Raw genomic sequence first — 72,089 nt, 5'->3', positions numbered from 1 at the left:
TCCTCTTCTTTGTTTTCAGGGCTTGCAAACTGATCTCACCTCCATCCGTAGCCTCGATCGGCGATCGAAGATTCCGCTTCTCCACCGCCGTCGACCTCGCCGTCGTCTGAGGTAAGCCTCCTCCTCCTCCTTCTCTTCCTCCTCCTCCTCCTCCTCTTGTTTGTTTTCTTCTTGTCTTTAACGCTCGCCCGGCCCCCTCTCCTCATACTCTCTCGGTCGATGCCCTAGCTGCGCGCCGACATCAAACCTCCATCCCGAGCCCTAGCTACTCGGCGGTCGTCTGAGGTAAGTGATCCTCATACTCTCTTTTAACATTTATTAATTGCATATTGATTGTTTAGTCCGAGCCTGGTACACCGAATGCATTTTGTTTTTCAGGCAGTATCAGGAATTTTCCCTATAATTCCTGTAGGGAAAATTCTTCACCAGTTGAGGGAGATGCAGATACAAATCCCCTCTTCTTTTACATTTTTAATAGTAAAAAAAGAGGTAAAAAAGTAGGCAGTTGGGAACTGGGAGCTTTCCAGGGTTTTGAGGGTAATAGCCTTAAAGTAAACAGGGCTATGTGAGACAGACGGGGCATGAGATGTGGCATATTTCTGTCAAGTAGGTGGACATGCCAATTTCCGGCATTTTCCTGATATTTCATCCAGGCCATGGACAATTCTAGCATTGATCAGAAAGTTGCATAATATTTGTTTGTTGTGCTTTGTTTATGAGTCTTTTGTCAAATATTTGTTTGTTGTGCTTTGTTTATGAATCTTTTGCTTCTCTCATTAGACTGAGAAATTGTCACAGTAGTTTGTCTTGCTGAATTTGCATTTGAGAATGATATAGTTTTAGCCTTGTTTCTCTTAGCTTTGAACCAAGGTAACAGCTCAGAGAATTCTGCTGATCATACTATAGGATTATTTTCTGAATGGACTAACAAGCAGAGAAATGATGCAGATTTGATTTCTTCGAACCTCAGTGTCTTCTCTTCCATCTAGTACAGGAAGTCATTTCAGGATCCGTGGTATGACCCTCACGCTGAAGTAAAATTTACTTTTATCAATAAATTAAAGCCATACTTTCCTGCTGATGTTTTGTTCTGTAGACATTTATTTGACAAAGTTTAAGGTAAAATTGTGAAAGCATTGTAACATAGCAAATGAATTCTTTAGATTGTTTAGGATATATTCTTTGTAGAGATTAAATTGGCTTTATAATTTGAAACAATTTTGATGAATTTTAGTTTCGCCTTGCTAGAGTTTATTATCCTATCAATTGGCCCAAAGGCTGAGAGATATTTTATTTATTCTGTTTTGTTTCATTCAACTATAAAAATGGCATCTCTGTTAGGATTATTGTTGCAGAAGCATGCATGCAGGTGGAAAAGAGCACCCATTTTAAGTCATGGTATAAATAGAGGGAACAAAGCTTTGCCGGCAATTGTTGAATGCTCCACAGATGGAAAGGAGGACCCTCCTAACAGGAGAAAAATGGGAGTGTTCTGGCGAGAATATGTGCACCGCTAAGGTTTCAAAATTGCTGTATATGACCCTCCAGGTGGCGGCTAATAACTGATTTAATAGTAAAAAAAGAGGTAAAAAAGTAGGCAGTTGGGAACTGGGAGCTTTCCAGGGTTTTGAGGGTAATAGCCTTAAAGTAAACAGGGCTATGTGAGACAGACGGGGCATGAGATGTGGCATATTTCAGTCAAGTAGGTGGACATGCCAATTTCCGGCATTTTCCTGATATTTCATCCAGGCCATGGACAATTCTAGCATTGATCAGAAAGTTGCATAATATTTGTTTGTTGTGCTTTGTTTATGAGTCTTTTGTCAAATATTTGTTTGTTGTGCTTTGTTTATGAATCTTTTGCCACTAATTCATATAAGGTCTACCTTGTCATATCACATTATTATAAACCAGAGCTTGGCACTTGAGGTGCATGTGAGGGTAAGAATAAAAAAAAAATAATAGTTCTAATCCATGCCTAAATGCCTAATAAATACATTCTCACTCTTAGCCAGTAAAATCCTCTTGTTTCTCTCCCTTAAGCAAGAGCTACTAGGGGTATATTTAATTTGAAGAGGATAAAAATAGAGCGCTGCATTGACTAATAGATGGTAATGAAAAAGATTCACGAATGGTGGACAAAATCTTAGTAACTTATATTTTAATAGTGGAGATTTTTCGAACGTGATACTACTAAGATACTTCTACATCACATTAACATCATAACATTCCCAAGCGAAAAAAAATTATTTTCTTCAATCCTGAAATTCAAACACAGTGCTTGTGATTTTTAAGATCTCATGACAATTGGCAAATCTTTGCAATTTCAAACACTAACTATATTCTTCTAATGAGTCTTTTCCCCTAAAGAGCTTTAGAAGATATTTTAAGTTGTCTGACTAGTTCCTACACAATATCTGAAAAAGGAACAACTTGAAGTTGAAGATATTTTATTTGCTTCCACATGTCCCTTGAAGTTGGAACAACTTGAAGCGTAATCACTATTAAAATATTATTATATAATTTTGTATTTTTTTATTGTTTGAATTTCCTTTTTCATCCAATAAAGTATGATCATGATTAGCTTATGGTTTGTTTTACTTTCTCTCTTGGCTGTGCTTTATTATTGTTTACTTGGAAGCCTTCTATTGCTATTAATAAGCCATGCGGCCTGCAGCTTTATAGAAATGCTTATATACTCTCCTGATCTTGATTGTGGACTTATAAGACACTCTGCCACCTAATTCACATAATAGTCGTGTATGAGAAGAGAACAAAAGCTTTTTTATGTTAATCTCAGCCTCATATGCGGGGTTGCCTCTTCATATGCGACCACAACTTTTTAAAATTGTGGTATTCTGAGTCAAAAAGTGGCAAAAAAAGTTATTACTGTGACTTAGTGACAATTTTCCATAAGAAAATTGGTGACTTTAAACTACTTTGACAGTGAATAGACAATATTGCTTACCTCAATTGTTGCATTTGGTGGACTATATATGCTACTGACTGAAAATCTATATATGCTACTGACTGGAAATCTAAATGTTCTTTCCATGTTTATTTTAGTTTTATGGTTGTTCGCAATACCATGCTGAAACCCAAGTTAAAGGGATAGTGAGAACTGAAATGAAGTAGCAATTTTACAAGGTAAAAAAGTAGGCAGTGGATTAAAAAAAAATTTAAAGATGAGATGAGAGTGTATTTGAGTGGATTATTACGGGAACTTTAAGGTAGTATTATTTCGATGTGATTGGGTGGATATAAACTCATCTAGAGGTTTGATTGGGTGAATATTTCTTCCATGTTACAACGGTTTCTCCCTTCTCAGGTAAATAACTATATATATTTTAATATTTTACATATTATCAATTATGATATATGAGTTAATGTATCACATTATTCTTAACTTCTAAAGTTTTTTTTTATTTTTTTTGTAGATTCCTGATACTTCAAACGCTAGAAGAGATGATGATGGAGCTGAATCCCGTCCCTGATGCATTCTAGATTATCTTTTATGAGTTTGATATGTATATGTTTCTGCTTTTTCAGCTCACATTGACAAATGTTGGGATCCCGTCAAGTTGTGGCCCACATTGACAAATGGCGTCAATATGGTCCAAGTGGGAGAATATTGGATCCTATTTAATTAAACCCTGATCCCGTTTAATTAAAACCCACATCTTGACAAGTGTCCCTTGAATTTCAAAAGCCCCTTTTTTAGAATAACATATATTCAGGGGTTTAACTGTAAAAGGCCCAATTTAAGCCAAAAGGATTCGGGTTTCGGGTTGCGGGCGAAGCCCAATAACCCGAAACCTGTTAATCCCTTCACCCTTTTTTTTTTTTTTTTAATTAACCGGATTCGGGTTTCGGGTTTAACCCGAAACCCAACACTATTCATCTTCCCCAAATGAAAAGAGGAGAAGGGGGCCAAAACCAGTGGGCCCCTTCTCTCCTAAACGACGGCGGCGCAACCGCCACCGCCGGCCGTAGGCACGGCTGCAGGCCGCGGGGCGGCCACAAGGCGGGGCCGGAGGCCGGGGTCGGCCGCGGAGGCCGCGGGGTTCGGCCGCAGGGTGCGGCCGCAGCCCGCGGTCGCGGGCCGCAGGGGCGTCGGCCGGAGGCCGTGCTGCGGGCGCCGTGGGTGGCGCGGCTGGCGCCGCTGGCAGTGGCCGAGGCCGCTTAGTGGCGGGCCGCAGGCCATGGCGGCCAATTTTTTTTTTTTTCTTCTTCTTCGCCCGCGGTGGCCATGGCGGCCACGGCGGGTTGCAGCCGCTGCCGGCTCGCCGGGGGGCGGGTCGCAGCGGCAGCCGGGGAGTCGGGCCGCTGGACAGTGGCCCTGTTGGCCACCAGTTGGACGGGGAGGGCCGCGACCGAGACCCGCCGCAGCGGCGGCCATGGCAGCGGCTCTCCCTTCCTTATTTTCTTGAGTAAAAATGGAAGAAGGGGAAAGATGGGAAGAGTTTAGTCCCACATCGCCCAGAGAAAACTTTTTCATATGTTTAAATAACATCGGGGTCTCCATTCTTCTCACCCAACAGATCAAATGGATATGATTTATTTTGGAATCCAATCCATCTGCTCTGATACCATTGATGGAATGATTAACTTAATGAATTATAAATCATACCTTGATTCGCTAAATCCATCTTGGATTGAACTCTGAGATGCGTGCGCAGCAATTGAGATTGCTCTGATCTGGACAAAGATTAGCGTGATCTGGATAGAAATTAGCGAAAGATCTTCTGGAGAGAGAGCTCTTAATTCGTGTATAAGAGAAGGGGTCTCACAGGCTATTTATAGCCCTCTCCAGGGACCAAACGCCGTGATTAGTTATACACGTGAAGAGTCACCCCCCATCAAGGCAACCTTTCACTACCGTGCAATTACCTTAATGCCCTTGTGATGATCAGGATTTACGAAATTCAAGGGACACTTGTCAAGATATGGGTTTTAATTAAACGGGATCAGGGTTTAATTAAATAGGATCCAACAGAGTGTATTTGAGTGGATTATTACGGGAACTTTAAGGTAGTATTATTTCGATGTGATTGGGTGGATATAAACTCATCTAGAGGTTTGATTGGGTGAATATTTCTTCCATGTTACAACGGTTTCTTCCTTCTCAGGTAAATAACTATATATATTTTAATATTTTACATATTATCAATTATGATATATGAGTTAATGTATCACATTATTCTTAACTTCTAAAGTTTTTTTTTATTTTTTTTGTAGATTCCTGATACTTCAAATGCTAGTAGAGATGATGATGGAGCTGAATCCCGTCCCTGATGCATTCTAGATTATCTTTTATGAGTTTGATATGTATATGTTTCTGCTTTTTCAGAGTACATTGTAATTTGCTTTTTCAGAGTACTTGTAATTTGCTTTTTCAGAGTACATTGTAATTTGTATGGCAGCTTTTCTGATATGAGTCAAAAACATGGAGTTTTAATCAGATATATCAATATTCATATTTTGAATGATCTGAGTATTTGTGTCAATGTATCAATGTAATACAGGTTCATATTGTTATAATATATGTTTTGTAATTTGTATTTTATAATACTGATTATCGTTTTATTTTTTTTATAAAAAAGACAATTCCCGACGCTTTTAAGCGTCGATAAAAAAGGTCGTGGCACCACCGGCCATTGAGCAATTTCCGACGCTTAAAAGCGTCGGTAAATCATGAATTGCCGACGCAAAAAAGCGTCGGAGAAACCGAGACAATTACCGACGCGTAAAAGCGTCGGTAAAAAAGATCGTGGCACAAGCGTCGGTAAATCATGAATTGCCGACGCAAAAAAGCGTCGGGGAAACCTCTCTGTCGCTTTATCGCCGACGCTATATAAGCGTCGGTAAAGCCATGTTTTTGCCGACGCTTTACTCAAGCGTCGGCAAAAACTTTTGCCACTCTGGTATATCCGACGCTTTGCCAACGCTTGGCTTTGCGTCGGGGGTATTTTAGCCGACGCTAATTCTCCAAAAAAGCGTCGGGTAAGGTCCTTTTTACTGTAGTGTCCATATTTTTCAATTTTTTAAATCTTCTTAAATTTTTGAGCAAAACTATAAAACATGAAGCAAGATGTTATGAAACTGTTGAAATTTTCAAAAACAAAACTTCACAAACCCAATTGAAATTGAAACAGAAATCAAGTTTTCGAACATTGATGCTTTGTCCCAGTTAACGCATAGTATATGATGAGCAGTAGAGGAAGAGAAAGGAGAGCCATAACAAAGGATATGCCTCTTGGATGGTTGTTCTCGCCTCACAGGCCACAGTTTTGGTCAATAAAACTGGAGATCTGGGAAACCTCTCTAATGTTTACATTGACCAGTGTCTTAGGAGGGTAGGATAGAGATGGAAAGGAGCTGGTCTTAAGAAATTAGATAAAAAAATACCTAATAAACTGAATAAAACAATCTTTGAAGATATATTATATATTCTTGTACGGTCCAATATGTTTCAACATAGCAATTTATATTAGCCAAGTTAATAAAGGATAATATTTTGTATTCATGTATAAATGAGTGACCATTATCAAAACAAATCAACATCTTGATTGAGATAAAATCTTCATGCAAAAGGTATATAAAAGCTAGATGAGTTTACGCTATGCAAGGAGGAAATTTTCAAGCCGACACGTTCACCTCGACTTGTCGTTGACCTTCTCTTTCCTTTTCTTTCCCTCCACACTTCCTCCTGTCAACCCTCTTTGCTGTGTACAAGGTTAAGGCTCTTTTTCCACTAAATCTCAACCGACCAACTCAATTCTAGTGAGTGATGTCATCTTCTTAATGCATAGAGAACACATCTCCAATGAAGATAAAGCTAAGGCTGCCCCTCCAGAGCAAACATCTCTAGGTCTGGATGGTGTAGGGTAATGGCACTAAGGATCTTTATTGGACACTCTCAGGTGGGCTCTGGGAATGCCTCTGTGCAAATAGGGATGGCATTATAGTAATCCAATTCCTCATCTATGGTCGGTATCGATCGATGCTTATGGTTCTTCGGTATCCTTTTGAACTTAAGGCTACCTTTGTAGGCATTTTTGACTATGTTTAATGAGAGAAGGTTCGAGATGGACACACATTCATGTATCTCCAAATTCACCCTGGTGTAGTTGTTAGAATATAAGTCTTTCTCAAAATTCAAATGGGGGTAATAATTATTTGCAGGCAAAAATATGAACTTAATGTGGTGGAATATCATGCCCGATGCCATTCTAAAATCCTTGTTTAATTCTATAAATAACATCAATATGTGGAAGGTGGTTCATTATTTAGCTTGCATTTGAGATTTGTTAACAAGGTATTTGTTAATAACAACTTATCAAATTGTTTATAAGCCTTAAATTATATAGCATTTATTCCTATAGAACTTTCAAATAGAAATCATAATAAGTTGGTAGAATTCCTTCAATAATAGGATGTCCCTTCAAACCAAACTATGTGAAAATTATGTATAAATTCTAGAATTGTTTAATGCATGTGGGAAGGAAAGTCTATATGCAATATGCTAGATCATACATTATGGATATGATAAATAATTGACATTGTATACTACTGGTTTGTCTAAACATTATTGCCATAACTATACTTTAATTCATGTGGTAGAATATTGTACTCATATTTTTCATTGATAATGCTTGCACAATTAAGGTCAACCAATCTTCGATTTATTTGATGTTAATCATATTCACTATATGACACAAATTCCCTACTCTACCAACTTTTGCAATTGCCCATTGCCATCATATGAGTAGAATCCCACAATTTACAAATTCATTCCCCTTTTCACATGCTTATATTTTTATCTTCGAGTTGCATGAGTTGCATTGGGAACAATAGCAAAAATATAAGGAATACTTTTTTACAGTTTGCTATCCAATGTTTCGAACTCTAATATTGCAGGTTCTAGACCACCAGAACAATTTGTGTCAAATCATATCTTTCTACATGTAATAGGATTGACATTTACCTTGATTTTGTTCTCTTGTTATTAGTTGATAAGGTACAAGCTATCTCACATAATTACTCTTGTTGGCAATGTTTCGTTAATGAGACAGGAAATGTTATAACTATTTAATTTCAACATTTCCAAGCAATGGTTCAATCTGGGTACCAAGGTCCAGCCTAATATAGACTCGGGCTAGATTGTTATAAGGACTAGAATATACCGAAATAGTCATTAACGTCAAGAATAAAAAGAAAAATTAAAAACAAATTGTGTCTCAAGATGCTAGGTCTTCCCAATATCATGATATGTTGCTGCGAGTAGGGAGAATAAGAAAACAAAAAAGAAAAAAGAGAAAAAAAATAAGAGTAAATAATATTTATGTTATTCGGTCTATTAACTGCCAGCAACAGATAGAGACGATGCAAAAGTTTCACTATAAAAAACTGGAGATTATAGAGCACAAGATTTTGTGACAAACCCTAGCCCCTAAAATATCCGATCTCTAGAATACTCAATTACCCTATTCTTTTTAGGTTACAAGAGATATATATAATAAAGTAAGTCGATTTAGACTTGAACTAGAATTCTACAATAATCAGGGCTTGTAAAGATTTACTCAATAAATCTTCATCTTAGCTTGAAACTTTTCTCACTGTCTCTTCTACACCTGCCCCTAAGGGCACTAGCTTCTACAAATACTAAGTAAGTCTAAGCAATGCTTAAACTTGTCAATTGAAAGTCGCTTAGTCAACATATCACCTGGATTTTCTGTAGTGGCAATCTTGAACTGCAACAAGGTTGTTATCGATGTTCTCCCAAATAAACTGATACCTTATATTGATGTGCTTGGTCCACTGATGATACATTGGATTTTTGGCTAAGTGAATAGTACTCTAGCTATCACAATGCACAACTATCAACTGTTGTTATATGTTAAGACTATCAACAAGACCTTGCAACCATATAACTTTTTTTACTCTCTCCATTACAGCCATATATTATGCTTTAGTTGTAGATAAAGCAATTATAGACTAAAGTGTAGCCTTCTAACTGACAACACAATCAAAGAGATTAAAGACATATCCTAACAGTGATCATTGGTTATCCAAATCACCTGCATAATAAGAATCAATATAGCTTGCAACACTATTAGATGATCTACCCCTATGACAGACTAAGCCAACATCTAAGGAGCCTCTCAAATATCTCATAATCTATTTCATGGCCTGCCAATGTGTTTTCCCAAAATTTCCCATGTACCTACTAGCTGCACTAACAACATATGAAATATCAAGCATGATGCACACCATAGCATACATTAGGCCACCAACTACACTAGCATATGGAACACATAACATGTGCTCCACCTCCTTAGTTTGTGGTGAGAATGAAGCTGATAATCTAAAGTGCGCAGCCAAATAAGTACTCACTCCACAAAAGAAAGGATATATGCCGGTGCTTTATTTGGTCTTTACCGATCCTTAGATTTCCTCCCAACGCCCCCCAAAGCGTGGGTAAGACGTTGGGCAGGTGAGGATGGGCTCAGTTTACGCCGACACTTCAAGAAAGCGTCGGCCATATATGCCGACGCTTTTAAGTGTCGTTCATCTGAGAGTTAACCGACGCTTAAACACGTCGGCTAATATGGACCGACGCTTGAAACCGTTGGTTTGTGTCGGACTAGGCCGACGCTTAAAAGCGTCGGCTTATCCGTCTTACCTGATTCTATAAAGCATCGTTAAAGGTGTGCCAGATTTCGTGCCACTTGCTATTGCCGGCGCTTAAAAGCGTCGGCAAAAGAAATTTTTTTAAATTTTTTTTCGTAAAAGCAATTGTTAATACTGTATACATTAAATTCCAACAAAACAAATACACTAAATCACATAGATAACAAAATACACGCCACAAACAAGAACTTTTCATTCAAAATATTCATATTATCATATTTGATTATATTGTACTTCAAAAACACACTAGAAACATACATCTCAAATTTCTAGGTAAACAATCTACGATGTATCAAGGGTCGACGGCATCATCATCTCTACGAATAGATGAAATATCAGCAACCAACAAGAAAAAAAATACTTTAGAAACTAAGAATACGAAAGTCATCACGCTCATACAAGAATACATTATAATTACATAAAATATTTATATACATTTAGTTATATACCGAAGGAGCAAATCTCTGTAAAAAAAAGATGAAATATGGTCAAGCTGATCCAGCAAAGATTGTATCTTTAACTCTTGGCTCTGCTTCAACTCCTCCATATCGATCTTATGACTCTGCCTCATCTCCTCTATCCTTGTCTCATATGACTGTTTTATCTGTGTCATCTCTGTCTTCAGACTACAAACCTCTGTAGTGCTACTACCTTGTCTGGCATCTTGGGTATATCGGCTCACTGCAGATAACTGAGTAGGGGTAACTCCGACATCATAACCCCTCACGCGACCATAACATTTTGGGCCTATCAATTCGGCATAGACTTGAGCCTCGACACGACTGGCCACGTCGGATGATGATGACTTCCCGACGCGCTCTAAAATAAGAGTTGTAGCTCTTTTCTATATCTCTCTCTAAAAAAAAAATAGTCACACTAATATTTTAAAAGAAGTAAAATTAATAAAAAAAATTGAACAAATAAAAAATGAATCCATATAACTATATCTCTCGACTCGTCCCGGACAAGCCGCCATCTCGGTGGGTGTGAGTCATCTTATAAAACTCTATCTCACCAGGCTCCCTTCCATGCTCTACTATCTACACATACGGAAAGTATATCGGCAAACTATATATCATGATATGTGCTATATGTTAGTAGAGTTTCAAATAGTTTCAAAAGAACTTACGAATTTATTTCTACGTCTCGTATAACTCTTCGAGCCTGAAGTGTGAGGAACTGCTTGAGATGCTCGTGCAGCTCTACCAATATTAGAATATATCTGCCAAAATAAAAGCACACAGTATAATATGATTCAATATATATATTTGCAATCTATATTAATAATAAAGATAATATAAGATATTGAAATAATATACGTGACCTGTCCTCTTTCAGAAAACCAGTAGTGAACAAGCTCCCTCCACTGTTGAGGGTATACATTAGGAGGAGTCACACGAGCAACCTCCTCCTCTATCATACCCTCGCATTTGAAGTCCGTCTTCAATTTTGCTTTATATTCTTTCCATTTGCGGTTGAGGGACTTTAGCACCCAATCATGGCTCTCTTCTAACCTTTTTCCCATATCATACAAGTCCCTAGGTTTCGTCTTAATAGCAAGAGACCAATTTTTATCTTGTGAGTCTTGCACAAAAAACACTTGTCAAGCTTGAGATGAAAAAACAAATGGATCATCTCTCAATAACATACCAGTATGTATCAACCTTGAAAAATTTATAAGTGTGAATCCATTTATGTCTTACCTCAAACCTCTAGGTGAGTTTATATCCACCCAATCACATCGAAATTTACAAGTTATCATAATGAGCTGTGTCATCAGAATGTATAGATTCCTCAACATGCATGGACTGATCAATAACTGTACGCTCATCTTCTCCTGCAATTCTAATACTATGTCCAAGAGCATCTCTAAGTAAGCTCTCTTATATCATCTTCTTCTACAGAATTTTGTTCCGTGTCGCTGGTTCCAAAATTGAAAGTGTGTTCTAGATAGGAAGGTTCGTTACATGAAGGTGTGAACTCTCCATGAAGTACCTATTCAGTATAACCCTTTAAAAAACCATTCCATACCAAATGTTCTTCAACAATTTTTGGATCAAGAGTAGAACCATTTACACATTTTTGACATGGACATAAAATCTTCCCGTTCATATTAGATTTCTCAAAAGCAAACTTAATGAAATTATGAACTCTATCCAAATATTCGGCACTAAATCTCAACTTATTTATCCAACTTTTGTCCATTCTATTAGAATACCGATTGAACTACAGTTCATATAAAAAAGATAAACAAAATTAGGGTATGTAGAAGGATGGCCTACATATGTAGAGTATTTGACAAAATTAGGGAATGACAAAGGATGGCCTACATAATTCTCTGATTCCATATAAGGGAGATGAAACCAAATGAACAAAGGTATATCGAAATAATCTAGTATTTGACAACCAGTGTTTTCATCAACGCTGGATTCATAATAGAAAGTGTTTTGCTCTTTGAAGAAGATTCAATACTAGGATTCAACTAAAGGTGGTGTATTTCTGTAAATGACAGTTATATTTCTAGGTTCAATAATAAAATGACATGACAAGATTTGATATAAAATGGATAAGTGACAAAAGTGATAGATATTCTGCTAACTTTTCTCTTGGAGTTACTAAGTGAATTGAAGGACTGCCCACATAGTTAGGTTTCGCTTAATCCCCACCCAACTGGGGCTTTCCAAAAAGGTAGAATCTTTGCCCATTCAATCCAGCAAATGCATTAAATTTATTAAATTTTTTAAATAAATATTCTAAAAGTTATTCATATTCTAGAACCTAAAAAGGAAATGGCACAAATGGCTTTCTTGATTCCGACCCTCAGTCCACAACCACCTCCCTCCCTCCCTCATCCCATCCCTGATGCCACCCTCTTCCTGCCCAACACTCTTCCCATAATCTTCAATTCCTCTCACTCCTTACCTTCATTCAAACCTAGCACACCCTCTTCCTCTCACAGCCTCTCAACTTCCTCACTCAGTCCATTCAAACACAATACAACCACCTCCATTCATTCCCAGTAATCTTAACATGTTGGCTTTTGAAGGAATTTAGAAAGTCAGGAAGTAATGTTCCCCCCCTCAGACATACACTTACAAAATTCCATTCTGAAAGTGTGTCTGCATTTGATTTATTCTTACCTTTTTGCATTTGATTTATTCTTACCTTTTTTTCATGGAGAGAAATAATAGTCATATATCAGCTGAAACCAGCATATACTTATCGAATTATAACCAACAACAAATAAATCAGATATGGAATCACAGCAATTCATACTTTGTTACATGCGCAATCACAAGCCTATATAATAATTTGGGCTCCATAAACTTTTTTTTTTTGTAAACATTCCATAAACTGGTTCACTCAAGCATGTTGCTTCACATGTAGGTCATCACTTGGTTTGGACGTTGGAACGAGAAGTGGGCCATCCTCACGGGACCGACAGAGGTCCAAACGAAGCAGGAAGCAGAGTCACGGGAGGATTTTACGCCAACAAAAGATTAAAATTTAAAAGATTTTACGTCAACAAATCACGCAGATTTGAACAAATCATTCTATATTCCATATTGAACCAAAAGCAATTGATGATGCATAGTACAATACCTCGGGCGGAGGCGGGCCTGGATCGATCGGGACTTGAGGCTGATTGGTCGACGCCGGAGAGGAGGGAGGAGGAGAAGATCCTCGGACGGAGGCGAAGCTCGATCAAGGCTTGAGGGAAAGAGAACAAATTAAAGAAGGAAAAAAAACCCATGAACACTCGAAGAAGAGGAGGAGGAGAAGGAGGAGAACAAGCAAGACGGAGGGAGAGGAGGGAGGAGGAGAAAACTACCTTGGGCGAAGCAGGTTGGGGTCGGTTGGTCGACGCCGGAGAGGAGGGAGGAGGAGAGGAGGTAGGAGTCAGACGGTCTGTGCCGGAGAGGAGGAAGATGGGGGCTAAAGCAGCGCTGGAGAGGAGGAAGATGAAGGCTAGGGCATTGCCGGAGAGGAGAATGAGGGGGCTCAGGAGTAGCTAGGGCAAGTATGCGGGCTCGGGGTCAGCCGCTGGGTTTTAAGGGGGCTTCGGCGACGCTTATAAGCGTTGTTTTAGCATTTCGATGAACCACGCTTATACGCGTCGTCTTAGGTTAAAAACAACGACGCTTTAAATCGTCGTTTGGCTTTACGTCTACGACGATACTTTTAAATGTCGTCCACTGCTCCAAACTGCCAACGCTCATTTAAAACATCGGCAAAATTTAGTGCGGGAGCAGAATTTACCGACATTTTTTTCCTAACGCCGGCATTTAAGCATCGGCTTTTCTTTCTTTTACTGTAGTGTCACTAGATTAGATCTATCCATACCAAAGTATTCAAGTTCTTTCTTTATGTGCTTTTTTTGGGATAAGTACAATTAACTTGCTCGCGGATCTCTATTGATCTCATCTCTAAAATCTTCTTTGCCACACCCCAGTCCATTTCAAATTCACCACTCAACCAAATTTTCAACTTATTGATATCAAATTTATCCTCAGCTGCAATCAGTATATCATCAATATACAACAGCAAATACATATAGGAATCGTCTAAAAATTTTCTATAATAAACACAACTATTATAGTGATTTTTAGCATAACCATTATCAACTATAAAAGTATCAAATCTCCTGCATCAGTGCCAAGGTGACTGCTTCAAACAATATAGAGATTTCTTCAGTAGGCAAATAAGATTTTCTTTACCCAGAACATGAGACCTCTCTAGCTATCACATGTAGATTTGTTCTTCTAACTCACAATGTAAAAAGGCAATTTTGACATCAAAGTACTCCATCTCTAAATCAAATGCGCAAACGGTGGCAAGTAGTTTACATATGGATAAAATCTGAGACTGTGCCAGCTGTTGAGCTCTGAGTAACCATCTGTCTTTTCAACAATTCAACCAAAGTTATAGATCTTTTCCCAAAACCCCCCTCAAGAAAGGGTCAATGGAAGAACATGCTAGCTAGCGGGCAATGATGAGGGGAGAGAGGTAGGAGAACAGGAACTTATTAAAATAATAATAATAATAATTTAAAAAAAAACTCAAGAATCATGTGGAGAGGAGTGATAGGTGAGAAGTGCATCACATAATTCCTTCTTCTTTTGAACATGAATTTTTCTTCTCAAAAAAATTGCTTCTTTTTTGACTAGTATGAGGTAACCTTTCTAGGTGTTGTACAATCACTTACTGCTTCATCTTTCTCTAATGAGTCTCTGATGTAGCATCGATCCTAATGGACTTTTTTAATCCATATTCTGTATGTCTCCCCACAAGTATGCACTATACAGTATGTTGGCTGCTTCATGAGAATCCAATACCCTTTACAGTTAAATGTACACAGAGGCTCATTCTTTTAATTTGCTCTAAGGACTAGAAGTAAAGAACCAACTGAATCAATAGTCTTTTGCTGAAATATTCCTCCCCATTGTCCCTTTTTCCCCTGAAGGCCCAACAGAAGTGCTCTAGCTTCTGCTTCAAGGACAGTTGGGGATTTACAATTTGACAACAAATATAAAGCACTCTGCTTTGGTAATTTCTAAAAGCACTCCATTGCCTGCACTATTTTAGCTATAAATGAACGTATCATTTCATATCGTGTAGTTTTGAGTCCACTAGTTTGCAAGTCATACAATCAGTTGATGATTTTTCTCTTAAAAAAAAATCTACGTGTTTTCCCCGATTATTGGTCAAGCTGAAACTCTTCAAGTATAAAGTCATTTATGATGTCCCTTACTATTAAAACATTTTCTTAAGAAAAATGATAGGTGGCTGGTCCATCATTATTTCATTAAGACTACGAAATGAAAATGATGCAAAGCCAGTAAGACTTGAAACAAACTAGGAAAACAAAGTTCTCTTGCCAATTCAGTATTCTTGACCTATAATATCTTTTTATTATCAAAAAAAGACCCACAATATCTTTTTTTTTATTTTCTTTGTTCTGATATGCGGATGATTTCCTATTCTTTTTAGTCAAACAATCAAGTACTATTTTTATGATTCTAAACCCATGAGTCACAGTCTTATTCAAGAAAACTTGATAATTAAACTTGCAACAACCCAACATTAAATACAAGCAAATCTTGTCGCCACATATAAGTTATGATAGAGCATTTAAAGGGACATGATAAGCTGCTAGCTTATCATGACCATATACCTTCACCCGGATTTGGAGGATAGCTCATTATGCATAGGCTTTTCTATTAAAAAAGATAAAAAAATATATATTAAATCAATGTGTTGGACTTGAGCTGTGCCTGGGTGCCTGGGCTAACTTGATCCGACCTAGTTTGATTTTGAAAGGTGGAAGAGAGCGAGTCATCCAATGTTGATAAATTCCCTCTCCCCTCTTTTTTATAAAAATTGCAGACTTCTTCCTCTTCTAGCAAGTTTGATTTCAAGATTTTAATTTGAGAAAAGAGAGAGATAGAGGATGTGGACGCGGCAGGAATAGAACCAGGGGGAGGACGCGAATAAAAAAGGAGTTCGGCTATGAGGATCAGAAGAATCGAAGTGGATGGAGATAGTCTAACTAAGGATCGAGTAGAGGAAGACGTCAGTCTTTCAGTTGTAGATGATCTTTTCAAGATTTTAATTTGAGAAAAGAGAGAGGTAACAGCAAAAAAACCGCCCCTCTTCTCCGCCATCTATTCTTACAATGATATTTGTGCTGCGAGACTATGGTTTTTCTTGAAATGTGAAATGTGAAATGTCAAGAGTCAATTTTGATTTTACTAGAAATTTTTTTGATTTTACTTAGAATAAGACTTCTAAATTTGGCCCATATTTGATCTTTATTTATATAATGAAGACCTTCCTATGCTTATTTTTAAAGCTTATTTTCATCTAGGTTTATTTTGGTTGGAGTATGATTTTTGCTTGCAAAAATATGAAATTCTGAGTCGGATTTGGAGTTTGGACTGAATCCGGATCCGCCGCCCTTGTGGTGCCATTCTGGGCAAGAGGGGCATTTTCGTCATCCAAAACGTTAAACCCTAAAGCAAAACCATCAGAATAGGGATATTTTCGTAATTTGACCTTTGAGAGGGGAAAAATTTCGCTGCAGCTGGAGTCTTCCTATAAAGGAGGCGGAAGCTTCCTCGATAACATTTCCAGCCTTTCCACCCAGCGAGCGAGCGAGCGAGCGAGCGAGAACAATGGCGGCGGTGAGGGCTGGCTTCCGGCGGCTGTTCTCTGTCTCCGCCTTCTCTCCTCCTCCTGCCGCCGCGCCCCGTCCTGCGGCCGAGCCCTCCACCAATCTCTTCGTCTCCGGTGAGTCCTAAATCCGAAGTTCTGTCTTTCCATGTGGTTCGTGTTTCGGTTCTAGGGTTTTTATACACCCAGCTTCCACTGTTATTAGATTTAGAAATATTTAGGTTTGTGATCAATGTTAGAAAAATTGAACTTTTATTGAACTCTTCTTGGAGTTTAGTTTTTCTTCTTCTTTTTGTATTGCTCTTGATAGATGTTAGTTTCTTCTCTCTTTTTTCCCCTTTGCTTGAAGAAACCAGAATAATATTGCTTTTTTGGTGGAGGGCGGGGGGAATCGTCTGCTTTTGTTGGGAATTTTTGTAAAAGAAAAATAGAATCTGGGAAAGAGTAATTCTTTCACTAGACTGTATCCTTTGAAATGATTAAGTAATATTGATGCATAGATTTTTCTCGTTTGGGGAAAGATCAGTGGTGCCATTGCCAGACCATAGTGTGGATTTAAGGGGTGCCGAGTTGAAGTTAGGTTGACAGTTGGAAGAAGTAAATGTATCTAATTGAAAAAAGGATTAGTTGTTTAATAATTCAGTACTCAACAGATGTACACGTAAAATGAGTATTTCCGTCGATACAATAAAGTTGATTGTTGAATGTTCTGATCTGCCTAATAGTTAAAAATGATAGTATCATACTCGCTGTCCTGGCTTGGCTGCACATAGCAGGAGATCTATGATGGTCTGAGTCTGTGGTAATTCATTGTCTCTCCCAAGAAGAAGATGAGCAGGATGCAAAATTATTTGATTATGATTGTCATGTTAGTTCCTCCAAAAAGATGGTCATGTTAGATGCTTGTATAAGGTCGCATAGCTATTTGTACAATCATGGTAATAAGTGTTGTAACTAACAAATATTGGGGTTATAAGTTGTCAAATCAAGGCCGCCATTGTGGGATAGTTGCAAAAAGCAGAAGTAATTAAATGTTTGGCAAGAAAAGGATAGCTAGTGCAGAAGCAAACTTGCATACAGATGGTGTTCCCTAGAGAAGTAACAGGAAATTCAGGTTGCCATTTTCAAATGCCCATATTACTATCCTTCAAGTTCTTTTGTCAAGCTTTTGGCTTTGGCATGCTTCATCTGTTCAATCAGGGGACCTTTCTAACCTTTGATTTGGGAGCTAGCCCAAAATCGGTGAACCATGTAAATATTTATTTGTTTTCACTCTATTTATATTTTATTTTTCTATAATTTTCTTGATGTGCATGAGTTCATGGAACTAGAGCGCAGCCTCATGCTTGGTTTTATTTGAGGTTATTTCAGTGCTTTTGCATAACGAAGTAGTATCTACCCTGGGTTTGCTATAGTTGATCATCTAAAATATCTATATAGATGTACAGTGCCAAGTTTGAGGTGCAGAAATATGATGTGAAGAACAATTTGTCCTCAAGCAATTGGGGTTTATGATTTAGTTTAATACAACTTACATGAAGAGGCTCATTTCTGTTTATTGCAAGGAATAGATTGACTGCGATTTTAGAACTATAATATATTCATCTATGTTTTGTTTTTGAACTCCTACAGATCTTTATAGAGAATTAGTGTTGAAGCTTCTATCTTTACATGAATTTCGCAACAATTAGTCAAAAATTATGTAAGATATGAGGTTGGAAGTTTCTCATGTTCAACCATTTGCGGCACCATATACAAAGGCTCCTTTGCATTTATCATATATGGACACGGATCCCAACATGCATTGTTCAAAACAATCCTCTTGCTTTATTTTCGTGGAGGCTTCTCAAAGCTATTAGGTGCATGGCAAACCATGTCATGCTTGGCTTTAGTAGCTCCCCATGTAGATGTTGCCTTATCAATGTATATATACTTTAAAATAAGTTGCCCCTTCTCAGCATCTAATTTCTCCTGATAGGTCCCCAGTATATTTCATCATCAAAACAATGCAATGGGCTGCATATGATGTCCAATAAATATGTGGCATGTCCTCCATGAGATTCTCATCTACTTTCTTGTATTGAGGACCACTACCTGTCACCATCTAGATGACGTATTGCTGCCCAACATCCACAGTCACCTTTATTAGACCCAAGATTTGGTTAGAATCCTGATCTGGTTGGATCCATCAATTGACGTTTGAAAGGATGCCCATCGTAATACACTAGGAATCTGATGATCCTCTTAGTCAGCCCGGACCATCCATCACACAAGTGTCACACATATAACTGAGATTGCTGCTTATATTTGTAAATCCACTTCCTTAGACCCTCAACCTCTTACCTTCAAATATGGCCCATATATCTCATACAGAGTGGGAGGCTCAATACTCAGACCTTGCTTCTACACTTTGGTGATCATGTTCAAAAAAAAACTAATAGCCATGGTTCAAGCTAATATCTGATTGTAGTGGAACCACCTGGTTGTGGCGGACCTTATTTCATGTTTCTTAGCCTTCTTGAAATACACAAAATAGGGATTTGATTCCTCTGCCTCTACCTCTGTGGCCTCCACTGGATGCACCGGACCCTCCATCTCCCCTATAATGCAAAGGCCCAAACAATCCATGATGCTTCATGGCCTCCTCGTATCCCGCATCTCAATAGCTTCCATATCATCTGGATTATATTACTCACTCCACTGCCTTCATCATCCTTGCCACACTGATCATTGATATGGGCTGCGCTGCAACCTTGTTGAGAGCTTGTTCATATTTGTCCACTTGCTTTGCTTCCTTTGGACTTTACAAGTGGTTCCTCTTTGCCCGTCTGACCTCCCCAAGTACCTTGGTATACTTCTACACATCATTATAGCCACCCGCAAATGCTGCTTCAACCTAGTCACCCACCTCCTTTATTGTCCAAGTCATAAGAAACCATCTACCAACCTACAAACTTATGTGCCTTTTATATCATCTATTCAATTCAAGTTCGCATGATGCATTTTTCACTTTGCTAGAATTGTCATAGTATTCATGATTCATAAGTAAATTTTTATTTAAAAATAATTTTAAAACTATTCTATTTTTGTCGATGAATAAAATGCAAAAGTAGTAGTTTAGAATTGTTCTCATTAATCCATGTTTTTAACAATTAAATCATCTTTTTTAATGTAATTTTCTTAAATAGCTTGAAAATCAAAAAATTATATGTTGACCAATAAAGTACAATATGGCAATTTAAGAACACATCTTGTTAATTATCAATGCATGTTCTATGTGTATTACATTTAACTAACCATTTTTCAAATTTTTAAATGTTTTCACCTTAAAAATAGCCTAAAAGTCATAAAAAGATCCATTAATTACTAAAATGATAATCTTTTAGATTTTTAAGAAGCTTGGGATTTTTTAATTATTTTCATGATAAAAAAATTAATTAAATGATTATAAATATTTTGAAAAAGATATTCCAGTCATAAAAGTTTTAGCATGTGCATACTATGAATGCAAACATGCTACAATCTTTATATATTTTATTTTTAATATTTTAATGCAGAAATATATAATTCATAAAAGTAAAATATTGATCTAAAAAACAAAAATCACCATCTTATAAGGTGCTGCCCACCCTACAACATATTTTAAAATTCAAATAAAACAAAAAAATCAACATGGATTTCTCCCACTTTTTTTTATTTTTACCAACTTTGGGCCAAAAAAATAGAGATTTCAGGGCTTTACCCGAATGGAGTGACCTTCCCTTACTGATCTGCTCGCAGCCCCTCCTCGATGAGAACAAAAAAAAAAAACCCTCCCCTTCTCTTCTTCCTCTCCTCTTCTCCTCTTGCATGTCTACTCTCCCTTCTCCCACTCTCTTTCTTACATTTTGCGGTCAAAAGGGCATCATGAGATGGTTAATGGCATTAGAGAACCCATTTGGCCCCCTTGTTGCCCCCATCCTATTTAAAAAAATTTGAATAGAGCATCCTGGTTGGGATGCTTAGGAATTGGCCTTCAGTATTGATCAGTATATATCTATTTTGGTCGAGAAGATCAATACAAGCATTGTACAAATTTTATTTTTCAGTCGACTTCATCGTCCTTAATATGGAGCCTGTGCCTAACCTCAGGAAACAGATTCCTATGATTCTTGGTCGTCCTTTTTTAGCTACAGCCAATGCGTGTATCAATTGTAGAACTGGGGTGATGGATATATCTTTTGGAAACATGAAGGTCAAGTTAAATGTGTTCTATGCCTCTGATCAACCCGCAAAAAAAGATGAGTGCTTCCTAATAGACAAAATGGATGATCTTGTAGAAGAAGCCCTTTCCTATATTCTGGCAGATGATCCTCTGGAGACTTACTTAGCCCATTTTGACATTGATAACTTTGATGTAGACACGACCATAGAAGTCAACTCTCTGCTTGACAATCAGTCTCCCAAAAATTTTCTTCCTTGGAGAACCCGACATGAACCTCTTCCTACCCTTTCTAGTGCGCCACTTTGTCCCTCTATCGAATCCCCTCCCAAACTTGTGTTAAAGCCATTTTCGGCAATGCTTAGGTACGCTTTTCTAGGACCAGAAGATATCCTGCCTGTAATCATCGCGGCTGACCTGTTTGACAAATAAAAAAGTCAACTTTTGTGCATGCTCGGAGAGCACAAACATGCAATTGGATGATCCGTAGCCGATCTGAAGGAGATTGATCCCTCTATTTGCATGCATCGAATTCACCTCGAAGAAGATGCAAAACCTATCCGTAAAATGCAAAGGAGACTCAATCCTCACATGGAGGTAGTCAAGAAAGTAGTGAAGTTGCTAGATGCCAGAATCATTTATCCTATCTCTGATAGTAACTGGGTGAGTCCTACTCAAGTGGTACCAAAGAAGTCGGGCATTACTGTAGTTGAAAATGCGGAAGGAGAGTTGATGCCAACACGCACAACCACTGGATGACGTGTTTGCATTGACTATAGGAAGCTAAATTCCATGACTAGGAAGAACATTTTCTTTGCCCTTTATTGATCAAATATTGAAAAGGTTAGTCGATTAGGATTTCTACTGTTTCTTAAATGGTTATTCTGGATATAACCAAGTGCCTGTTTATCCCGATGATCAAGAGAAAACCACCTTCACATGTCCATTTGGGACGTTTGCGTATAGGAGAATGCCATTTGGACTATGCAATGCACCCGCGAAATTTTAACGATGTACGATGGCTATTTTTTTTGACATGGTAGAGAAATTTTTGGAGGTATTCATGGACGATTTCTCAGTTTTTGGTCCCTCATTTGATGATTATCTCAGTAATTTGGCCATGATTTTGAAAAGATGTAAGAAGACCAATCTAGTGCTAAGATGGGAAAAGAGCCATTTTATGGTTCAAGAGGAAATAGTCTTAGGACACATTGTGTCCAAAAGAGGTATTGAGGTAGATAAAGCCAAAGTTGATCTTATTGCTAATCTTCCTCCATCCAAATTTGTGAAAGAAATCCATTCTTTCCTAGGCCATGCTGGTTTTTACTGTCGCTTCATTAAAGACTTCAGCAAGATTTCTAGGCCCTTGTGCAATCTCTTTGCTAAGGATACATCCTTTGTCTTTGATGAAGCATGTGAGGAGGCCTTTGAAAAGCTTCGATCTAAGTTGTCCACAGCACCTGTCATACAACTTCTCAATTGGGCTCTTCCATTTGAACTTATGTGTAATGCTTCTGATTATACCATTGGGGCGGTCTTAGGACAACGGCAAATAGGTTACCTTATGTCATCTACTACGCTAGTAAGGTACTCTCAGATGCATAATTGAACTACACCACTACTGAAAAAAAATTACTAGCTGTAGTATTTGCTCTGGACAAGTTTCGGTCCTATCTTTTAGGGTCCAAGGTTATTATATTCACTGATCATGCTACTCTTCGGTACCTTCTTTCAAAGAAGGACACCAAGCCTTGCCTAATTCGATGGATCCTATTGTTACAGAAATTTGATCTAGAAATTCGTGATAAGAAAGGTGCAACAAATGTTGTAGCGGATCATTTGTCTAGAATTCTTCTTGAGCCTTCTTATAACACTTCACCCCTTTATAACTTCTTTTCAGATGAACAATTGTTTGAGGTACAATAAGTGAAGACACCTTGGTTTGCTAACATAGTGAACTACCTTGCTGTATGACAAATTTTCGATCATTGGTCCAAGCAGGACAAGGACCGATTCTTTTCGCAAGTCAAGTTCTACTTTTGGGACGACCCAAATTTGTTTAAGTACTATCCCGATCAAGTAATCCTTCAATGTGTGCCTGAATGTGAATTTCAGAGTATTCTTACTTTTTGCCATTTCCAAGCCTGTGGGGGGCATTTTAGGGGTAGAAAAATCGTAGCTAAAGTCTTACAAAGTTGGTTTTATTGGCCCTCATTGTTCAAAGATGCTCACAACTTTTGCCAGACTTGTGAGCGGTGCCAGCGGATTGGTACAATGTCCCGTAGAGATATAATGCCACTTAACCCCATTTTAATTATAGAAATTTTTGATGTTTGGGGTATTGACTTCATGGGTCCTTTTTCGTGTTCTTTTGGTTTTGAGTACATTCTTGTCGGGGTTGACTATGTCTCGAAGTGGGTAGAAGCAGTGGCCACTAAGATTAATAACCACAAGGTTGTGGTCAAGTTCTTAAAAGAAAATATATTTAGTCACTTTGGCACACCCCGAGCTATCATTAGTGACGGGGGATCTCATTTCTGCAATCAATCTTTTGAGGCTTTGGTTTGCAAATATTCAATCACTCACACAGTTGCCATCTCTTACCATTCCCAAATAAGCGGGCAAGTTGAAGTTTTAAATAGGAAGATAAAACACATCTTAGAGAAAACAATACGTCTCGATAGGAAAGATTAGTCTCAGATTAAATGATTCTCTCTAAACTTACCATACTGCCTATAAGACTTCTATTGGCATGTCTCCTTACCGACTGGTTTTTGGTAAAGCTTGCCACTTACCTGTAGAACTTGAGCATAGAGAACTTCGATATGGCAGCAGCTGGTTCTAACTGGAAACTCCAACTCAGCAAGCTTGAAGAGTTACGCAATGAGGTATATGAAAATGCCAAAATTTACAAGACAAGGACTAAGGCTTTTCATGACAAATTCATTAACCGTAAGTCTTTCGAGCCTAATCAAAAGGTTTAGCTATTCAATTCCAAGTTGTCTCTTTCTTGGTAAACTTCACTCTAGGTGGGATGGTCCCTTTTTAGTTAGAAAGATTTTTCCTCATGGTGTGGTAGAAATTCAAAACCTCAGTGATGGCCGTGTCTTCAACATCAATGGCCAAAGGTTGAAACCTTATATGGAATGTGTTGCAGAAGGGCAGTTGATCGAATCCTTTGATTTGATGGATCCTATTTATCGGAATAATTAAGGATGCGCTGCGTCTGGCTGAAGACGTTAAACTTAGCGCTTGTTGGGAGGCAACCCAATTCTCATAGGTCATTTTTGCACATTTTTCTGTTGCATTTTTTAATTTCTTAACAAGGACTTTCATATTGCCGATACACCTAAGGTATAATGCTCTTCCATATGCATCGCATAGTTTTTTTTTTTAAAAAAAAAATGAGGACAATGGATATAGGTTGGGAGGTATGGGGTTGGAATTTTTGATTTTTGATTTTTCATTCTAAAAGAAGTTTTTCTTTAATAAAAAAATGAATGAAAGTCTAATTTCTGTGCATTAGTGCTAAAATGATAACACAAAGTATATAAAATCTAAAAAGCCCAATGACTATCGGATGTAAGACAATTTGAGTTCTTTTTATTAAAAGTTCTTTTAGTGAGTTAAAATAATTTTTACTCTGAAATTTCACAACACACATGGCCTGCACTTCTAAGGGTTAGGTTCAACCATGGTCTGCCGTACCGGTCGGTACGGATCGGTACCGGCCAGTACATACCGGTACCGGACCCTACCGGTATGTACAGCTATATATTTTGGTACCGAACCGTACCGACCCGTCTAATTCATTTTTATCCTAAAAAAAAGAAGAGTGGATTTAGTCAGGTACATCGAAAAGGGCTACCTATTGTCAAAGGTTAGTGGGCTTGTGATGAGGAACCCTAGCATAGGTCCGTAGGGGAGTCTTGATGCCCAACACCTTACGCCAACTGGTGTGGGAGTTGTTGACTGAATGCTCGCTACACGGAGGAATCATCACAAGAGTAAAAGTGCACAATATATAAAAAAAAGAGAAAAAAAAGAAGAACGAGAAAAAAGAATATGTATATTGACCTTAAAAAGACGATAGTGTGAAAGCTGCCATTGTAAAAATTCGAGTAAACTGGAATATTACAGATAAAGCCCATGAGGTATTAAAGTAAATATCCACAACTCTCAAAATCCTGTAAGATAGGATGATTTTGAATCAGTGATTAGGTTCTATCCGCAAATTCTTGGAAACTACTAGCTTTAGCAGTATTTTGGAGATCCGAAGCCTTAGTTTGTGTATGGTCCAAATTTCACGGAGCCCTCAAGTATAAATAAGTCTGACAACTTCCTAAGGGAAACTTAATGACTTCAACTTGAATTGCATTCTGATCTAGGATTTGGGCGGACTTAGTAATTAAAACTTTGTGTACTTTTGAAATTTGTCATTCATGCATTTGAAATTAGATTTTATGAAAAGATAAAATAAATTCTTTGGGTAGAGATAGAAGTTTGCGGGTATCTTCGCTGGAAACCCTCACGAGACAAAACTCGTCCACTAGAGCCACCTAAGGGTTTAAAGCCTTATTGCATACGGTAAATGCAATCGCGATTCCTGTGAAAGTGAGCAAATTTTTTTTTTTTAAGTTTCTATTTTTAGTTTGCTCGAGGAGCAGCAAAATGTAGGTTGGGGGTGCGATAAGTGCTAAATAATGCGTAAATTAATCCCTTTCTCATAGCACTTATCATTATTTTCATGCACATATTTTATAAATTTAACTATGAAAAGATGTGTTCTCTTTCACCATTGCATTTTAATAAATTATTAGAAGTGATTCGAATTTGATTTTTTTTTGTCATATTGGTCGAATCTAATGTGTGTAGGTCAAGTCGAACCCATTCCATCTTAGGCTAAGACCAAGTCCAAAGTGAAAGGAGAACCAAGTCTAAGACTCCATTCTCATCATGGACTCTTGGAGGCGTGCATGATCAAATTAAGAAAAGGTGGAGGCGAGATCCCATCTCTAAAAACGTAATAGCCAGATTTGGAAATTATCAGCCTGTGCAAGTATTGGTATGCTGCCCGTAACTTTTGACATACATCTCTAATTAAGCTGAAATTGGATTCGTTGGAAAGTTAATTTAAAAAGGAACAACAGTGTATCTCATGAGTATTTCAAAATTCGGACGTTTACTGGGTCAAAAGTGGACCGCAATTAGAGACGCGAAATCAGAGGCGGATTCTGGGGTGATTCTATTTCAAATCACTCTGTTTCGTGGATACATTATTCTCCTTTTATGAAGGACAAGGGAGCCACACCCCACATCCTTCCTCAGAGCCCTAGCAGCCAAATTAGGTGTGGACTCTTCTGATTTTTGTCCAAATCAAGCCGTGATCTCCAAAAGATGCTATGCTGATTTTTCTCTCGAGAAATCAGTTGATTTCTTTCGACATCGGGCCAACCCCCTCCTTATAAATTGAGGGGCGCAGAAGCAAGAAGGAGACGTCAGAGGCATGAAACACATTTAACTTGACCTTCATGTTTTCAAAAGATATATTCATCATCCCAGCTCTACAATTGATACATGCATTGGCTGTAGCTAAATAGGGACGACCAAGGATCATAGGGATCTGTTTCCTAAGGTTACGCACAGGCTCCATATCAAGAACGATGAAATCGACTGAAAAATAAAATTTATCCATCTTGAATAGAATGTCTTCAATTATCCCTCGTGCTATCTTCACAGATCTATCAGCTAATTACAGAGACACCGAAGTGGGCTTCAATTCATCTAATCCAAATTTCTCATAAACCGAGCAAGAAAGAAGATTCACACTTGCTCCTAAATCTAAGAATGCTCGATCAATAGAATTATCTCCTACCACACAAGAGATGGTGGGAGCACCAAGATCCTTGAACTTAGGACGGCTTGTGTTGGAGAATGGAACTCACTTGTTCAATTAGGAGGACCTTTTTAGGCACGCGTTCTAGATTTTTGCTTTTGGGTACAAAGGTCCTTGAGAAATTTAGCATAGGATGGGACTTGTTTGATGGCATTAAGGAGCGGGAGGTTGATTTTGACTTGTTTGAAAACCTCCATTATTTCTAGTGAAGTTTCTTTCATGCCAAAGGGAGAACGTTCATTTAGACATTGAGGGAAAGAGGCCTTCGGTGTATAAGGTGTGGCCGAAAATGGACTAGATGAAGAAGTATTTGGATTCTCTTTCGACACATTCATACCCTTGTCTTCACTTTTCTTATGCTTTCTTTCCCCAACCTTATTATTCACTACACTTCTGCTTCTTAGGGTAGTCATGGCGTTAGCTTGCTCATGATGAATATCATTTGGGTGAGTCTCTTGAGCCATGTACTGTACCCTAGGATTACTCACTAGTTGGCTTGGAAGTTTTCCTTCCTCTCTCCTATTCAGTGCATTAGCTAGTTACACCATTTGGATTTCTAGTTTGGCAATAAATTGAGTATGAGAGTGCAACAATTGTGTATTGGCTTCTAGTCCTTGAAGGGCGGTCAACACTTTCTCCTCAAAAGCCGTATCTCTTTGGGGTGGTGGAGGGGCATGTTGAAATTGTGGATAGTGAGTAGGACGGTAGGGATTGATATTCGGGAAGGACTGAAAATTTTGGGAATGAGGTTGGAAAGTACTGGAAGTATGCTGCTTCCAAGAGAAATTTGGATGGTTGCGCCATCCCGAGTTATAAGTGTTGGAATATGGTTCATTACCCAGTCTGGATTATGCTTAGGCGGCATTAACATGTTTTTGCACAAATTTAGAAAATTGGGATGCTGAAGGGTACTCATAAACGGGATGGGCTAGGCTAGAACAGAGGGCACACACTTGTGCTTGGAAAAAATTTGTAAACTGTCCTCCAGACATTAATTGGTCCATTAAGGAAGGTTGTTCCCTTATTCCCTCAAAGATAGAGCTAAGCAGTGGCTCAATTCATTGGAAGCCAATTCTATTCTTTCATGGGCCTAAATGCAACACAAATTTCTGAAGAAATACTTTTCCATAGGAAGAATGAACCAATTTAGGCGTGCTATCATGAGCTTCTCCCAATCTGATGATGGGGAAGAATTTCATGAAACTTGGAAGAAATTTAGAGATCTACTTCGAAAATGCCCGCATTATCAAATACCCAAATAGTAATTAGTGCAATGCTTTTATGACGGGTTGTCTGAACGATACCGTCAAATGGTTGATGCTTCTTGTAGAGAAACTTTCATGCTTAAGAGTGAGCATGAGGCATGGCAATTGTTTGAAAATCTTAATGAAAATTTTCTCCACCATTCTTCCTCCTCTTGTCAAGCACCCCCGAGTTTCCAAGAAAAAGGGACTATGTATGAAGTTAGCCACTCCATAGGTCTGTTTGACAAAGTGGATGCACTATCCCGCAAGATGGACCAATTAATGTCTGGAGGACAGTTTACAAATTTTTCCCAAGCACAAGTGTGTGCTCTTTGGTCTAGCCTGGCCCACACCGTTTATGAGTCCCCTTTGGCATCCCAATTTTTTGAATTTGTGCAAGAACATGTTAATGCTGCCCAAGCACAGTCCGGACCGGGTAATGACCCATATTCCAACACTTCTAATCCGGGATGGCGCAACCAACAAAATTCTTTTAGAAGCAGCATATTTTCAGTACTTCCCAACCTCATTTCCAAAATTTTCAGTCCTTCCAGAATGTTCATCCCTACCGTCCTTCTACTCACTATCCACAATTTCAACATACCCTCCACCACCCCAAAGAGATACGGCTTTTGAGGAGAAAGTGTTGACCGCCCTTCAAGGACTAGATGCCAATATACAATTGTTGTACTCTCATACTCAATATATTGCCAAACAAGAAACCCAAATGAGGCAACTAGCTAATGCACTAAATAGGAGAGAGAAAGGAAAGCTTCCAAGCCAACCAATGAGTAATCCTAGGGGGCAATATATGGCTCAAGAGACTCACCCAAATGATATTCATCATGAGCAAGCTAACGCCATGACTACCCTAAGAAGCGGACGTGTAGTGAATAATGAGGTTGGAAAAAGAAAGCATAAGGAAAGTGAAGACAAGGGTATGAATGTGTCTAAAGAGAATCCAAACCCTTCTTCTTCATCTAGTCTATTTTCGGCCACACCTGATACACTGAAGGCCCCTTTCCCTCAATGTCTAAATGAACCTTCTCCCTTTGGCACGAAAGGAACTTCACTAGAAGAAATAATGGAGGTTTTTAAACAAGTCAAAATCAACCTCCCGTTCCTTGATGCATAAAACAAGTCCCGTCCTATGCTAAAATTTCTTAAGGACCTTTGTACCCAAAAGAGAAAATCTAGGACACATGTGCCTAAAATGGTCCTCCTAACTAAACAAGTGAGCTCCATTCTCCAACACAAAATTCTTTCTAAGTTCAAGAATCCTGGTTCTCCCACCATCTCTTGTGTGGTAGGAGATAATTCTATTGATCGAGCACTCTTAGATTTAGAGGCAAGTGTGAATCTTCTTCCTTGGTTTATGAGAAATTTGGATTTGGTGAATTGAAGCTTACTTCAGTGTCTCTGCAATTGGCTGATAGATCTATGAAGAAACCACGAGGGACAATTGAAGACATTCTAGTCAAGGTGGACAAATTTTATTTTTCAGTCGATTTCATCGTCCTTGATATGGAGGAACTTCACTAGAAGAAATAATGGAGGTTTTTAAACAATTCAAAATCAACCTCTCGTTCCTTAATGCATAAAACAAGTCCCGTCCTATGCTAAATTTCTCAAGGACCTTTGTACCCAAAAGAGAAAATCTAGGACACATGTGCCTAAAATGGTCCTCCTAACTGAACAAGTGAGCTCCATTATCCAACACAAAATTCCTTCTAAGTTCAAGGATCCTGGTTCTCCCACCATCTCTTGTGTGGTAGGAGACAATTCTATTGATCGAGCACTCTTAGATTTAGAGGCAAATGTGAATCTTCTTCATTGGTTTATGAGAAATTTGGATTTGGTGAATTGAAGCTTACTTCAGTGTCTCTGCAATTGGCTGATAGATCTGTGAAGAAACCACAAGGGACAATTGAAGACATTCTAGTCAAGGTGGACAAATTTTATTTTCCAGTCGATTTCATCGTCCTTGATATGGAGGAACTTCACTAGAAGAAATAGTGGAGGTTTTTAAACAAGTCAAAATCAACCTCTCGTTCCTTGATGCATAAAACAAGTCCCGTCCTATGCTAAATTTCTCAAGGATCTTTGTACCCAAAAGAGAAAATCTAGGACACATGTGCCTAAAATGGTCCTCCTAACTGAACAAGTGAGCTCCATTATCCAACACAAAATTCCTTCTAAGTTCAAGGATTCTGGTTCTCCCACCATCTCTTATGTGGTAGGAGACAATTCTATTGATCGAGCACTCTTAGATTTAGAGGCAAGTGTGAATCTTCTTCCTTGGTTTATGAGAAATTTGGATTTGGTGAATTGAAGCTTACTTCAGTGTCTCTGCAATTAGCTGATAGATCTGTGAAGAAACCACGAGGGACAATTGAAGACATTCTAGTCAAGGTGGACAAATTTTATTTTCCAGTCGATTTCATCGTCCTTGATATGGAGCATGTGCCTAACCTTAGGAAACAGATCCTTATAATCCTTGGTCGTCCCTTTTTAGCTACAGCCAATGCGTGTATCAATTGTAGAACTAGGGTGATAGATATATCTTTTGGAAACATGAAGGTCAAGTTAAATGTGTTTCATGCCTCTGACGTCCCCTTCTTGCTTCTGCGCCCCTCAATTTATAGGGAGGGTGTTGGCCCGGTGTGGAAAGAAATCAACTAATTTCTCGAGAGAAAAATCAGCACAGCATCTTTTGGAGATCACTGCTTGATTTGGATAAAAATCAGAAGAGTCCATGCCTAATTTGGCTGCTAGGGCTCTGAGGAAGGATGTGGGGGGTGGCTCCCTCGTCTCTCACAAAAAGAGAATAATGTATCCACGAAGCAGAGTTTGATTTGGAATAGAATCACCCCAGAATCCGCCCCTGATTTCATCTCTGATTGCGGTCCACTTTTGACCCATTAAATGTCCGAATTTTGAAATCCTCGTGGGATACACTTTTGTTTCTTTTTAAGTTAACTTTCCAACGGATTCAATTTCAGCTTAATCAGAGATGTATGTCAAAAGTTACGGGGAGCATACCAACACTTGCACAGGCTGATAATTTCCAAATCTGGATATTACATTTTTAGAGATGGGATCTCGCCTCCACCTTTTCTTAATTTGATCATGCACGCCTCCAAGAGTCCATGATGAGAAGGGAGTCTTAGAGTTGGTCCTCCTTTCACCTTGGACTTAGTCTTAGCCTAAGATGGAATGGGTTCGACTCGACCTGCACACATTAGATTCAACCAATATGACAAAAAAAATCAATCAAACTCGAATCACTTCTGATAATTTATTAAAATGCAATAGTGAAGGGGAACACATCTTTTCATAGTTAAATTTACAAAATATGTGCATGAAAATAATGATAAGTGCTATGAGAAAGGGGTTAATTTACGCATTATTTAGCACTTATCAACTGGGCCCTTCCCAATTCCAGAATCCTATTGGGGTGGTATGTTATTGGTGGTGTCGGCTCATTCTGCTGGTTTTTAACCATGGTTTGATACATTGCATGCTTTGAATGTGTGGTAGGCAGCCATGAGTACCAAAAACATCTGTCTAGATTTCTAGACATCCAAGGTTGATGACAATGATACTTTAGCTATGAGAATTATCTGTCTTTGAGTTGCTCTATGGGTGTGCATGGCTTTTTATTTTTTTTTATTATTAAGTCCATTATTATCTATATATGTCACTGCAGTAAGATTCTATTGGCTAACCTCATGACTTTTCTATTCTGACACAGGGCTTAGCAAGCGTACTACATCAGAGGGACTTAGGGAAGCTTTTTCAAAGTTTGGTCAAGTGATCCATGGTATTTTTTTCTTCTCAAAGCCTTCTATGAGAGGCCACATCCACAAGATACTAACTCTAACTTACGTGCATTTTACAGCGAGGGTTGTGACTGATCGTGTATCAGGATATTCTAAAGGTTTTGGTTTTGTAAGATACACAACAGTAGAAGAAGCAGCGGAAGGTATAAAAGGCATGGATGGCAAGGTAAGTTGGTCATTCTTTATAGCCTTCTGAATTGTGTATGCATTAGAATGGTGCATTTTACTTCATGACGGGACCTTAAATGGTTCAGATTCAGGTTGGATCCATATTCTATTCGTATCCTAACTCGATAAGAAAAATCAAATTCGGATTTGGGTTCGGAACGTCAAAATGAGTAGGCTTTGAACATGCATCTGAACTCAATTAACAAACGGATTTGAGTTCGTCGGAGATTCAATTCAGTACATGATATTAGCGGGTCAACTAGTCAATGGTTCACATATCCAAAATGGAAAGGACTGTTATCCCAATAGTCCATATATAGTGAATCTTCGGTAGATTGGAAGAGGAAAGGAGCACAACGTGGGAGGTGAATGATTGGTTTTGGGGGGAAAAATTCAAACCACTATGAAGCAGATTTAAATTTCTATTTATATTTAGTTTGGTTGAGAGTTAATGAAAATTTAAGTGTCAGTTGGGATTTTGGAACTTAATCAAAATTTAAGTGTCAATTGGGATTTTGGAACTAAAATAGCAGGGACGAGAGTTAAGGAGAGCATGCATGATAAAAAGGTGTAAATCCAAACATGAAAAAAAGGAATTAATGCCAGTCATCTAGTCAATTCTCTTTATATTCTTCTGTTTATATGTACCGCACCTACGTCGTTTGTGTATATTTATTTGGTATTTCAAGTTTTTGGATTCAAACATGGCTATGTTGATCCAATAAGAAATTCGATCCTGTAGACAGGATCAGACTTTTATTCGATAAGGTTAGTGAAAACTTAATTTGGATCCATACCCAATTATTATAAAATAACTGAGTGGGATTGTTAAATTTTTCGGGTATCATTTACACCTGTGTGGAAATCAATCTGCTGGATTTTCTAGAGGGGAGCCTCAACCTCATGTAAATATCAAGCTGTTTCGAGGCATTTGTGTACTACACAATAAAGATAACAATTTCTGTTTTTTAAAACCACATTGTTAGTGATCTTCACTGCATAAATGATTCACATAAGGGACATCTGGACCAGGTTTTGGGAAATTCAATTTATGGATCCTGATAACCTTGTTTTATGCTTTCCTGTATGTTCTGAACGCCTCAACGTTTGTGACTTTAAATGCTGGGATTCAGTTTCATCAAGATTTCTCTGTTGTTTTTTTCTATAGATTATGATTCAGATAGACCAAGACGACTTAACCCATGTACTTCCTCCGTATTTTATTGTTTTAACACAACTATTTTTCATGCAGTTTCTGGATGGTTGGGTTATTTTTGCCGAGTATGCTAGACCAAGACCGCCCCCACAAGGACAACCACAGCCTCAAACACCACCACCACAACCACCTCAGATGGCGGAGTCTCCGTATGGCTATCAGTAGAAATTTGAAGACATTCAAAGATGTTGATACTTATGGGATTTTTCAAATGTTTTAATGACTGTTGAACATTTTATTTGTCTCTTGAATGTACTGATCATCATTTAATAGGAACCATGATCAATTAATGATGTAACAGGGGTATGATGAACGTATAAAAGACTAATCTTATATACCTATAATTTTGTCATAGACTTGCTTCTCTATGTGCCAAAAATGGAACATGAAGAATCAGCATAAAACTTTTTATGGGTCCGCCATAAGGTATTCTATATTGTCGTTTGCTTCAGGCTTTACTCTTTTGTATTCTTGTAGCATGTCTCATGATTCAATGATCTCTTTGGGCGTTCTGCCAATATAGGAAAAATAATGATGAGAAAAAAGCTGATTGGTTAGTAACGTAGAAGGCATGGCAATTTTTTGAAGCGACCCCCTTTCTCTCCTAAAATTCACATCATGCGGGCAAGCGGTGATATATTTTTGCACAGTTTTTTTTTCCTTTTTTCTTGTTAAAGACACCCATTTAATATGAACCGTCACTCCGCTCTTTCTCCATCGGACGATGAACCTTCTGCGGTGGTGGCTAGTTTGTAGCGCTGATAAATATCCACTGCCATTAATCCTCGTCTTGTACAAGATTTCTCCTGATATGTTTTTCTTTGGTTTACACTGAGATTTTGAACAAGGAATTACCATCTTTCAACCAAAGCATGATCAAAGTAGAATTTACAAGCGGAATTATTTGGTTACCTGCTTAGAAGATTGATATTTTAAGAGCTTGCAGTCACCAATTATTCACACAGAAGGAAAATGTAAATATACGATGTACAATAATACATATACAATGCTTCTCCATTCAAATTTTATACTTCCACCTTGCTAATAGTAAATTTCAAAGATAAATCACTAAGAATTAAGACTAAAGCCAAATATTTTTTAAAAAATCATGTAATTAAAATTTTCTACAGATTAATTATTTCATCATTTTTTTTATTAAGTGGTGCAATGAAAAGAATGCAAGGAGAACCCTGGCGTCAATCTTCAACAAATTTCTTACGTAAACTGGCTTTAAGCTCCGAGGGTATCTCTGGAATGAGGGACCTGCTAGGAGCTCTAAGAACCAATTGATGGAAAGGGAAACCATACAATGAGGTCAGAGGCTAAACCAAATCACATCATAAGGCCTGCTTCCACCATGCTAAGGGGCTGGCAGCATGCAACTTAAATCCATACATCATACAAGCCATCATGTCGAACATAGACAGTGGTTGAGATTAGAATTAGAACTCAGGATGGATATGCAACATCTGGCTTCAACGAAGCCCATCCATGTACAGGACAATGGAAGAGTTGACTTCACCTTTTCAAGAGAATCATGAAATACAGGACAAAGGAAGAGTTGACTTCAACCTTGCAAGAGAATCATGAACCAGTAACCAGTTACAGACAGCACCACTATGGATGCTACATAGCATAACCAAGCCTCTGTCTAATTCCATGCAGTATTACTTGAAAACAAGTGATCATTACAGATATGCAGCTTCAACGTAAAATGATTTTTATTGTAACTACTCTTCAAGGCACCAATAGAAGAACACAACGAATGTGATTGTTTGAATATAAGCTGTTCTCTTTTGTTTGGTGCAGTTGTTTCTTGATAAGGCATTAGAAATTCATCTTCACTGAACAAAAATGCATTGGGAAGAGCACCAACCAGATGTAGTTCAGTTCAACCAAGGAGCAAATTAAAGATCAAAACTAGCTTAAGGAAAACAATTAACTGAACCACAAATTCCTCGATCACTTCAGTCTGCCCAAGAGCTTTGGTGCAACCTGTGTTTCAAAATCCAAATTCAAATGACAAATATAAAACTCCGATCTGTAACAAAAAATGAACAGCAGTATGGGAAGAATACTTACACAATTGTCAATGCACGACCAATAATCAAAGTATTGCCCTGTGCAATGCTTATGCCCCATCTCGTCTCCTTTTATTCTCTCAATGCATGCCTTCAGAAATTTGAAACAATCTCATTCTGTCAGAAGTTCTATGAAGTAGAAAGAATTCCCCTATATGGCAAACATTTAAAGGCAAAAAGAAATAACTGATTGAAAGAACTCAGCAATGGTTGCAGATTGTGTTATAACACTAACACATTATGAAAAACTCTTTTTTTCTAATTGATAGTATGAAAATGGCCATTTATTTTTATGTTTCATTGGAAACAATTCATATTTTATTCACAAAATAAATCAGAGATAAATCAGCACTCTTAAGAGCGCCAGAAAAGTGCAAGGCAGATAACCAAGCAAATGCAAAAACTGTTACAGTTTGTATTTTGGTTAAGCCCTTCATGTTTTGCTTTCAGTGCTCGAGTTTTGAAATGTCAGCTTAGAACAAATAGGAGCGATTAGGAAGAAATCAAGGGGGAAAAAACAAAAAACAAAAAAAAATATTCACATAATTAATGGATGGTTTTTGGTGTTTTCTGGCTGAAGGCTTGAAACTGTTAAAATTTAAAAAATCTTTTAGAAACCAATAGAACTATTTTCTTTTTGGTTAAACCAATATAGTGATGTACATTTTTAAAAAAATACCACAAATCACTTCAAATTAAAATGTAAGATTTGATTATTTTGATAACAACCTACTTATCTAATACCTACCATCATATATGTGCACAGAAGTAAGATGTACAAACATAAAATGGCCTATAGATATGAATTTGATATGATAATGCATTTTTATCGAGTACCAACTACTAAAATGTTCGCCGGTATCCTCTCAAAATATTGTATATTAGTGAAACAAGAGTGTTTCATTTATGACTCATGCAAGATGTCGAGCACCAAGCTTCAGAATATTGATGTATGAGAGAATACTGACCAAGGATGGATATGACACATGCTCTATTGAGTATCATGCCAACAAAAGGGTATTGAATTTATGCAATTTTTGATGTATGTTTTATGGTTCATCCCAAAACCACAAAAAAAAAAAAAAAAAAATCTGATTGTAGATTGATGCCCTAATGCATGAATCTGATGGTCAAAAAATGTTTAATTTTCATTTGACAAAATCTCTACAATTATTTTTTCAATTCACAAACTTCCCTCTAACTTAAGGGCAGGAACATTTACCTAGTTAGAGTAATTATCTAGCCCTAAGAAAAAAGGCAGAAAAAGATTTATCTAGTTAGAAAAATTTTCTAGCTCCAAAAAAACAAACCAAGCTTCAATCCCATAGGGCAATCTTCCCCTCTTCCCTCAATTCATTCCCACCTTGAAATGGAGAATAATTGCAAAAGAGGCTGTTCCATTCAACATTCTGAGTGGTATCAAATGGTATGGCACTGTTTGAGGCCTACTAAAGCTCGATTCAGGGTGAACCAACCTCAGTCCACCCAAACCACTTGATCCAGGGTCAGTTCAAGCAAATTGGGTAGCATCTGCCCAAACTAGTTCCCCTTGTACTGCCAAGGAGTAGATACAAGTACATTGACAACAATGCAAAAAGGTTATATACTATGAAATTAGACTACAATGTTAGATGATGCCTAGAGTTAAAATGTTGAAGTGCCAAACAGCTGCAATAGTTAAGGACACGAATATGACTACTGTGAACAGCAATGGATGACAGATATGATTGTGGTATATAAACAATCATTAGAACATTATCTTGTAGTAGTCATATGCACATAAATTTTACTATTTTAAATACAAAACAATATTACTTAGCTCTTTTTTAACAATAACTAACAATAATCATCACAGACTAATAAATGAATAATATAGATAATAATGTTTTCAGAAGTTTTGGCCAAATGGCATTATGTAATAAGATCATGACGGTCAATAATGGTTTAGGCCACCGTGGTTGTATAACTATGGTGGCATTATAATGGCCAAGGTTGTGACAAAGTAGATGTGATATAAACTATATGTTTTGACTTCTTTAGCAAAATAATGAATTACGACAAATTTATGGTTGTATAGTTATGGTGGCATTATAATGGCCAAGGTTGTTATTTTGCAGATATAACGTAACTATATGTTTAGATTTCTTTAGCAAAACAATGCATTACTATAAATTTATGACGATAAAACTTCAAGCCATCACTATTGGGTAGCTGTATCAACAAATAAAATAAAATACCTATTTCATAATACTTAGTGGTTGATGGAACCACAAATATCAATGAAATACTCATTCCTTCTAAATCAGCTATCTATATGACACATGCTAAAGAACCTTCTACAAAATTTCACATATCAAGAAACCTAATACCGATCACATCACCAAATAATATGATCATAGCGATTATAAGCTTTTATAATAGAACATCATCTCAAAAAATATTAAAATTTTACAAAAGCTACTGAAACATTAAGTGCAATAGCTGGGAAAAGGAGAAAAAATTAACAAGTCAACAAAGATCTACAATCCTATCGTTTGAGGTCACAGTAACAAAGACTTCAGGAATGATGGTGAAAGAATTTCCAACAAGATATTTTGATGAATGGTTAATGGAATACTTATAATCTATAATCTCAATTACTTTCTTCAAACAATTATATTTGTCGTACACCATAATCCATATACTTTAGTACCCCATAACATTGCCACCGAACATGTAACATAGGTTGTTGTCTTGTAGACATTGCGAATGACCCCCCAAAAGTGACGTCTTTCTTTCATCCAATAACAATTTTATCTTGGTCCCTTTTCCCTTTGGATCAGTATCATTGAAATAAAAAAGTCTAGGATATAAAAAGAAAAAGGGGAAAACATCATATATCAAACAACGAGACAAAACAGTTGAAATCAACAAAAGAAAGCCAAGAAATTGAAAAACATAGTGGTCAAGTACCAAGAAACAAACTAGTAATAGAACCTGACTGATCTAGCACCCATCTACCTTGCTTTGCAAGTCACCACAAGTAACACTACCAAGAAAACATTTTTGATGCAAAAGTTCTGAAGCTTCAAGTTGCTAGAATTTTAGTTTATTTTCAAAGTATTGGCTTTTTCCCAGTTTTCTTTTAGTTGCTAGTTTTTGTTGTTTTTTTTGGTACAGTTGCTAGTTTTTGTTTTAATGGTCAATATATCGTAGGGTACTGTTCAAGGTACGGTTCATGGTACTATTCATGCTACAGTACTGGGAACTGTAACCATGGCCAATTAGTGGTGGTTTCGGATCTCAAAATAAAGATGAAATAGGGCAGTTAGTTTTACATCAAAATTGCCTATATGGGAATCCTAGAAGAGCTAGGAAAGGTGGCCAGCAGAGGTTATTAAAAGGGATATGTATATTCCAGCACAAAAAGGGAGGGGGGAAATGTATGTGGCTGAAGGAAAGTAGAGTAGCGTCCCTACACAGAGTTCCTTTTAAGGGCCCGTTTCGATTGATGTGAGTGAGTTGAACCGGTGCCCACTTTGCTAAAGTGTGCTTCAGCTCCCTCTAAGCCGAAGCCCCTTTGGGCCATTTCTCCCCAAACTGGGCAATGCAGGAACTCACTTCAACTCCACTTCGGGCCAACCAAACACCCAAAGTGCGCATCCTAGAATTGCTTTGTGCTAACAGCAGAAAGAAGCCTTTAGGTGGTTTGAAAATATAAATCTAGAATTTGATGTGAACCAAATTTCTGCTGGTTTTAATCCTTGTAGCTTCTTGAATCCTAAGAAGCTACATCAATTTTGCTGCTATTTACTCATATATATATATATATATATATATATATATATATATATATATATATATATATATATATATATATATATATATCATCTATCGGGTCAAATGAATCCCAGTTGTGAGCAACTAAGGTATCCAAAACCGGTACAAGTTCCCTACTAGTCAGGTACGATATTGTACTAACACTCGAAACACCAATAAGGTGCCGGTACCCTAAATAGAGAGAGAGAGCGGGGGGAGGGATGGCATACCCGAGCTCATGGCAAACATGATGGAAGATGCCATGTGAGTGACCAGCAAGGAGAGAGGGGGGCAGAAGTGAGATCAATAGCAACAATCAAGGACGATCGACAGTAGTGGTTGAGGACAATTGCCGATGGTGGTCAAGGGCAATCAGTGGCAACGGCTGCGGAAGATTGAAGAGAGAGAAGTGAGGCAGGACAGAAATCACGAACAGATAGGCAAGGTGAGAGAGAAATCACAAACGCCGAATACAAACAATTAAGGGATTTTTATAACCTATAGCGGTTTGGCCCAGGCAAACCATATTAGTACAGCCCAAAACCATGCGAAACTGCGCAGTTCAGCCTGATACAGCCCGATTTGCAGTCTGTTCCACTTTGAAACCCCAAACCATCCTAGTTCTCCATCACTTCAGTTTGGTATACCCTAAACCAGATAGTTAGGAATGGTTTTGCATACCATGCAAGCAACTAAACAGGCTTTAATTCCAGGCTTTCATTTTTCTTTCCATTCCTCCTCTTCCATTCTCATATTTTATTTTCTATTTTGTTCCCTTTGACCCAATTTTCCCCCTTTCTTGTGCTACAATATTGTTGTCTATAGCACAGTCTTGATTTTAAAGAACAAATAATGGGACTGTTTGGTGCTAACAGCACAAAGAAGACTTAAAGAGGTTAGAAATATGGATCTAAAATCTAATCTAAAATACAGATTTCTGCTGATCAGTAAGCCCCAAGCAAATGGACCAGGATTCCTAAAGCAGCCAGCTGCCACCTTTCTTCAAAAGTCTGGCAAATCCTTTTTCTTTATAGATTATCAAAAAGATTGCAAGTATGATATAATTAGTTGTACAACCAATCAAAGAATAAGAAAGCACCCCAACTCAACAAGTGCAAATCTCAAAGGTGAATGCACCACATATTTAAATAACTCAATGGCATAAGAGATAAAAGACCCTAGCAGTGTAGCTCTGAGCAAGCAATCCCTTATTGCCATGTTAGAAACAAATAGTGGGTGGCAAATCAATAATGAAAGCGATGGATTTAACATTTAAGTATGATCACTTTAAGAAACAGTCCATATTATGTAAGAAACTACCAAGAGCAATCCAGTCCTCAAAAGGAGCCTAGTAAACTAGGATATATGCGATGGAGGCAACATAACAGCTAGATAATGCAAGAGCTTGCTAGTCTTCTCCTTCTGAATAAATTTATTCCTTATGATACAAATCAAGAAAACTAGTGTAACTTCCGAAGACTTGCCTCATCTTTAGTATTAACTTTGTTCTTTGAAATATAGATTTTCACATGCATCCCAAGAGGCTCCAATAAATTCTCAAACCTGCCCACTCTTTTATTAACCTTAACATTTGGAACATTAGAAATTTGCAGTTCATAAAAACCTAGTGTACATCTTCAACTTGTAAAACTGACATCAGGAAGGCTCACATTGTCAAACAACCCTCTCAAGTAAAATTGCTCCTAAAACAGAAAACTTGAGCAGCTCTATGCAACCTAGAAAGTATCACCACAAAAAAGAATGTTGCCTTGCTCCTCTCAAATCAACCTACCTTGCTTGGTTATTAGTATTAATTCTATTCATTTTAGTGTAGAACATGGTTAACCGAACCATGCCAAACCAGACAGTTCAGAGCAAACTAGACTGATCGGTTACCAGCAAGGTCCGTTGATTTGGTTTGGGATATAAACAACGCCCCCCCCTCCGTTCGAAGCTCGAATGATTTCAAACTCTAAACCCAGCTGCCTCTGCCCCAGTGAGTCGACGTTGTTTCTGTACGACGGCGATGACGATGAGGCCCCAAACTAAGTCTCTCTCCCTCTCCCTCTCCCTCTCCACCCTCTCTATCTCAATCTGTTGCCAGATCCAAGACTCACGAAGCTCTCTGTCGACAACCTTTGACCTCTCTCCCCCCTCTCTCAGTCCATCGCCAAATCCAAGGCTCTCGGAGCTCCCTATCGACGGCCTTCGATCTCTCTCTCCCCCTCTTTATCTCTCCCTGCCTCTCCCTACCTCTCCTTTCACTCTTCCCTCTCCCTCCCTCTCTCTTCCTCTCCCCCTCCCTCTCCCAAATTCGGTATGCTTGGTATCGTACTAAACCGATCGTCGGCCACGACCTCCAATACCAGTTCAGTGAACCCACTGTAGAATATAATCAAGTTCAAAGAAGCTCGTCTACATTATAAACTTTCCCATGTCTCATTTTTAACTTTTTGATTTAGGATATAGTTTCTCACTCATCTAATGTTTAATCACAAAGAATCAAAATACTAATAACCACTCAACTAAAACTACCCATATGAGGTAAGACTCAACTTGGGTAACCTATGTAACTTAGAAAGTACTTCTAAGAAAGAATGTCATGTTTCTCCTCCAAACCTAACCTTCAAACGTCACTTACCTAAAACCCATAGAGGCTTTTCAGGACATCTACCTATCTGGGCACCTAAATCCAAAACCCCAGACCAATCAAACTAGTGCTATCCTTAATTGTGTCCTATATCATCCCAAATTAGAAGCAGAAGTAATCATGATTGTGTCAAAATCACTCCTACTCAATAGATTAAGAAAGATAACCTCTCCCAACCATATCGCAACTTATCAAGGGGATTGCAAATGAACCCATATACTATATCTAAATCAACCTTATGGACAAGTCTCAACCGCTAACCTCTATCACAAAAATCAACACCCTGAAGCACCACTGACGGACTGACCTCTATCATAAAAATAAATAACTTTTATAGGCTCTATTAAAATTCCAACTCTTCCACCCCTTTCTCATATCGGGAGTGCAACATTTTATTTTCATTATAGGCATGGAAATTATCTGCCGGTCTATGAAATAATAGTGATCTGAATTTTTTTTGCTTCTAAACAAAAAAAAAGTAAGTATTAGCTCTTTAAAATGAAATTAACTTGGATCCTTTTAAATTTTAATAGTCTACCAATATCCATTACCTCCAAATACCAGCAACAATGTCTCAATTACTTGTCCTATATGTCTTCTTAATTTTTATTTGAGCTTTGAGATGGAATAAGCTTTGGCAATTTGTAAGATATTAGGTTTCAACTAAAAGTAAAAAAGAATAACTAAAAAAAACTTCCATTACCCTCTTCTTATTGCATACTACATAGGAAGTATTACCCCTAGATTCAATATGGCATTAGGAACATAGTCTAGCACACTTGCAAGCATAAATTTACACCCTATAAAGTTTTTACCTGGATATACATAAATCTACTTAAACTTGAAAACACCTTTAGAAAAGTTTAAACTCCTTACTCCACCCTCTTTGAAGTTCCATAATATCATTTCTAAGCACTTATCATATGTTGTACTTTCTAATCGGCATTAAAGAAACTTCATTGGAGGGGTTCTTTAACCCTATGTATCATGAATCATGACATAGGTATTGACAACTAAGTTACATGAGGCTTGAAAGCATACAGACACACACAAGAAACCAACACTTCAAAAAAGAATAATTTCTCAAAACAGACAGACACTAAGTGTTTGTTGATTCATATAAAATCAACCAACCTTGAATCTTTTGAACCATGTAAGAAACTTGATCTCTTCATGAACATGCTATCTTTGATGCTCACTAATTGGGCTTTCAAACTGGAGCAATATCTGAAACTGCCAAAATCTAGGTTAATCAATCAGACTAAAATTTGTAGATCATAGCCCTCAAGACACACACTCCCTTCCCAATCTTTTAAGCAAGGGTAGCCTTTAATAATGACTTTGAGCCAAAGATTTAGGCCTCGGGAATAGGACAATATCTTCAGTTACTGTTCTGACAAGAAAAGAGGTCGGGATGCGTACCAGAAGCAAGTTTTCTCTCGAATTGGGACATCCGGACTGCCCCAGTTGCTACTTGACACTTGGAATGCACTGGGACAGTCAGGATGGACTGGGATGCAAACTTTTTTTAATTTCTCCATTTTGTTCTTGTTCTTACTGATTGATTCTGTCCATCCTGATTGTACCATCCGAGGTGCAACCTGGAAGGGAGCCCTGTGCCAAGATTTAAACTCCTGCTTTGGGCAATTGGGCTACAACTACTTTCTATCATGGGAGTAGCTTTTGTCCAAAGAAGCCATGTTGCATATAATTCTCCACTGCAAAGCTAGTAAGCCTTAAAATGTATATTTTACTCCATAACCAATTAGCCTAACTCCACCATGGATTGAAGGATGTAACTAGTTAGTGTCAAACAAGCATCCTTCATGACTGGGTACTTCTTCAAATTTTCTAACAACTTATTTCTAGCTGCTGAATTTCAGATCTTCTTTTATTCGTAATATCCACTTTAAAGAGACTGAAATAGTTGTTATCTTCTGGATTTAAGCTCTATCTTATTCAGCATATGCAGTCCTTAACCTAAATTGATGCTCAAGTCCTTGCCACCTGCTGTTGCTTTGTGGAGACATGAAAATTAGCAGAATCGGTGGCTTTGAGTTGATATAGCACAGTAGGCAGTAGAATCTTGAAACGTTATGTAAAATTGAATGGCAAAGATAGAAAGAAGACACAAATGAACATAAAGAGCTATAACATAAACTATCATGGAAATCACCCTTTGAGAAGCCACTTGTAACTTTCATAAAAATGTCATGAGTATAATTTTCCCTACACATAAACAGCCATCGAAGGGTCAGCATTGAGCCTGCATGAAGGGTTCACTTTGAGCCCTTTTGCTTTGAATTTGACATTGCCCAATTAACTGCTGATCAAGGATTTAATACCCTACTGGCACCGGTCTCGATCTGGTCCCCGGTCATTACGATTTCAAGATGTTCCCATCCCAGCATTCAGGGCAGGCAAGCACCAAGATACTTTTCCAAGTTACCTCCGAATCATTTATTGTCTAAGGTTCTCCTTTGGTTTTAATGATCATTAAAATCTTTTTAGCCTCTTAAATAGGCTTTGTGAGCCTTTTAAATAGGTAAAGCAGTGGGAAACCTTTCTTGCAAGTTTTTAATAACTTATTGATGAATAATTTTCTTCTCTCCCACTTGTTTCTCTCCTCTCTCTCTCTTCCTCTCTAAGTTACATCTTGTGACTGAATCATGACTAGACCATGGACAAAAGAGAGCCAATAGAAGCTCTATTTTTATTGTGCACCACACCTGATTGTCCCAGCTGGTAGCAAGCAACCCAACTAGTACCAAACAGGACAACCCAGTTCATGCGCAATCTAGTCCCGGAGGCATCTTGGTTACAATTCTGTCATCAAAATGGTATGATACCAGTTGGATATGCCAATACCATCAAGACAAGAATTTTTACTACTGATATAAGTATAAAGGGTCATTGTGTCTGCTATCAAAAGATGATATTATGATCATTATTACTGTTATAACAAGGTTGAAAACTAAATTATCATGGAGAAATTTTTAGAAGTGGTAATAGTACAGGATTGGGACTTCATCAGAATTGATGGACAAAAGATAACCTAGTAAACCTTTTAGCCATCTCAGAAATATTACAAAGAAGAACAACATATATTCTAATATCATTATCACAAGTTGGAATGGTCCCTCAGATATGTATGATCACCACAAATCCTTGGGACTATGAAAAAATATTATGCAGTAATGTCGTACTAGTCAATATGGTGAGGAACAAAATGGACAAAAAAGATGAGCATCTTTGAAGAACAAAAAGGTGGATTTTCTGAAGACCATGGAATATAGGGTTAAATTTGAAGAAGTGTAGGATTGAATTGATTCAGAACAAAATAGAGAAGAATCAACTAAGATACGATGGACATGGGAAAGAAAAACTTAAGTAGGCCTAATAAAAAGGGAAGCACAGGTTCAGTTTGATAGGTCAGGTAGGAAGAATCAAGTACCTAAAGATTTTATAAATAGAAGAAGAAGTAGAAATGAAAAAGTATATAACACTGATAGAAGCAAACAACCCTTAGTAAGAACAAATGGTTAAAATATATTTTAAAAAAAAAATGCTCTCTATAGTTGCAATTTGGTTTGTTACTTAAGAAGTAAGGACTAAAGAAATGGTAACTGTGAACAACTAAATTGTCCAATAGCACAATACTACAAAACTAAAAGTTAAATGTTAGATGCAGAAATCACTTCATCAGGATTCAAGAAATTTATGCTGAAAACACTAGCATTCCAAGAGTATCATACATTGGAATAGTTCCTAAAGCAGTATTAATTCATGTGATTGCACTTGTTACCAAGTCAAGGTTTAAATACCAATAATTGCATGATAAGAGAAAAGGTAGGTGGACTTGGGAGCTTTCTTCCATTTATTATTTTTTCGGTACCTGATATGCACGTAAGGGCCTTACGCACTTTGGCTTGCAAGATTCCTCAAGGTATTTCTTCTGATCAATAGGTTCCTCATCTGCCCTGAATTTGAGCAAAAAAATGATTATAACATGCATACAAATACTAAAATATAGTATAAAATTGACTTAATATGGGTGAGGCTCACCATTTAACCTTTGCCCCCAAATACAAGATACAACAAAAAGGTTGTACATAAAAGAGGATGTTTATCACTAGAATATACTAATTAGAGAGTTCAATGCACTATAAAGGAGTAACAGGAATTTGTTTTCTCCTCCACCCCTTAACAAAAAGAGAGAAAAGGTTAAGAATCATGAGCAAAGTCGATCATACCGGTACGGGCCGGTTCGTACCGTGCTCCGGGCGGTACGAACCGGGAAGCTCTTCCCCGCCGGAACCGGAGAAGAAGAAGAGAACCAGAGAGAGCGCGGGGAAGAGAGGGAGAGAGCCCATCTTCGGCCGCCATCGGAGAGCCGCGGAGGGGCGTCGGAGGCCGGTGGGGGGCGGCGGAGGCCGGCGGAGGGCGGCGGAGCCCGTGGGGGCGCTGTGGAGGCCGCGGCCGCGTTTTTTAATTTGGGAATTTTAAGTGAAGTCGGCAACCGATTTGCCGACTTCACTTAAAATCCCCAAATTAAAAAACGCGGCCGCGTCCCCTGTTTCTTTCGAAACAGTGACGCGGCCGCGGCCACGGCCTCCGCAGCGCCCCCGCGGGCTCCCCCGTCCCCCGCCCGGCTCCGCCGCCCCCCACCGGCCTCCGACGCCCCTCCGCGGCTCTCCGATGGCAGCGGAAGGTGGGCTCCCTCCCTCTCTTCCCCGTGCTCCCTCTTTTTCTCCTCGCCTTCTTCGTCTCCGGCAAGGAACCGGCCTGTACCGGTTTCCACGGCTCCGCCGTACCGGTAGCTGGCCGGACCGGTTTGTACCGGCCCGTACCGGCCGGTACGGGCCGGTTCGGCATACGCTGCCCTCATCCGTTGCTTAAGTTTACAATTGAAGGATGATTCTAAAGTTTCATCAAACTTACGAGCAAAGAAATTCAATTTATGGAACAGCTTTTTCCCCAAGTTCAAAATAAACTGCATCTTTGATCAAATTATTTCAAGTATCTTGAGAAATTTAGATTATTCACTTCACATCTCCAGTTAGCTTCTTCTTTTCTTTCCCCTTATAACACGTTCAATGTTTCTTTTTAACAATTTTATGTATTTGATTGTGCCAAGAGCACCAAAACAAGCTCAAGTTGACACAAACATAAGTTTAAAAACATATCAAATGAATAAATGAAGGTCATGCCATGCTCTTTCCTTGATATATGGACATCCACTAAGGATGGATATGCCTTTCATTTATGAACAAGATATGATGAAGTGTCATATTCTCTTCCAAGTTTGTGCATGATCAACACCATTAATTCAAGATTATATGTGTGCATGTCGAGAAGGCATATCCGTTTTCATCCATCTAGACCTGGTAGCAACGGATAGTGCTTAAAGCAGGAGGATACAATTGGATGGGTGAAATCTTAAGAAGAGGAGCTAAGGTGTATGCACAGTAGAAGGTTGGCTCAATGTTCAATCTCCAGTAAAGAGACCACTACACTAGGATGCTGGTTCAGTAGTACTGATAAAAATAAATATTCTATACTATGATTGAAGCTTCCCAAAAGCATGAGACTCTATTGAAGTCTCCATCTTCCTTCAGTAGTGCCTTTAGCTTTCCACAGTGCATATTGCTCTCATCCACATAAATTACATGCACCAGTTTTCACCTTTCTATTTGAACAAATATGAAGCACTCAATTTTTCCTTTCTAATAAGTAAAATGAGGAGACGAAATTGTATCTTTATCGTCTTGTACTTCTCAACCTCTCGGGCAATGGTCCCATTACAAACTATGAAAAATTTAATGCCTGTTCTTTTAGACTTGATTTCAATTTAATGGTAGAGGAATTAGAAATGGCATTCTCAATTTAATGGTAGAGGAATTAGAAATGGCATTCTCCTTAAAAACATGGAGAGCAATCTGGGAAGAGAAATGATCAATTATATGTAACCAAACAAAGACGCATTAGATTTTGGGTTGATGAACTTAACCAAAGAATTCCTAGCATTGAAACCTGTAGCAGATTGGGATGGCTTGCAAATCTTCTGTTATATACTGAACAATGTAAGCTTCTAAATATCATATAGGCATTTCGGTATATCTTGTTTTGTTTCTGTCCTATCTATAACGAGAATAACTACCATGGATTAAACCTTAAAAGGTGCAAACATGGAAAATGATAAAACAGACATCCAAAGAAATTTTTTTCCTTTTTTCCAAGAAGAAAGTAATAGTTGGAATTCGCAAATAATAAAACAAAACCAAAAGTATAACATCATACTCACATAGTAGCAAATAGTGAATGGTAAAAGATAATATGTATCTGTAAAACCTGCATAAGAATCACCACTTCACATTAGACTATAAACTTGCTTCTCCTAACAGCATTAGTTCCCAACTTTCAATTGGAGATCCAGAAATTATATAGCTAATAACAGCCACTAAGAATGCAAGAACAATATAATTTAAAGCATTGATTGTTATTTTAGCCAATTGACTGTCCAAACAATGTTAAATATCCTATACCGGGCCATAGTTGCACTACAGCCATAATACATAAGGTGTTACCAAGACAATGAAAAAAATAAAAGAAAAAAGAAAAAGAAAACCAACCAGAAATACATGGCATCTCCCAAAGGTTATCGCGATAGCAACCACATAAAACTTTCAAATCGTAATTAATCCAAATCTCAGTAATTAGACATATGGATTATTATATATTTTGTGGAAAATGGCGAATTTAAAGAGCTAGCTGAGCAGAACTGAAATCAATAACCTCAAGGTTAAAAAAAAAAACAAAATGACCGAAATATGGTGTGAAAAGGTATCAAAGGAAGCTCAAAATCATTTGTTAGGTTCAGATCGTTTCAAAGATATGAAGCACTGATGCAGATCGATGCATACAAACCGTAAATAGGAGGCACCCAACCATTAAAAGAGTAAATCGTATCACCATAAAACTTAGAAAAATTGCCTGATTGAATCAAAAATGATGGGAAAAAAATATGAATCAATCATAAACATGCCGAATAAGATGAAAACCTCCTAAGAAATGGATCAGAACAGGAGGGATCGACGAAATAAAAAACTGTAATAAAGAACGAAAAAAGGATCGAGAAAGGGAAGGAGGTCGTACCGCTTCGAATCGGCGAGGGGAGGGGAAGTTGGTAATTTGAGCAGATGAATCCGGTCACCAATATAAGAAGAGGGGAAGACCTTGTTTCATATTCCGACAGAAGATAGGGAGCTGAGCGGAAAACACGCTGATTTTGGACTCAATAGCGCTGACCAAGGTTTATAAGGACTTTTGCAGAAAAATGAGTTCTATTTATCTTTTCTTTAGACAGAAATTATTCATTTTTTGAATTCTTAGAGACCATTATTAATTTACTATGTCCTTTCCCTAGAAAAGAAAATATATTTTATATGGCCAAAGAATAATAAAATGGTTTTTGAAATGCAAGGGAACTAAGTTGGAGGCAAAGTTATTTTATGCTTTAGTTACTTATGCATATTTTTGATATTCTAATATGTAAAAAAAAATGAAAAACAAACCATTAAAGATAAAATAATAATATAAATTACTTGGATTGCTATTTAAAAGTAAATACTAATATTAAAGAGTGTGTTCTAACATATGCTCAACATAAGCTACCAAGCTTTATTCAAGAATCTCCATAAGTTTTGGTCCTTTGTTTATCAGTTATCACCCACTCATAACTCTAACAATATATCTCATTAATTTTTTTCTTTAAAAGTGAGTAGAAACACACATCCAATTGGGAGTGTATTAATCAAATTACATAAACAATAAAACATGATATTATTAGATTGGGAGACATAACCACCCACGATACGTCCATATCATGCATATGTATGCCAAACTCTAGAATCGATTAGGGGTTTATATTCACTATTTAGTTAATGACCAAGAAGATAAATAAAAAATTTACTAATTAATATCCTGATTGACGAACAACAACCATCCCTTGAGCTCCCCTTCTTCTGGAACATATGATAAGTCATAATAACCATTTGGAAAGCCTCTCATTGCTTTATAAAATAATTTTTTTTTTTTAACAATTGTAGTTTAGCTGTAATTTCTTTGCAGGAACAATTATATAAATATTATAGCATTTGTCATTTGACATTTAATGTTATTAATAACATAGTATTTGTAAGTTAAATCAAAGTTATCTAAATCTATAACATTTAATGTTGTAACTTAATGTTATGAGCATCTTTAGGAATGATTTGTAGTTCAATTTGCCGCGACTGGAAGAAAAAATGATAAAACTTCACCTTGTTCCTAGTGGATAAGACATAGAATTACCAAGTTACTAGAGTTACGGAGTTGAGTTATGTAAGACTACAAATTAAAGATGAATCAAATTGTGAGGAAGCTAAGCTCCAAGAGCAGTCGTCATTCAACAAAAAAAATGACTGAAGGGGGAAAGAGAACTAACTAGAATCTCTCAAACAAAAGCTACCATGATAAACTAAATAAATTCTATAAAAAATCAAAAATATTGCCACAATACTTTTATATTATTTTTGTGGCACTTGTCAAATGAATCTTAGTTGTCCTTTCGTCGATTACTCTTCTATATATTTTCTTATATTTTATTTTATTTATACAGTTGCCATTGCTACGCCACGTCTTCTCTTCTAATTTCTGCACCAGCCCTCCCAAGCACCCAGCCAGATTGCACGCCACCATCTATGCCAACCTCTGCAACGACTGTTTGACCTTCTATGCCCACAGCCATGAACACTACCACCACTAGCAACCTTATACGACCCCTAATGTCCAAGCAATCTTGGGCCTGCTCATCCTTGCTACGAGTGATGTTAAAGTTGTGCAGTGCCATCTCAGCATCCCAGTAGATGAGGTGGTTATCAAATGAGCACAAGAAGAGCTAGGTCAAGTAGGTGGGAGATGGCCCTAAGCACTTGGATCACCTCCTGATCCTCCAAAGTTAGAGATGGCAATTTATGACTCGACTTGTCAAACTGACTCGCAAAAGATTTGCTTCAAGCAAATTCAGATTCGACATAAATGGGTTTGAGTAGGGGTGAAAGTGGATCAGATAATATACCTTCGGGTCCATTCTTGTATCCGAATTTATCCAGATATAGATGAAAATTTGAGCATCTGACTAATATCCATATCCATATATATATTCGTCAAAAAAAATGAATAAGAATATAGATAAATAACTATCCGATCCCTATCCGAATATCCGATTTTATTTGCAACCCAATTTAATTTTATATGACAATCATGAACTTTTATAAAAAATAAATAATTACATTAACATGCTATTAACTGGATTTATCATCCACTTATAATATATATTTAATTTTGTAGTCATAAAGTTTAATTATCCGATTTATATCCATATTTATATCTATACTTTCGATATCTAATTTGTATTCTTATCTGTTTAAAACAAATATAGATATAAATTTCTGCATCCGCCAAATGTTTGTATGCGTATCTATATTCTTCAAACAAAACAAATATGGATATGAATATACTAGAATCCAATCTGTATTTGATCCGATTTCAGTCCTAAGTTTGGGTCATTAATGGGTTAAACCACCTAATCTTATTTATTATATAGGTTGGGTTTAAGTTTAGACCTTCGACCCAATCTTTTGGTGTTTGATTAGAGAAGCAAATGGGAGGGTTAAGTGAAAGGGTAGAGTGTATTTAAATACACATTAAATTTCATGATAATTTGGATTTTATAATAATGATAAAATTGTACTCCCATTATTTTAATGTATTAATAGAATGGATTGGAAAAGTGGAGGTGGAAAAACAAGAACAAGCTTCTTTCAAGAATCCTTGAACACATGCATTGCACTTGTTTGGCCCGAGTGCCGGTTTGGATCTCAAACCTAACCAGGATCTGGGGTTGATGGTGCTGAAAGAGGTTTGGGGCTCTGGTGGAAGGATGGGGGAATCAAGCAGGGTTGGAAAAATATATTGCTTTCAACGGCGCTTATAAGCATCGTTTTGTTATTCGATTCCGACGACGCATAATGACATCATCTAATATCTCCGATGCTTATATGCGACGATTAATTCAACGCTTCTAATGACGCTTACCAAAAAACGTTGAGAAAATCGTGAATTCCATTACCGATGTTTCCAACCGTCGTTATTTGCCGATGTTAACAAAAAGCGTCAGCAAATTTTTGTGCGGCATACAATTTACCGATACTTTTTTTTAGCATCCGCAAATAATAGCTAGGATTCATTTTTATTCCTGTAGGGGTCTCTATCTATGCGTACGTGGAGTTCCTTATTACCAAATTTTTGGCTCAAAATTTTCTTCCTTATTACCAAATTGTTGGCTGAGCATTTTCTACATCCTCGGTTTTATAGAATCTATATACATGGCTAGAGAAATATAAAAATTTGTACATAATTGTTAAATGATAGATATTTTGTGCAGCATTGTCCCAGTCAGCAACATGTTGTTTGTCTTAAATGTCTATGGTCAACACCGTAGAGATTACTTTCTTTTTCTTAAAAAAGGAAAAAAATTGTAGAGAGTTTGAAGACAAGAAACGATCATCCAAAATGATTCTCACCAAAAGAAGTGCAAATCTTGAAACGGACCCAATAACAAGGAGCCATCAAAAACACAGCCCATATCAGACCTTAACTTGAGAGAGACAAAATGGCCACGTGGAAGCAAAAGCATGACTCTTTGCCGGAAATATGGCCAGAAATGGACCATTCGTGAGCCCAAGGTGTTACCATCCTCACACATCATGCTACGTGGACTCTCTTAACTCATAGAAGACTCCGGAACAACAAAAGTAATTATGACAAGACGGTGGCCTCCCGCTCCCCCGGGGAACATCTAAAGACCAAAGAAAGAGCCCTTCGTTTCAAGGAACTGAAAATTCGAAGCCCAACCTCTTAAATGATGGGCAGTTTTATGATTGTAGCTGTGGCAAATATTTCAAAGGTTGCTTTCTTGCAGATCAATTACTTCCTCGACGCATAAGAACCACATACGAATTGAGATAGAAAAGATAAAAAAGTAGAAAGAATTTTTCTAACTTAGAAATGCAGTAACCTCCGGAGTCTTCTCCATTTTTCTGCACTTCAGACAGCATTAGCTGTGACTCATGTGTCAAGACTCACCAAGACCCATATAGCCTTTGTCTCCTAGGAGAACAAGAAGGAAAAATTATGGACTACTACTGATTTAAGTAGGTTCTTTCTGTACTGGATCCGGCCGTGGAATTCACTATGTCTGTCCTATTTAGCTAATCTCTAATTAAAGTCATGAGAGCAGCACAAGACTGCACACACTTTCAGGATCGATTAGACGGAAAGGCCAGGGATACCTGGATAACAGCATACAAATTGAATATTTATTTTAGAAAAACAAATCAAGGCATTTTATATCTATAGACTACGAGTTGATAAAAGAAAAATGACAGAGATACCCCCTTAATTTTGGGCTAATCGTAAAGACACCATCTGAATTTTCAAAAGTTTCAAACAGCCCCTTCAAATTTACAAGCCATTCCAAACTAGTCCTATTATTCGTCTCTCTTAATAGAGTGGCTTCATGTGACTATCATATGGTAGTATAAAATTGTATTATCACCAAACTATTCTTTATATCATAAAAGGACCCATTGTTGGATCACCCATTGCATAGTGGTGTCAGAACTTATCTCCTTTATGCGAATCCACCATTTGACCATCCATCGCATAGATCTCAAAATGCTTCAAATTTTTTTATTCATCCACCAGCATAGATCTCGAAGTAACCGATGTATGACCAGAATCATCCATCCACCTACATAGATTTCGAAGCGATCGCATGGATGATCTTGACTATTCATCCACCTCACCAATCTCAAAGGAACTCCATGGATGATCTAGATTATTTATCATTCTACATAGATCTCAAAGCAATCAGTGGATTATCGGGATTACTCAAAGCAAACAGAGAAATTCGCCCTCTTGCATAGATCTCAAAGCGATCATGAATGATCCAAATGTCATTCATATACACGGATCTCAAAGTGATCAATGGATAATCAGAATTACAAAATTTAATTTTTTTAGTCAGTATCTTGCTATTTAATTATTTAATTGACATGCTTAAATCCCATTGTGTTATGTTGCTTACTCGGCTGGTATAGCTCATTATTTTATCTTTTTTATTTTTTAGATTCTATCCAACAATTTCTCGGAACTTGGGGGAGTGCACTATTTTCTGAAGATATTCATGCTCATTTTAATTCTAGTTTAGTTAGACTAGTTGAGTTTAGTTTGAATATTTTATTCGATTTGAACAATAATAATTAGTTAACATATTTTGACTTATGTTACTTTAGAATAATTGATTATGAGAATAATTTGCTTAAATCTTGATTAAATTAATTAATTTTTGAGGAACGAAGAATTATTATTATTTTTTGAAATTATTATAATTTGATCAGTAATCTTGCATGTTTATATGATCCGTTCTGCAAGTATACGGCGTCTATTGTGTTCCAGATACAGGGGTGATATAGGCAAAATCATGCATATCCTAATGTTCTTAGAGAAAAGCATCAAGTCATGACAGTTCATGAAATTTGTACAGTGTATGCATCTCACTTGCTCCATATCATATTTAGTCGCAAAACTCACACACATAAAAAGGAGGAACAGAGACTCGGATTCCTTCTGCTCTTGCTGAAGAGAATTACATGTTCTACCGCATTCATTACAACCCTTCACCAGTCCAAGGTCCTCAACTCTCCCACATGGATCCTTATTTTTTATACCAGACCTCTAGTTTGTCATATTTGTAAGGGCTGTCTATTTAGCAACCATATTCATAACATCATTCACTAATCAGCTTGAACAGACTTGCCCATTTCCCAATCCAAATACTATAATGTGCTTCCTTCATAGCAGGATTTATTTTTTGGAATTAGAAAGGGCTAATTTTCACCTTCTGTCCCTCTAAGTCCATGCTCTCCATTAATAAGTAATAACTACCAAAATCAAATCTCTATCTCCTTATTCTAGTAGTAAAGATAACATCATCTAAGTTAGGGACCATATACCTAATTACTGTGCTTATTTTCTTTATTTATACAGTTAGTGGCAATGTTGACACAGAATCCATCACACAAGACTCACGATCCAACTCGCAAGATTCTTGTCCACGCCCAAATAAGTACGCTCAAGACTGGAGGCCGCACCACCACATTCGATTACTTTTTCAGTATCGTACAAAACTCCTATCATTACAAGGGCATCGTCGTCATTTCCTATAAAGTCACAGCCCCTTATAAAATCTCGTGCTCCGATCCTCCTATCGGTACCGAGAGAAAGCCAAGGGCATTCCTTGCAAATATATAGAAACAACAGGGGAAGGGGGAGAACGAGCCGTCGATGAGGCTTCTGGAGCTGGTCCCCTGCGCCTGTACGGCCTTGGGGCTGGAGGAGGCGCCACCGGCGAGCCGGCGGGCATTGGAGACGGTCCCGCTCTCCCCCGCTCCCCGCAAGCGCCGCCGGCGGCCCCGCCACGGTGGGCCGGTGAGTTGGAGGCCGTCGCTTGGGACGATCGCGGAAGTCAGCGCGGCGGGCGCGGCGGGCGAAAAGGAGGTGCGGCCATTCGGCCGACCGGGGAAGGCGATGGCCGGTCCGGCCGCATCATCCGGTCGGGTTCTCCCTCGGTCGCAAGGAGACGACAACCGGTAAAACTCTCTCCCCTCTCTCTCTCTCTCACCCCCTAGAAATTAAATTACAGTAATTACGTTTGCTCTGTGATTCGTGGAATTTGGTTTCATGTGATGCGTTACTGCCGGCTCTTGGATCCATGAACCTTGCATTTCACTAGTGCCGCGAAATTTAGAAGCATACACGTGATCACTGATCATCCATTAGCAAGAAGAAGAGAGAAGGGACCAAAAAGGGCAAGAAAAAAAAAGAGAGTCTCGAACTAAAGAGATTACGAAAGAAATGAACTTGGATATAATGAAAAAAAAGTAAAAGAAGAGAAAGAGTTTATTTCCTCTCTAACTCTCTTATTTTTAAAGAGATTAAAACAAAGGTTTGGAGAGTGAATATATATATATATATATATTACCCGCCCTTCCCAATTTAAGTTTTCTTATTTTGCACTTCTGTATTTTTTTTTTTCTGATTTTCTTTCATAATTTTATAGGACATTCCAAACCTGGTGATGTTTGTTAAGGTAATGGAAGATAATTAATGGTATTACATAATCAAAAAGGAATACCTTACAAACTCGAGACTCTTATTTTTTAATACTAATATACAGGCACACACATTTGTTAGGCTATTAATTTATACATAAAAAATTATAATTTCCAATTCAATGTCCTGAATCATTGATCCGAAAAAGTCCGTGTTGGTTCTTGGGTCATGGGTCAGCAGTTCAACCATGGATCAGCCTAATAACTCGTGACTTCATAAATAAAACAAGTAGTTAGATATTAATTAGTAGATTAAAGATTTTTATAAGCATAGTAAATTCTGAGAGTAAAATAATATAGAAATAGCTCAAGTGGGTGGTGGGAAGATGGGGTTATTGTGTAAATTAGTATGGATTTGATTTATAGTTTTTACCAATGTGATGTTTGAAAGATTTTGTTTTTGTATGATTGATCTGACCTATCAAGACTATTGGGCAGCGTGTCAGGCAAATTGACTTGATCAACCTAGTTAATCACTGTGGCCGAGCCATCTACCATCAAAATGGCGTCGACACTCAAAATACATCGGGCGTGGCAGAGACTGACCTAGGCTGCCCTCAACTCTACTCTAGAAACTGGGTTGTTAAAGATCAGGCTCCGCCACTTGCCACAAGTCTGGAGTTTGGGCCTTTAATCACAAAGCCCGCTCCACCTCTCATGCTACCGTCCATCATACATCCATCAAAGTTGACCTTAAAAAAATTTGGGGATGAGGGCTCTCAAGTGATAAATATTGTCCGAGATGCTACAAGAGCAGAGATAAAGTCCTAGATGTTCTGAGCTATCATAAGATTTTTTAGGATGACTTGCATGGATGATCTCAACAGCCTGTATTTGAGCCCTCTCTAGAATTATACTCGGTGATGGATTACTCTCTCCAAAGATCTAGGTATTTCTCGCCATCCAAATGTGGTAGGCAACATATGCATCCATAACCGCCCCGAGTTTGAGGTGAGTCCTACCCAACCAACTCCTCAGGACTTGAAGGAAGGAGTCAGTCAAGGTCATCGTACGGAGCACCTTCGAAGGGATGGCGATCGATCTTTACACTCGCTCCGCTCTCCCATACTAAAAGATGATATGATTAACAAACTCCTCTACCTTGCAGTAGGGGTAAGTCATGGGATGCTCAATCCACATCTACTTAGGACGGCCTCTATCAGAAGTAGGGGTGCCAATGGGTCGGGTCGTTTGGATCTTAAGTGACCCCGATCCGATCCGATTTCTTATTGAGGTCTTAATTTTGGACCCAAATCCAACTCGATTGAAGATCAGATTGGGTTAGGTTTACGACTATAAATTTTGACCCAACGGATCGTTCGGATCGGGTCAGATCCATGTATAACTTGGACCCAACCCAAAAAATTTGGGTCCGGGTCGGGTCGGGTCCGAGTCGGGTCGGGGTCAGGGTTGTCGGGTCAGGTCAGGACTTACTGCTTTAATTTATGAATGAAGGCAAGACATGGAGTTAGCAGAGAAAGGGGTGGCTCACACGTATTAAGGCATTCGGTGATGATGGTGGCGTTGCATAGGAACTTATGGCACGTGGGACACCTCATGCACGCAGCCAGAAGCTCCCGCTGGACCATCACCACCTGTGGTGGCCCTGCCGCCGCCCCGGACTCGTCCCCGGCCATCTCTAGCACCGCCAGCCCACGGTCCCCGCGTTGCTTAGCATGCCCCTTGCATGCTAGCTTGGAGCGCCACAGCCGACCGTCCTCGCCCATCCCTACAGCTCCGGAGCCCACATTGATCGACGAATCACGTCGAGAATGAGGGAACGAGGGGGATCTGACGACGAGGACAAATAAAGATAGGAACTTTATGCAGAGAAATGGAAGGAGAGAGCGGTCTGAGGGTGGATTTGGAGGAGAGGTGAAGGGGGGAGGGGGTTACGGGGTGGTTGGAGAGAGAGAGAGAGGGAGGGAGGGATCGAGCGACGGTGAGGAGTGGAGGACCGAAGAGAGAGAGGGGGGAGGAAAAGGGAAGGCAGAGGGAGGGTGGGGAGTGGGGAGGCGTCCCATCTTCTCACGAGTCCTTCCTGGCTTCCTCCTTCCACCTTTCGCTACTTTTATCCACTCTTTGTCTCATCCCATCACCAAGACGGGTTCGGTTGTATCTTTCACGTGAAGGAATGATTGAACTTCCTTCACGACATCCATCGTAGGATCGCTCTCCACATCGATCTTCAAGCATGTCAAACTTTTCATTCACAACCTACACAGGTCTTAAAACGACCATTGGACGATCCAACAGTGGATTTACGAAAAAGGAAGATGAATCCTTCTTTTTAAGACCCACCAATATCTAATATCTCTCGGATCTTCTCCATCTTTTTCCGCTTTGCTTTTTTTCTATAAGAAGATGCTGGTCGAACCTGTTTCGAAGACCGCAGATGTTGAAGGATGACATTTATATTAAATAACTACGTTTTGGAAAAGTACAAATGGTACTAAAATTTAGCTGAAGCTAAAACCACTATCCTTGCCGGTTGCTTCTCTGCATGGATCTCAAGGCAAATACGGTTGTACCACTCCTACCACCTCCTTTTTGCTGCTTTCCTTCCTCTTTGTATTTTTTTTAGAAATTTCATAGGCTATGGGCCTGCGGGCCTGCGAGCCTAAATGGATAATTCGGATTCGGATCAGATCGAATCGAGTCATTGGATAAATAATTCAAAATTGACCGAAAAAAATGGGTTGGGTCAGGTCAGGATTGGGTCGAAATTCAGTAAATTCAGATCCGGTCCGAAAAATAGAACGGGTCTAATTTTAGAACCCGACCCAGCCCCGCGGGTCCAAAAATTTGGATCAGATCGAGCCTAAACAGGTCGGGTCGGATCGGGATATGGATCAATCCGATCCATTTGCAGCCTTAATCAGAAGGTGTCCCCAGATCACCTTCCAAAGAAACAAAGCAAATCATCGGGTGAATACCAAACCTCCAAATTCAGGCATATTCATGTCTCTGAGTTTGCTTTCCTATGAAGAGGTTGTAGAGATCCCTCGCTCTGACCCTCAGGCTGTATGTAGAACTTCACACACTCACATCATGAGCAATTACCCTAGAACCATAATAGACTGCAACCTCTTTGCCAAGTACTTCCCAAAGAAGCAGCCATTAGTATCCCACCTCCTCTCTCTAGGTAAGATCATTGAATTGCATGTTGTTTGTCTCAGTACTGACCATAGTCGTCTAGGGCCTTATGAGGAAGGTCATCCATCCATGGGTCCCACATGATGGAGCTCCTTCAACCAACCTGGATATCCCCAGTTGAGGTCCATGGGCCATACTTGGCCCTCATCATCATACTCCATGGGCACTCGGGCTTGAGAAGAAACCTTGTAGCATACTTGGCAATCAATGCCTCTCTCCTCCTCATTAGTGATTGAATGCTGAGACCACCATTCTACATCGACTGGCAGATCACTCCCCAAGCGACCAAATGCACACCATATCCTCCTCCTTAAGAGCCCCACAGAAAACATCGAAACATCTGTTCAACCTTTATGAGTGTGGATCTCGGTATGATGGTGTTGGACATGAAGTAGACCAACATGCAGCTTAGAATTGATCTCACAAGGGTCAGCCTGCCCATCATGGATAGGGACAAGAACTTCCAATCTTCTAACCACTTCGGAATGCACTATGTCATATGCATTCAATCATTCGAAGCCTCCGCCCGATGATGGGTATACATTGTTAACTCCAGGGCCCCTCTTGCTCTTTGATTCTTAGGAACTTTCTAATAGTATGCTTCACCCGTGGCTTAGTTTTCGAGCTGAAATGGATGTCATACTTGAGGAGATTCACCTTCTGGCCTAAGGTTGAGCAATAGCCCTCCAATATTTGTCTAAAAACTGTTGCGTTCCTCATGAAGGCCCTGGCTAGCAAGAGGTAATCATATGCAAAGATCAAATGAGAGATAGGTCGGGCTTTGTGGCAAGCGTGTCGGCATCTATTGCCTGGTTCAGGCACGCTACCCACAGAACTCGAGATAACATATTAGTACAAATAATGAAGAGGTATGGAGACAAGGGACAACTTTGTCGGAGAATGATTGAAGAGCAGAAGAAAGGTGTTGGTATTGCCGTTAATCAAGATGGAGAAGAAAGGGGCCCACACACAGCCCGATATCTAGCTGTTGCTGGAAATTGGACCCGGAGGCGACCGCTGGGCCAGGAAGGGGGAGCTCCGGTGAGAATCGGCGGTGATCGGCGGCGGTCCGACGATGCGTGGCATCCTCCGGAAGGCCTGCAAGAAGCCGGTGGCCGGGATTTTCGGCGCCGGCCCTCCGATGCTTAAGTCAGAGGGGGCAAGTGTGAGAATGGAGACAATAGTAGAGAGTCTGGATTTTTTTTCTCCCCCCTTAAAATGGAGGAGTCCCCTTTTATAGAGGAGGCTGGGTTACCTGTGATGTGACGGGGCAAACTGCCTATCGTACAATCTAGTATGGAGTGGAAATTAATGCCCGATCGTATGAGTCAGCGCTGTTACTGTTGGAGATTAGGTTGAAGTTCTCGAGTCATTGTTGAATCATGTTATCATCAATTGTCAAGTAGGTTTGCCGTAAGAGGCTCAATGTCCGTAGACGACAGAAGCCATACGCTTTAATTGTTGAGTGAACCAGGGGTCGGGAGAGGTCATACGCTTTGATGGTTGAGTGAACCGGAGATCATCATGAACCATGCCCATTTAATGGTTGAGTGTGCTGGAGGCTTGCAGAGGCCATGCGCAATAATGATTTGACGACAGTGGCAGGATACGGTGAGGTTGCGTATCTGGAGTCAGACTTCCTTAAGGAGTTAAGCCGGGGTCAAATATTTGGATAAGGCATTTCGGAATTCGGCACCTGGTCGGGTGCCGAGCCAGTTGCCAAGCTGGGCGCATTCTAGTCCGAGCGTCATCAGGTCGGATGCTTCTGGTCGACGCTCCCCGGTCGGGTGCTTCCTGTTCGGGAGCTTCCTGGTCGGCGCTTCCTGGTCGGCGCTTCCTGGTCGGTGCTCCCCGGTCGGGAGCTTTCCAGTCGGCGCCTCCTGGTCGGGATCTTCCTGGTCGGGATCTTCCTGGTCGGCGCTCCCCGGTCGGGAGCTTTCCGGTCGGCGCCTTCTGGTCGGCGCTTCCTGGTCGGGAGTTTCCCGGTCGGCGCCTTTCGCTCCAGGATGCCTTATATTTTCCCCCCAACACTAGCCAATCCACATCTCATGAGAGCCAAAAATCTCGAGTGAGTACTAAAGAAAATTTTAATCACCATAAGGCTTTGCTTGCAAGGAGATTGCTGAAGGTCGAACATGAACTCCTAGGAGATAAGAGCATTGCCCGTAATGCTTCAGCCACCTACAAAAGCTCCCTGCTCCGGGCCGATAAGTCTAGGAAGCAGCGGTTTCATCCTATCCACCATAATCTTCGCCATCGCCTTGTAAAAGGTTGTGCAAAGACTAATCAGTCTAAAATGGCTAGGCTCCGAAGCATCCTATCTTTTTGGCATCAAGGTGATGTAAGTCTCCTTCCAAGCATTTGATATTGTGGTTGTGTTGAAGAAGAGCTGAATAACCGCCACTACCTCTTGATGGACAATAACCTAGTATCTCCTAAAGCATAACGGAGGAAAGACATCCGACCCTGGAGCTTTATCCTCCGCCATAGCTAAGAAAGCACATTGCACCTCAGTCTCCAACATTGACTCGATGAGAGCAGCATTCTTCGAGTCTCCGACCCTAGCATCCGGTTGTAGAAAAACAAACGTTGCACTCTATCCTAGGCCTGCAGTCCGCTTGAATCTGAAGAACTCGAACATCAACTATTTGATCCCATCCTCCTCCTCCAACCTTTGCCCAATATCATCTCTGAGAGATTGGATGAAGTTTCTCTATCTTCTAATGATTGTAGACTAATGGAAGAATATGGTATTCCTATCCTCCTTTCTGATCCACCGAACTCTTGACTTCTATTGCTAGAGTACCTCTTATTGTCATAATAAAGAGTGGTGCATGCCAAGCTTCGTTCAGAGATTGGCCAGTTCCTTTGTAGACAAGCCACCGTCACGGTCTTCTCTTCTATGTAGGTCAACAATAGATACTTCCACCTCTTTCAGGTGCCTGAAGATGTTACCCCCAATCTCTTAGTTCCACCACTGCAGCCTTCACTTGGTAAGCTTAGTTCGTGGGTAACCCGGTACATAGTGTCCCCTCACACTAGCACCCCTCAAGTGTCATGCATAATGTCCTTCTATAGCCCCTATTTACCATAGCCCCTCATGCATAGTGTCCTAGGACCGCGGGTATAATAACCACAACTTCTTGAAATGAAAGGGGCTATGGTAAATAAGGGCTATAGTAAATAGTCTAGCGATGGTGTTAATCAAAATTGGATAGTGATCTGAAGCAACTCGAGAGAGATGATGAACCTGGTAAGCGAGAAAGCGCTAGATCTAGCTCATCATGGCCAGAGCCCTATTGATTCTCTTCTAAATTCTAGTGCCGCTAGTCCAGTTGTTGCACTAGTGAATCTCGGCTTGGTGAAGCCAAGATCAACCGACCCATTAGCTCCATGAAATCACGAAATTTCTTGATCTCAACTTTGTCAGTATAGACCTCGCCTCCTCTCTTCTCATGTGGCTCCTAAATGTAGTTAAAATCTCCAGCAACCATAGCTGGGATACTCTACCTGACCAAGTTAGACACCTCACCCCACAACACCCTCCTTTGCCTCTAGTTAGTACTAGCATACATACTTGACAACACCCAAGGAGATCCATTAAGCTTTAAAATAATTATTACAACTTGTTGGGTATAGTTGTGGAAGACATCCATAGTAGCCGCACCAATCTTCCAAACAACAACATCTCCCTCGCTAATCCTTGGGATTTAATGGCATAGGAACCCTAGGACGTAGGGAACCATCGCTGGATCCGATGAAGGCTTCTCCTAGATAGCTGCCTTTCAAACAACAGAAAGATCACCGGGTAATATAATTGCACCAATCTTCTAAAGCGGAGGTGAAGGAGGGCTTACTAGCCCCCCTGCAATTCTAGACAAGGATTTTCATTTTGACACTTGGGGCACCGGTGGACCTTGCTCCACTGTACACTAACCCCAGCCACAGGCTCCCGCTCCTCAAATTGGGCCAGCCCGCAATCAAGCTCCCAAGTCTGCTTGCCCAGATCTAGTGATGCCTTACCCTCATCACCGCCGATGCATGCTCCACTGGCTAACTAGAGGATAGCTATCGCTGATGCCCCCGGATGGCACTTCCCTGCTCATCACCACCCCACAGCCCGGCTCCATGGGTCCGGCCGGCACAGATGTCGACTCCACCACCATGCCCTTGTTCCCTTTGTCTAATGGAGAGTGTATCCGCAGGGCTCGGGTCTCTATTTTGGCGGAGCTCTGCCCAACGTCGCTTGAAGGGGAGTAAGTGCCTCCATGGTTGACGACACTACCACCGGGTTGTTCCTTGGCTTTGATGGCGAAGATGGGGACATGATGGAGACCACTACTAGATCATCACCAGAAGTCAGCCTAATTAATCACCTGACCTAGTTCCCTTGACCGCACCCAAGTCCCCGACTAGGCAGATTGGGTTAGCCACCTTTGAATCAACTGCAGGGCCCAAGCCCACTACGCGATGGCCTATGTTAGCACCCCTCGTTGCTAGGCTCTTGGGCCGCTTGAGGTTAGAATAGCCCAGGCCCGCGTTTGCCATAATAACCTCTGGGTTGCTCGACTCTTCCACCAGGCCGGCCTCGTTGGCTTCATGGGCCGTGCCCTTCCCGCTAAGTGGATCAAAGCTGGACTCAGCCTCGATTCCGGCTTGAGTTAGACCCATCCCTTATTGCTAGTTATCGCTAATCATGCAGTCCTTCGAGGGTGATCCATGGCACAAAACTTTTGCTAGTTTTTGCCACCCATATGACTCCAGCGGCGAGCCGGGTGAACTCGGCCGGTTTTGAGGCGAGTTCGGCTGAGACAAGGAGGAACCTAGCCTAGATGACTTTGGTGTAGACTTGGACGTCTTCCTCATCCTTGGCATCCCTCTGCTACCCTAGGTGGCCAAATTCTTGTCATTGTGTGCTAGGGTCCAAAAATGAGCTGTTAATCTTGCTCCTTCTTGTTGGTATCACGCTCGCCACTGTCCCCCAGGCTATCGCTCACATCCACCACCATCGATGCTGATGAGCTTTTCCTCTCTGGTAGATCTCCCACCTCCATCAACGGCTCTAGCAACGGAAACTTGTAGTTGTCGTCGGTGTGCCTTGTTCTCCCGCATTGGTAGCAGAAGAGGAGGGCATTCTTGTACACGAATGGTTGCGAGAAAATCCTAGCTCTCCCCTTGATATGGATCCCCGACTTTAAGGGTTCAGTAGCATTGATAGCCACCTTCACCCTCGCATGCCCCAATTTCTTTAGTTGATCGGTAAAGCTATCCATCGCCAGCAATCAGCCGACGGCCGCAGTGATTTGTAGGATGGTCACCTTGTCCTAGTATTCTAGGGGAAGCTTTGGCAACCTCAACCACACTACGACCAACTTGACAATGTCCATTCGTGGGAAAAATCAGGAGCCCAAGCCTCCATCACTGCCCCACAACAACCCATTTGGATCCTCCTCCGACTTGAATCGGATGACATGGTGGTCTTCAGCTAGGAAAAATGCCTCTATCTCGTAGTGAAGTTTCCCACGCACCATCACCTCTCGGACCACCCATTCAGCTGAAACTCGTTAGCCCAAGCTCCGAATAATAACCACCACCTTTTCTTAGGCTTGCCTCACTGCCTCGATTCGCTCCTCCGACAGCTTAAGGACATTCATAAAGTATCTCCAAAGGTTCTCCACCTCCTTTGACATCTGATAGGTTGTCCGCCCCATTGACCTCGCATGACCTTGCTTCTTCTCTTTGCTGAGTAATGGTGGACTCCGACTCCCACCACGGAGTTGCCCAATGACTTCCCTTCTTAGTCCCCCAGTCTCCACGCACACCAGGTGTTTGGCCAAGAAGCTCAGAGAGCACACAAAAATTGATGCACTCGCTCACCTAAAGCGGACACTGCTGAACTGCATAAAACCCAAAAAGAAAGCAACATATTGGCATGCCCCTTTGTCATTTCCGCAAAAGCTTGAACTCTCTCCTCTTAGGGTGTATTTGGTTCGCGGTCAAAATCGGAATTGCAATCGAAATGGATTGAAATTCTCATCGGAATGGTTATATTCCCTGATGCATTTGGTTCATGACTGAAATTGAAATCGAAATCAAAATAGAATTTAAATACTAGATAAGAGTTTGAATTTAAATTTGTCGGACTGGGGCATATTCCTATTCCCTCCTGGAGTAGAAAGGAGAATGAGACTCTTTCTAATCAAATAGTTGGAATGAGAGTTGTTTATTTCCATTCCAGAGCCCAACTCCCTCCAACCAAACATGCCCTTAACGGGCCCTACTAGATGCTCCATAGTTTGATCTAGATAGATAAATTACTCTAGAAATGCAAACATGTCGTACTTGACCTGGGTGATTGGTGAGCTGAAGTGATCATTCAAGGAACAAGTCCTTCATGAATTTTTAATAAAAATTAGTTTAAATGTTAACAACCATAATAAAGAAAAAGTAGGCAACATAAAGGAAAAAACATAGAATAATTTTTTTGACCAACACCTTAAACCTTGGACCTCTCTAACCAACTGAGCTTACAATATTTGGAAAAGTATAAGACATTTTTATTTAAAACATAAATAGAAGATAATAATTTAAATTTAAACATAGAAAAGATTGAAATACAATAAACTTGAAATATGATATCTCCTCTATGGATTCGTGCCGGAACATCTACTTTTCGTTTTAACGAGAAGGTACAAAAATATATTTATTCTAAATCAAAGAGAGAAATACACTAGAATACCGATATTCACCATGCATCTGAATATATACATGGTAATGTTCATCTAGTACCAAAAACAAGTCATTAATAAAAAGTGAAACATAATTAAAGAATATCACTTAGTTTAATGGATATGGAACATTGGCCTCCTAAAGTTATTTTTTATTTTATTCAAAAATGTAAATAAGGTTATTTTTCCTTTAAGGCTGAGGGCTATGAAATCATGCATAAAGAATATTGTTAAATTCAAAGATGATTCTTTGTTTATTTGACTTTCTTTCCACAAAATTATCATTTTCCTCTTTTGATTTTCAGGGAGATGGGAGTCTCAGCGACTATGCCTACAGTTGCTCCCACAGCCTTCCTATTCTAATGACTATATTCAAATTATTATTTAAAAGGATAGATATGAAATGATGATGAAGGATGTGAAGATGATGATGAAAAAATATGTCAAACTATTGTAGTGATTTTATGTTAATATAAACTTTTATTATGTATGCTTTTGATTTTTGTTATGTTCATGGTTTATCTGTTTACTCTTCTAAATAAGCAAAAAAAAATGTGACATGACCAGTGGAATTTCTAGATGTGGATGGTGAAATGGCCATAATGGTGAGGCTATCAATATTGAACACTTAAAGGCAAAATACATTACAAATTTTCTTTAGAGCAAGGACATTTCTTTAATCCACTTATTTGTAGCCTAGTTTCAGGCCATACATTTATTCATAATTTTTGTATAGTTGAAAGGTATTATCTAGCACTATAATGTCATTGATTCATTGCTGTTAAGAAGGTGACAGGAGATGTTACTTATATACAGAGACTTCTACAAGATATGTACTTTGATTGATCTCTTACGGATATGGCTAATGAAAGGCCTATCAAGTTTTATTTTATTTATATCAAAATATAGGTCTTGCTTAATGGACTATCTGGCTGGCTAAAGTGTAAAATATTATACTTTGGATTGGGTTGCATATGTGTTACTTTTGGCTCAATTCAAGCCTTTCTCAAAATCTTAAAACCAAAGTAGTATATGTTTTAAGATCCAAGGATCAAATCAAAGCTCAAAAGGCAACATGTTCTTTAATCCACCCTCATGCACTGTCCTCATATATATTTAGGTGAGTGGTTTCAGAAGCAATAACTCATCACTATAGTTGAATTATGTAGAACCTAGGTTAGATAACAAAAGGTTACATAATGTGCCTTTAAGTAATTGTAAACAAACTTTATGAGCATGATCTCGAGCTAAACTTATGACATCATAATGCTTGGGTATTATTACGGCCTAGAAACCCGAGTCTCACAATTCAAAAGAAAAAAGTGGTTAGGGAAGAGGGGGATCATTACTGTAAAGAAGCTTCCTAATTATTATACTAAGGCTACATTAACGATACCATTCTTTTTAATACATGAGCAATGTTGTAAGAGATGGATAAATTCTAAATCTCTCATATCTATGGCAACTAAGTGGTGGCTTAGTTGACATGCTAAAGAGAGAGAACACTTCCTTGAGCATATAATTTCTCCTTATTTCTAATAGTTGGTGTCTAAAAGTTCTCTTGTCACACTTAAAGATTTTCATGTAACTAAGTTTTGCCAAACAAATGTGTACGTACTCACTATAACAAATATAGTTATCAGCAGCATTTTTTAATATCATTTAAGCAAAAAAAATGTCGTAAAGCAGTGTATGTAAGTGCTCTTAAAGTTTCAAACTCAATATTTTATTAAAATGTTTAGCTGCAATTATATATGCCAGCAATAAAACATGTTAACTTGAACCTGTGATCCTTGGTTTGAATAGAAAGCCTTTAACCACAAAGCCACAACATATATTACTATCACACAAAAATTTATTTTTCATCTATAGTCAGATCATTAAATAATTATTTGATCTACATTATGATATTTTATATTTTAATCATTATTTGTAATGAAAAATAAAATTACTTTATTTTATTGTTTATGATATTTCAAATCTTCATTATTAAAAATATTTAAAAACTAACTTCTGTATATTCTCATATTCATATATAATTTTTCTTACAATCTCTCTAAGAGTAGGCAATCCATGAATATTTTTATTTATGCTATAATAAAAAAGTAATAATAATATTTAATGCAAAAAATATAAATATTCTTATATTATATTTTTATCTTAACTAATTTTTAATTTGTAATATTTTTAATATAAGCTCAATCGAACCATGCAGTGACCTATATAATACCAAGAAGATGTGCTAACTTGTTGTAGATATCTTCATCGCAAGGGTTTCGATCATGAGAGATTCGTCAACCACCACAATACACATGACAATATATTTGATGGCCTTAGGGTGACCAATCTCAAACTCTATATAAAAATTAATAATTTGAAGTTTAATAACAATCTTAATACCACAATTATAATATTATTTATTGTTATATTAGTTAATGCTATAATAGCACTTCTAGTTTGTAGTACTATCTTCATATCGTTTAGGTTTCGGTATTCCAATGTATGCTTGATATAAATAGAATTTTAAAATATCTGTAGATCACCAATCTTTCATGCGGATTGCAAAACATTGAGGAGTTGAGGACCTAGTGTTGGCATTAGAAGGGCTTAGGACCACCGGTTTTTAATGTGTATGTTTAATATAATCCCTATCAAATGGCCCCTTGTAGCCTTTCAAGCTTTTTGACAATCCTACAAGACTTCTTGTTGGCATCAAAAGGGTTTAGGGGTGTTAGGGTTTTGGCTAATGTTTGGGATTGGGATATATGTTAAGATATAACTAGCAGGTGTAACTATTATATATATTATAGCAGCAGGGTGATTGCCATATGTGTTAGGATTAATGAGTTGGGGTGATTGCTATTTTTAAATTTTTTATCTTATGCTAGAGCATGTGTTTATATAAAGTCTTTGATTTTTTTTAGCAAGTGAAGTATTTTCCGCACTCCTATATGACGTGGGTCCCTATTGTGATGATGCTATCACTATCTACATATATATTGTTCTTTATTGCATTACTTATTGTTTAGTTGGTTTCCTTGTGAAGATGTCCTACAATATTTTATACGATAATGTGCTATTATGTGATTCCTTCCACGTTAACTTTGTCTTTCAATTCCTTGCCTATTATCTATGCAATATGGATTTTGATCTATTTACACTAGAGATCCACCATGGGGGTGCTTTTGATTCTCCCTCACCATGTAGTATATCAGGGTTAGTTATTATAACAATAGTGACCAAGATGAAATAAGCTATATAGAGATAGAAAACATGCCAAGCATCTGGGTTATCATGAATATAAGCAATTTGATTACTTGGTCCCAAGGGAGATATTAAGGCTACTAAACATTGACCAAGATGTATTGGATGTGATGCATTCATAAGAGAGGCGAATAGTGTGGCAGTATGTATGGAGCATGGGATAGATGAGATATACTTGGACTTGGTGAAAGCACCTCCTACGCTTCTGTTCCCATATAAGATAGTAATAGCATGGTTGTTGAAGTTAATTAAGAGAACATTAGGAAGGATGCAAGGGTTGAATCTATGGTTGGGCCTACTCAAGGTGCAATAGAGGTTACTACTCTGGAGAAAGCTATAGAGGATGGCAGAGAAGAAGAAAAGGGGAAGAAGAAGGCAATTGAAACTGAGGTTAGAAAATATGCCCATTAAAGGGTATGAGGAAGGACAAGAAGAGGGAAGAAGGCAAGGTTAGAGGTTTATGGAAGATGTACGAGTGAATGAGATGTTGATAGTGTGAGTTATAGTGACTCCAATTTGTTCTTGAGCGAGCAAAGATAATGATGATGTAGATGATGACCTCTTCAAGGAAAACACTGATACTTTAGTCATTAAGGTTGAACTACATAAGGCTTAGGGAGATGAAATTGGAAAAGAAAATGAGTTGGTTGGCAAGGAGCCTGAGTTAGATGAGAATGATGAGCTTAGAAGCTTGGATAGCTCATCAGAAGATGAAGGTTTAGACTAGGTGAAGTTTTCTAAATTGAATGAGGAACATATTTCAATAAACCTACATAGTTAAAAGTTAGCATGATATTCACTTAAGTACATGTCTTCAGAAAGGCTTAGAGGCAATTCTCCATTCATGAAGGGTTCGACTACATTTACAAGCACAATGAAAGGGCTAGGACAATAGTTCTCTGTAAGAAGAACTATGGGGGGAGGGTTCATGCCTTTCCCTTACAGAGGGTTAATACAAATTAAAAATTTAGAAACCGCATATAGGTGCAATGGATACTTCAAGAACAAGAATATTTAACTCCAAATGTTTATCTCGGACCTATATGGAAGATATTAGGTTTGATACAAAGTAGAGTGTCAAAGTATTCATGGAAAAAGTGAAGAGGGAGGTGAAGGTTAGATATCTAGGGCTCAAGTCTGCAAGACAAAGAGACAAACACTACTAGCCATACATAAGTCCCATAAAGAGCAGTTGAGAAGTTGTGGGAATATTGTGATATTATCAAGAAGACAAACCTAGGCAATACCATGACTATAGACACTTTGCTTAGGCATGGCAGTGTTAGATGTATGCCCTAGAAGCCAATCTGGCTGACACATTGTTAATTCTAGGGACATAATTTTGTACTTGACTATTTATTATTGAATAAATAAAAGGCATCTTTTCATTCATATTATTTATGTGTCTATGAATCGTCCAAGAAATTAATAAGATGATGATGCATATTCTCAAGAGTTGAGAATTTGAGCCATGTATCATTGGTGATTAATTTCTAAATGCTCCTGATCAATGGATCATCACGAGGACGGTGATCGATCCGATCAGTGCACAGATCACTTTCCTTCTGGATGGACGAGACTTGAGTCCACAGTGTAGGGACACTGAAGTGATAGTGCAGGTGCTTGTTAGAGAACAAAGGTACTGAGCGTGACCAAGACAAGAAGTCACTTGGATGTCTATCCACTCGTCAGTGACTTGCTTGATGTTGCAGTAGTATGACTGGTCCTTTGACCTGCGGTGCTTCAGCTACTCACAGTGAGGTTATTATAGTTTGACTACACGTATACATGGTCTCTAGTCATATGGGTCCTTGTAGTGTAGATTGGCTGCAGTAAGTTCACTGTAGGAGTAGGGTATGCACTCACATGGAATCTATCGACCTTGATAGAAGAGGAGTGATCCTATGTGATTTGTTAGACTGAGTTCTAAGACCTTGGCCAGGGCACTAATATAAAGTGGAGAAAGAGTTTTCCACTAACGAACTCGAGTCGAATAAATCTTGACATATGACAGACGAAGGGGTTTGACGAGTTATCCATGATCTCCGTCCTGTAGGGATCCACGATAGTAGGACTGTATCACACGATAACTGCACGTAGAGGTTCATCATTCTATTCTACTGGGTAGCCACTACATGCTGTTAGGTGTCACTGGTGGATGGTGGGACTCACAGGGATTATCTCGATGATCGATAAACCCTAATGAGTAGAGTTGGAATCGTTCCAATCCATTGAAAGGAGTTTTCAATGATATTATGATAGAGATCATAATATATCTCACTACCAGTCAGAATAGAACCTATGGGGTCACACACACTAGAAGTATTGACCGATCCGATGGTTGAATCGTGATTAGGAATCACTAGTAATCAATTTGATTGATATTCAGTTGAAGAAAGAACAAAGGGAATTAATTATTTGGACTTAAACACAAATCCTACTTCGAGTAGGATTCTTAGAGTCCTAATTGGATTAGGACTGGAAATCCTAATTGGAGTAGGACTGAGATTCCCACTTGGAATAGGATTCCTATAGTTCTAATTAGATTAGGAGTTTTGAATTAAGTTTGGATTCCTACTTGGAGTAGGATTTCTAGAGTCCTAATCGGATTAGGACTCCGAATTCAAATTAGAGTCCTAATTGGATTAGGACTAGAATTAAACAAATCCTAATTGGATTAGGATTCCTCAAGTCCTAATTAAT

General features: G+C 38.8%; 3 protein-coding genes and 1 long non-coding RNA gene across 4 annotated transcripts in view; 3 read left to right on the top strand and 1 right to left on the bottom strand.

The window, feature by feature from the left end:
* LOC120110235 overlaps positions 1–1,174 on the top strand; it is an 11,788-nt gene extending 10,614 nt beyond the window's left edge. Inside the window, exon 2 of the long non-coding RNA XR_005511029.1 lies at positions 490–1,174. This is a non-coding gene — a long non-coding RNA (uncharacterized LOC120110235). The remainder of the gene's footprint in view (positions 1–489) is intronic.
* A 15,629-nt stretch (positions 1,175–16,803) lies between these two features.
* On the top strand, positions 16,804–33,849 carry LOC103719361 (organelle RRM domain-containing protein 2, mitochondrial). The gene is made up of 4 exons (XM_008808566.3): positions 16,804–16,983; positions 31,962–32,030; positions 32,109–32,215; positions 33,470–33,849. Exons 1-4 carry the CDS (start codon positions 16,869–16,871, stop codon positions 33,596–33,598), a joined length of 420 nt encoding a protein of 139 aa, XP_008806788.1. The 5' UTR covers positions 16,804–16,868; the 3' UTR covers positions 33,599–33,849.
* A 1,078-nt stretch (positions 33,850–34,927) lies between these two features.
* On the bottom strand, positions 34,928–49,246 carry LOC103719360 (cytochrome b-c1 complex subunit 6-like). The gene is made up of 5 exons (XM_008808564.4): positions 49,118–49,246; positions 48,267–48,313; positions 45,858–45,942; positions 35,516–35,605; positions 34,928–35,428 (listed from the first exon to the last, which is right to left on the bottom strand). Coding segments are annotated over exons 2-5 (210 nt in total). The 5' UTR covers positions 48,269–48,313; positions 49,118–49,246; the 3' UTR covers positions 34,928–35,395.
* A 6,080-nt stretch (positions 49,247–55,326) lies between these two features.
* Positions 55,327–66,653, top strand: LOC103719359. Its single transcript, XM_008808563.3, has 2 exons — positions 55,327–55,716; positions 66,428–66,653. The coding sequence occupies exons 1-2, from the start codon at positions 55,412–55,414 to the stop codon at positions 66,483–66,485; spliced, it is 363 nt and encodes a 120-aa protein (XP_008806785.1). The 5' UTR covers positions 55,327–55,411; the 3' UTR covers positions 66,486–66,653.
* Positions 66,654–72,089: the final 5,436 nt, after the last annotated feature.

This window comes from Phoenix dactylifera, chromosome 3 (assembly GCF_009389715.1).
Source record: "Phoenix dactylifera cultivar Barhee BC4 chromosome 3, palm_55x_up_171113_PBpolish2nd_filt_p, whole genome shotgun sequence".
NCBI classification, from domain to species: Eukaryota; Viridiplantae; Streptophyta; class Magnoliopsida; order Arecales; family Arecaceae; genus Phoenix; species Phoenix dactylifera.
Note: the sequence above shows the minus strand (reverse complement) of the source record. Positions and strands in the feature narration are given on the sequence as shown.

Coding starts and splice junctions, on each gene's coding strand:
- LOC103719359 (XM_008808563.3), top strand. CDS start 55,412: ATGAGGCTTCTGGAGCTGGTCCCCTGCGCCTGTACGGCCTTGGGGCTG. Junction 55,717..66,427: donor TCGCAAGGAGACGACAACCG/GTAAAACTCTCT, acceptor TTTGATTTTCAG/GGAGATGGGAGTCTCAGCGA.
- LOC103719361 (XM_008808566.3), top strand. CDS start 16,869: ATGGCGGCGGTGAGGGCTGGCTTCCGGCGGCTGTTCTCTGTCTCCGCC. Junction 16,984..31,961: donor CACCAATCTCTTCGTCTCCG/GTGAGTCCTAAA, acceptor ATTCTGACACAG/GGCTTAGCAAGCGTACTACA. Junction 32,216..33,469: donor TAAAAGGCATGGATGGCAAG/GTAAGTTGGTCA, acceptor TTTTTCATGCAG/TTTCTGGATGGTTGGGTTAT.
- LOC103719360 (XM_008808564.4), bottom strand. Junction 35,606..45,857: donor GGCCCTTACGTGCATATCAG/GTACCGAAAAAA, acceptor AAATTTCTGAAG/GCATGCATTGAGAGAATAAA. Junction 35,429..35,515: donor GGTCGTGCATTGACAATTGT/GTAAGTATTCTT, acceptor TTTGAAACACAG/GTTGCACCAAAGCTCTTGGG.